This window comes from Oncorhynchus masou, chromosome 6 (genome assembly GCF_036934945.1).
Source record: "Oncorhynchus masou masou isolate Uvic2021 chromosome 6, UVic_Omas_1.1, whole genome shotgun sequence".
Taxonomy (NCBI): Eukaryota; Metazoa; Chordata; class Actinopteri; order Salmoniformes; family Salmonidae; genus Oncorhynchus; species Oncorhynchus masou.
The window spans coordinates 67515272-67586911 of NC_088217.1; the positions used below are offsets into that span (position 1 = coordinate 67515272).

The 71640-nt window shown below is 44.1% G+C and overlaps 3 protein-coding genes across 7 annotated transcripts; 1 reads left to right on the forward strand and 2 right to left on the reverse strand.

Annotated features, from left to right (window-relative positions):
• Positions 1-3191: 3191 nt before the first annotated feature.
• pdxkb (pyridoxal (pyridoxine, vitamin B6) kinase b) lies at positions 3192-35129 on the reverse strand. Of its 3 annotated transcripts, XM_064969441.1 has the most exons (11): positions 34801-35124; positions 29597-29651; positions 19458-19562; positions 15256-15339; positions 12516-12550; positions 11141-11226; positions 9538-9583; positions 8660-8771; positions 8379-8515; positions 6500-6566; positions 3192-4734 (listed from the first exon to the last, which is right to left on the reverse strand). In XM_064969441.1, the coding sequence occupies exons 1-11, from the start codon at positions 34888-34890 to the stop codon at positions 4616-4618; spliced, it is 936 nt and encodes a 311-aa protein (XP_064825513.1). In that variant the 5' UTR covers positions 34891-35124; the 3' UTR covers positions 3192-4615. The 3 variants fall into 3 exon arrangements, with proteins under 3 accessions (XP_064825513.1, XP_064825514.1, XP_064825515.1); XM_064969442.1 differs by lacking the exon at positions 15256-15339 and having other exon boundaries at positions 34801-35129; XM_064969443.1 differs by lacking the exons at positions 3192-4734; positions 6500-6566 and adding an exon at positions 6575-7945 and having other exon boundaries at positions 34801-35120.
• An 11521-nt stretch (positions 35130-46650) lies between these two features.
• LOC135541669 (transmembrane protease serine 3-like) lies at positions 46651-54572 on the forward strand. The gene is made up of 13 exons (XM_064967984.1): positions 46651-46707; positions 46952-47225; positions 47450-47569; positions 48157-48273; positions 48399-48522; positions 50123-50251; positions 51585-51631; positions 51737-51902; positions 52063-52235; positions 53377-53472; positions 53591-53733; positions 54024-54176; positions 54549-54572. The coding sequence occupies exons 1-13, from the start codon at positions 46651-46653 to the stop codon at positions 54570-54572; spliced, it is 1623 nt and encodes a 540-aa protein (XP_064824056.1).
• Positions 54573-55173: 601 nt separating this feature from the next.
• LOC135542479 (homeobox protein PKNOX1-like) lies at positions 55174-62461 on the reverse strand. 3 transcript variants are annotated; one of them, XM_064969447.1, is made up of 11 exons: positions 62386-62461; positions 61329-61448; positions 59354-59496; positions 58964-59135; positions 58269-58442; positions 57956-58073; positions 57535-57632; positions 57288-57422; positions 56258-56334; positions 55985-56157; positions 55174-55680 (listed from the first exon to the last, which is right to left on the reverse strand). In XM_064969447.1, the coding sequence occupies exons 2-11, from the start codon at positions 61377-61379 to the stop codon at positions 55499-55501; spliced, it is 1323 nt and encodes a 440-aa protein (XP_064825519.1). In that variant the 5' UTR covers positions 61380-61448; positions 62386-62461; the 3' UTR covers positions 55174-55498. The 3 variants fall into 3 exon arrangements, with proteins under 3 accessions (XP_064825519.1, XP_064825517.1, XP_064825518.1); XM_064969445.1 differs by having other exon boundaries at positions 57926-58073; XM_064969446.1 differs by lacking the exon at positions 62386-62461 and adding an exon at positions 61534-62341 and having other exon boundaries at positions 57926-58073.
• Between the last annotated feature and the right edge of the window lie 9179 nt (positions 62462-71640).

The window sequence follows — 71640 nt, forward strand, 5'->3', positions numbered from 1 at the left end:
ATATAAAGTTGATGTTTTTTCTGCCGCAATGCTACGTGCATCCAATTATATCAGTGCACCCGTAACAACCTAACCATTACCGAACTTATATTGGATCAAATAAGCCTCACGTAACAAATTCATTGTTTTTTTGTTGACGAAATTTGACTCTCTCATCGACCTCTTTGGCAGAGAGTAAACACTCTCGCTTTGCCTCTTCCTCTCTGATAACAAGCCAGCGTTTCCATTATGTCCCCTTTCTCTCCCATCACCTGTGACGGAATTGTAATGCAGGTAGATATCCCTGTGACTCTTTTCATTCTGAATATGTTAGGGGTTATTCCTATTTTGAACTTGTGAATTCCATCAGATCATTAATTATTTTTGCCAGTTCGGTCAAGGGTGACCACAGAGTTATGTCATCTTGGTTTCCATGGCAAAATGCTCTGATTTTAAATGTTCTCCACAAGCTGTTTATGCGTGTTGTGTCTTATAATAACTGAGGTATACACACATGAAACATTTATGAACATTAATTGACAACCCCATGCAGTGAGAGGGAATGCAGTTTTCAACAGACAGTATTGAAGACCCTCCAGAAAGTAGGTGTAAAGGCAGTACTTGACTTGGGCAGGACCTCACACTGCGAAAGGAGCTAAGAACCGGCAACTCAAATGTTCTACTGCTTGAGCTCTTGTTCCTCTTATATAATATTATCTCAAAAGTATTGTGGAGCTCTTGCACCTAAATATAAACAGTACCGGCACCCAAAATGAGTACCGGCACCTATTTAAGTCCAAGTCAAGCACTGCCTATAGGTATCATCTTAGGTATTCTAACTCTGTGCAAACTGGTATACCTGTGTTCAGTTGAGTATAGGTAGACAGCATATGTGAGTATGATCTTTCATTGACCATGCAATACAGATGTACAGAATACTGTTTTTGACAAGCACCCTACCAGTGTCATGTTCATGAATTCAATGAAATAGTCAACCTTTGTTCGTCTGTCGTATTGGAGGAAACTAATATTCATATTAGTTTCTTGTAGTAAAGTGTCACCTGATAGGCATGCATTGGCTTACGTACATGACAAGCATCGTATGGGATATGTTACCAGGAAAGTTAGTTACCCGACATTGCAGGTAGATATTGAATGTACAAAATGCAAACACCTGTCTATTTCAAATAGACATTTTCTTTTGCATGTCATTTGTATCTGTTACATTTTTTTTTATATATATATTTTTTTACATACTTTCAGTTTCAGCCAACTATGGACTTCCTTGACCGGCCCCTTCCTTTGGCAGTGTGTTGATACTCATTACTTACAGAAAAAAGCAGATGGATATAATATAATCATTACTTTATTTTTATTGCATCATAACATACATATCATATATTATAAATGTGGATTTGTACACTACAATCTTCATTGTAACATGTTATAAAATATTCAGGCTCAAAAAACGAAGCACTAAAAACTTTACCAAACAGTTAACACATTTCATTGTTTGCCCATTGAGAAAAGAAAATGTAAAAAGAACATCTTCAACATAAGAACAAAACAAAAGAAGAGCCAAGCATAGACTGGTCACTGTTAAAACCACTAAGGGACAGATACGGTTACAAAGGCAGGGGGTAGTAGGGGGCACTCAGTTGCGCTTAATGCTGCATTCGTAACCAAGTGAGAAGTGGGAATTTACCACATACAACTGGGAAAAATTAACTTGAACGGTCCTCCAACTGGTAATTACTTGTGGGAAACTTGTCCACCATCCTGAGCTCCCCATTCTCCTACATGCTGACATCATCTACTAAGGATATAACCTCGATAACAGCATTTCCGGCAGTTAAATGCAACAAAACATTGTTTATAAAAAAATCTATTAATATGGTTTTTGAACACTATAATTTGTTTACGAGCGTGACAGCTGTATTTTTAGTTTATGGTTTTTGCAGCTTGTTGGCCATTAGTCAATCAGCGTTTCTCGACGAGTTCAAAGCAGGAAATTGCAACCAACTCGTTTTTTACGACTTCACAACTTGTAAATTCCCACATCCCACTTGGTCACGAATGCTGCATTAGTCAAAGATCTCCCTTTCTGTACTGACATCATGGTTAATATTCTAGTGTTGCCTACTGTTTCTTGTATACACATGGCAAGAGTACATGTTATGATACTTTGCCAAAGGGACTATTTTAGGAGAGAGCCAACACTACAGCAAACACAGTGGTCCAAACAAAGAAACATATTTTATTTATTTTTTAATATATATTTATTACTTTTATATATTTAACCTTTATTTAACTAGGCACTACCTTGAATCAGATGGGACATTCCAAAATCTCTTCTTCCCTAATATTCAGCCAATAGCACGTGGCTCGATTGCAGTAGTGGTGAAACCCCCAAAAATGGGTTAAGGATGATTGTTGACATGTAATGCCCTACATGGGCATTTTTTCTAGACCAAGACACAAAATGTTGCACACCGTTACATGTCAACAATCATCCTTAACCCATTTAGTTTTTGTTTCACCACTACTGCACGTGCTATTAGCTGAATATTAAGGAATAAGATACTTTGGAATGTCCTATATGATTCAAGGCAGCGCCCTCAATATATGTTTCAGAAATTGGCCATATCTTTAGCACAGATTCATGATCCACAGTACATGACATATTTATACATATACTTTATATATGTATAAATAACATACATTTTGTAATCCACCGTGAACGATCCCTCTACGTTTCCCCCAGGGAATGTGTTAAAACATTGCTGCAACAACAGTCAATATGTTGTTTCCATGGATTCCCACAGAATACTGGGGGAGCTGAAGATTTAGTTATGTGACCAGACTCCATTTTGCAAGGCAACCCACTTCAGACCAACATATATATATATCGTCCGAAGACACAGACAGCCTCAACCATCCAACTCCCCCAAGCTCCTACTCACTCGGACCACTCAATGGCAGTTTTAGGTCCTTCCGTTTTGGAGTTCAATGCCCACATACAGTATTTGGGTTCAAAAGCTGGCACAGCCAACAAACCTCACCACCACCGACTTAGTCAGCAGCTGGGCTATTCCTATGAGAGCACCGGAAAGGCTAGTTTCTGGATGATAAGTCTTTGCTTCTCTTTTTTTTTTTTTAACTAGTTTCCCCCAACCCCTCCCCTAAAACCCCCAAACCCCATTACAGAGGAAATATACACTTACATACTCTCACACATACACACGCAAACACACAAATGTACAGTAACGCACAATTGGAACATAGATTAAACAGTTCACTGGTTTCATGAAAAGCTGAGGGGTAAGTACATGTCAGGCAGAGCAGAACTAACCCCTGATTGGTCCTGCACACGGACACTCCCCCGCCTGAGGAGAAATGGTTGTAACATAGCATCACCAGAAAGATCAAATCAGCTTTCTCCACCTTATTCATTCTTCAGAACAGAGCGTGAGATATGGAGAATTCCCCACAAAGCAGGGGAAGACAGAACACTTACAGCAAGTTGGCTAAATAACAGGAATCATATTAACTTTATTGCAATTTCATGTCTGTTTCAGGAAACAGCCAGTTTGGCACTCTCTAACATAATTTGATTTCACAAGTTTGGTACAGACAGAGAAACTATATCAATACTATATCTGCCCAAGATATGTAAATATACAAACACATAAAAAAGTATATGAATGTTTTGCTTAATTTGTATGTATAAAATGAACAGTGTAGATTATCCTTGCTAGTCCTTGCAACCAATTAAGAACAAAATAAAATACATACGCATGGTAATTCCAATAACGTTGAAATTTGAACACACACGGATCATACATCAACAAATGTTGAAATGATAGATCTCCAGCATTTCACACATTGTAAATAACAAACAACACACAAAAACGTACAACCACAAAGTTAGTGACGTGCTTACAATGATCATACGCTGATCATGATCTAAGCACCGGACATGGACAATTGATTTAAGAATCAACATACCCAAAACCATTGTCCTGTTGTGACATATGAGGTAAAACATTTATAAACCACCACTCCTCCACTCAAATAAGTGCCTCAGAGTCTATCCTATCCCTGATCAGTATTCTGCCCTCAGCTGTGCATATATTTCACAAGGCTTGATTGATTGACAGATTGTTGATTGGTTGATTTTTACAGGCCAGATATAACCTCGGCCTAGGCTTTACCTAGCCTGAGCCACCACATTGCCACCGTAGTTAGCTAGTGCTGCAACTCCAATAGGCCTAAACCCTGTGATGCCTGGCCTTGGAATAGTCTAGGCCTGGGCTGTGAAGCTGTGTGTGCAGGACAAACCAAGAGGTTAGGCAAGCTCAAAGAGGGAGTGGGAGAGATAAAGAGAGACCGAGAGAGACCAGGTTGTCGACAAGAGGTGTCTGAGTGCAGTAGCCCCCACCCCGGCCCACTCAGGTCTTCCCCTCCTCTGCTCACCCCCCCATCTGGTCCATCCATACCCTGCTAAGTCTCCTCATATGGAAATGTTGTGCTCTGTAAGAGATTTCTAAGGCAATGTCACATTACAGATCAAAATGTACAACATCTATACATTGTGCGGTTGTGGCGCGGGGGGAGGGGATTGGGGGTGGGGGCTCTATAGGTTTAGGACAGTAGCCTCCATCACGATGGCGGGGTCCTCAATGTCTGCTTTACTCTGAACCATCCTCAGCTCCAGTTGAGGCGGGCTGGGTTTTCGGCCAGGCCCTGCTAAATCTGACAGAGAGAAGGAGATGGGGGGAAAATCACCCAGCGAAAGAGAAAAACAAAGACAGAAGGAGCAAATGAACGCTCAAGCATCTTAAACACGAAGCACATATACAGTGGGGCAAAAAAGTATTTAGTCAGCCACCAATTGTGCAAGTTCTCCCACTTAAAAAGATGAGAGAGAGGCCTGTAATTTTCATCATAGGTACACTTCAACTATGACAGACAAAATAAGAAAAAAAATCCAGAAAATCACATTGTAGGATTTTTTATGAATTTATTTACAATTTATGGTGGAAAATAAGTATTTGGTCAATAACAAAAGTTTATCTCAAAACTTTGTTATATACCCTTTGTTGGCAATGACAGAGGTCAAACATTTTCTGTAAGTCTTCACAAGGTTTTCACACACTGTTGCTGGTATTTTGGCCCATTCCTCCATGCAGATCTCCTCTAGACCAGTGATGTTTTGGGGCTGTTGCTGGGCAACACAGACTTTCAACTCCCTCCCTCAACTCCAAATATTTTCTATGGGGTTGAGATCTGGAGACTGGCTAGGCCACTCCAGGACCTTGAAATGCTTCTTACGAAGCCACTCCTTCGTTGCCCGGGCGGTGTGTTTGGGAACATTGTCATGCTGAAAGACCCAGCCATGTTTCATCTTCAATGCCCTTGCTGATGGAAGGAGGTTTTCACTCAAAATCTCACAATACATGGCCCCATTCATTCTTTCCTTTACACGGATCAGTCGTCCTGGTCCCTTTGCAGAAAAACAGCCCCAAAGCATGATGTTTCCACCCCCATGCTTCACAGTAGGTATGGTGTTCTTTGGATGCAAGTCAGCATTCTTTGTCCTCCAAACACAACGAGTTGAGTTTTTACCAAAAAGTAATATTTTGGTTTCATCTGACTATATGACATTCTCCCAATCTTCTTCTGGATCATCCAAATGCTCTCTAGCAAACTTCAGACGGGCCTGGACATGTACTGGCTTAAGCAGGGGGACACGTCTGACACTGCAGGATTTGAGTCCCTGGCGGCGTAGTGTGTTACTTATGGTAGGCTTTGTTACTTTGGTCCTAGCTTTCTGCAGGTCATTCACTAGGTCCCCCCGTGTGGTTCTGGGATTTTTGCTCACCGTTCTTGTGATCATTTTGACCCCACGGGGTGAGATCTTGCGTGGAGCCCCAGATCGAGGGAGATTATCAGTGGTCTTGCATGTCTTCCATTTCCTAATAATTGCTCCCACAGTTGATTTCTTCAAACCAAGCTGCTTACCTATTGCAGATTCAGTCTTCCCAGCCTGGTGCAGGTCTACAATTTTGTTTCTGGTGTCCTTTGACAGCTCTTTGGTCTTCGCCATAGTGGAGTTTGGAGTGTGACTGTTTTAGGTTGTGGACAGGTGTCTTTTATTCTGATAACAAGTTCAAACAGGTGCCATTAATACAGGTAATGAGTGGAGGACAGAGGAGACTCTTAAAGAAGAAGTTGCAGGTCTGTGAGAGCCAGACATCTTGCTTGTTTATAGGTGACCAAATACTTGTTTTCCAATTTGCAAATAAATTCATTAAAAAATCTTACAATGTGATTTTCTGGATTTTTTTTCTCATTTTGTCTGTCATAGTTGAAGTGTACCTATGATGAAAATTACAGGCCTCTCATCTTTTTAAGTGGGAGAACTTGCACAATTGGTGGCTGACTAAATACTTTTTTGCCCCACTGTACACACAAACACTTCTTACAGTGAGTAAATTGATGCTTGCTTTTGTCTTACCATGAGCATAGGAGATGGTCCTCTTGATAACGTGATGCATGACTGAGAAAGTCTTCTCACATGCAGTCTAACAGAGAGAGAGAGAGAGACAGAGAGAGACTTGTTTGTCAAAGCAATGTTGAAACTTTCAAAGGAAATTAAGCTGCCATCCCGGTCTTTCTTTTACAATTGCGGTTTTAAAATCCTAGGACTGAGCACCCCTTCAGTGGTTCAGACAAAAAAAATGTAAATATTGGTAAGAGCTCCAGCATACCACACCTATCAAGTTTGACCTTACCTTGAGAATGGGGGAAGTTTGAATGGTGGGAACGTAGCTGACTGATTGAGATCACTATTATTCTAAGTATGATGCTGACAGAATCAGTGGTGAGCTTCAGCTATACAAGAGAGAGCTATAAAACCTAGAGGGTGCACCTCCAATCTATTCTATTGATTGCTTCTATGACAGCATGGGCAGCGCCATGGAAGGCCATTACTATCACACTCCGGGGTGAAGTTTCCCCTAGATCTAGGATGAGCTTCCCCTTCCCCAATCTTAACCATTAGTGGGGAAAATGCAAAACTGACTCAAGATCAGCATGTAGGGTAGTGGTCACCAACCGGTCGATCGCGATTGGTCCATCTCCAAGCCATTCCTAGTCGATCACCAAACATTTCTGTAAAAAACCCAATGATAAAGCCTTGCGTTCCTCTTAAAAAAAAATGTTTTATGCTGTTGGCGGTAGGTGCACTTGATTCAGCAGCCCTAGCGCCGGTAAGGCAAAGTGTTATCATTTTGAACAATTTCACGTGTCTGAAGGTAGAACTTCGCCTACCCGGCAGGCTCAGAGAACAAATCAAGTGCACCCATATGTCTACCGCTAGCCAATCACATAGCTCAAATCTCCGTGTCTACAGTTTCCTTGCGCCATAGACTGTAAAAAGAAGCCTCGAACGCACAGCAAAGTTGCTAATGTGAGATTTCAAAACGTTTAAAACCACGACTAGAGAGAGACTCAACGAATACAGCAAAGTGCTGATGTTTTTATAAGTAAGTAAGTTCCTGTTTAAGTTGTTATTCAGCACTGTCAACACTTTGTTCAACAGTTTTAAAAGTCATTAAATGTGTGTTCTCCCTACTTCCACTCACACTACAACCAGCACTGCAGCTGCAATAAATGACTATCGCAAAGTGTTTCGATAAGCTTGCGTTGTTATTATTAGCGGCTTAGTGGCCTTTTTAATATCAAGGAATATTTCATTTTCTGTGGTCATAGGAGTAACATGAATTGGTGCATGAGGCAGAAATAATGCAGTGCGACTTGAGTTTCACCATCAGCTGGAAGACAGTGTCCCCTTTTCCGAGCGGAGGGAGGGAGAGAGGAGGGACGGTGAGTCGGGAAAGAGGCAGCCTCAACGCTGCTCCCTCCCTCCCCTCAGATTGACCATCAGATGCAGGCCATCAGTCTAGTAAACAAACAAAAAAAGACCAAATTATTATGCTCACTCAGCTGTGCCTCACAAGGAATACAACAAATGATCTCTTACCAGTGTGATTATATACCTACATTTAAAAATGTAGATCATTTAAAAATGGCCAAAGAAGAACAACATTGGCAGGGCAATTGAAGTGTAGCCAATATGCAGTGATAATGTATTGGGCCTATAGCCTACTGCACAAACCTCATTACTACAGAACTGTTTTTAATTGGTTAATATTGCATAGGCGTACGTTTTTTAAGTCATGTTTTTAAAATAATCTGAGTGGTAGATCTCGGCTTGCATTTTGGTTGGTGACCAAAAGTCTAGGGGCAACTTCACCCTGTACCTTACAATCACAGTCTTTTGTGCCAAATGAGCCCTCTAGGTTTTATAACTGGCTTTAGTACACACTGCAGACCTTGAGGTCGTTGGGGTAGTGGTGAGTCCAGGCCAGCAGCATCGCAGCAAACAGGTCCCCTGTCCCCACAAACACAGCGTCCACCTTGGGGATTTCCATACGAACCCTCTGGGTGGACTTGGTACCATCAGGCATTACTGGAGATGCAAGAAGAGGAAATGTTACACCAATGACCAATGATTCACAGATGGGACATATAACCATGACAGTTACATCAATTACTCATTGTCATTGTTAGTTTGCCCACCCTTGACCACACACACACACACACACACACTTACACGTCCTCTGGCTGCCCAGGGACACAAGGAAGCGGTCACCCAGACGCGAGGGCAGGTCAGAGCTGGTGATGACCACCGTGTCAGGACCCATCTTATGGAGCAAGTCCATCACCTGGGGAAGGAGGCAGCAGCCAGGGGAAAAAGGTCAACATCCTGCTACATGTAATGGAGCCACCTCCCTATTCAAAATCACATACTTAAAAAATGCATCCTTCTGGGCAGAGCCATGGTTGAGTTGGTAACACCCAGCACATATTCATGCCTCCCCAGCAGAGACAGGGCTTCAATCCCCGTCTCCACTCTTCTTGGGAACACAGATTTGGTCACAGATACCTTAAAATAAAAGGTAGGGGCGTGGATCAGAAAACCGGTCAGTATCTGGTGACCACCATGTCCCTTATGCAGCGCGACACATCTACTTCGCATTGAGTTGATCAGGGCTGTTTATTGTGGCCTGTGGAATGTTGTCCCACGACATTTTATTGTCCCCAGCACAAGGTGTACCTGTGTAATGATCATGCTATTTAATCAGCTTCTTGATATGCCACACCTGTTAGGTGGATGGATTATCTTGGCAAAGGAGAAATGCTCACTAACAGGAATGTAAACACTCTCCTTAAAATATATATATATTTTTTAAATACACCCTTCATTTATTTTTTCTTTGGGGAAATCACAGCTCTGTCACGGAAGGCTTGGTGAAAACAATGGGGTGGATGCCATCTGCTTACTTACATTTCAGTGAATACCTCAAGGAAGGAAGAATCCATTTTATTGGTATTCAAACATTGCCCATGGATTATGGACAAAGTTCGACATGACTTGAGGACAACTTTGCAACATAATATATATGTTGCATGGTCTATGGTAAGACTCACCTCCACTGCATCTTTCTCTGTGCTAATGTTCTTCCCTGTCAGAAGCCTGGAGGACAAACACAAATAAGGTCACACACAAACATGCCCATGCTAATTTAACCTTGTAACCAGAGGAGGCTGGTGGGAGTAGGAGCTATAGGAGGATGGGCTCATTGTAATGGCTGGAATGGAATAAATGGAACGGTATCAAACACATCCGTTCCATTCAATCCATTCCAGCCATTACAATGAGCCCGTCCTCCTATAGCTTCCCCCCACCATCCTCCTCTGCTTGACACTAACACCACATTCATTGTAAACAGCAACCGACAAACAGTATAAGGAAGAGTCTGTTTAGTGTTCTACTATAGTGTTCTAGTGGCCATAGTGAGAGACAGTGAGCAACATTTACGCCATCATCCTCCAAGCTAAACGACTGAGACTATCATTAGGCTGTGGAAACACCTCAAGACACAACGTACAGTATATTATTATTCATCTGTCATTCCCTGGGTATCCACCAGAGGGACCCTGTGCACCGGTAGACCTGGGATTGCAGTGATGGGCAGAGGAGGTGGTTTAGAAGTAGGGTTGAAAGGAGCGAGGGGAGAAGCAGTACACACAACCAACACAGCACACACAAACCAGCACAGCACACACAAACCAACACAGCACACACAAACCAACACAGCCCACACAAACCAACACAGCATACACAAACCAACACAGCCCACACAAACCAACACATCACACACAAACCAACACAGAGCCCACACAAACCAACACAGCACACACAAACCAACACAGAGCCCACACAAATCAGCACAGCACACAAACCAGCACAGCACACACAAACCAACACAGCACACACAAACCAACACAGAGCCCACACAAACCAACACAGAGCCCACACAAACCAACACAGAGCCCACACAAACCAACACAGCCCACACAAACCAGCACAGCACACACAAACCAACACAGAGCCCACATAAACGAGCACAGCACACACAAACGAGCACAGCACACACAAACCAACACAGCCCAGACAAACCAACACAGCACACACAAACCAACACAGCACACACAAACCAACACAGCACACACAAACCAACACAGCACACACAAACCAACACAGAGCCCACACAAACGAGCACAGCACACACAAACGAGCACAGCACACACAAACGAGCACAGCACACACAAACCAACACCGCACACACAAACCAACACCGCACACACAAACCAACACCGCACACACAAACCAACACCGCACACACAAACCAACACAGCACACACAAACCAACACAGGAAGAATGATGGAGGAATGCAGACAAAAAGACAAGCAGACAAACACAGAGAGGAGTGACTGGGTATAATTCAGCTTAGCAGCCATCTTACTGACATGCTACACGCCATACAGAGGCCTTTGGTGTATCTGTATATCAGTTGATAGGATATTGAGTAAAATGACATCAATGTAGCTGATTAGGATGTGGACGAGGCTTAGTGACAGTGATAGTTACAGATACGATACAGTCCCTGTGGTGATTTAACTCTCCGTCTCTCTCTCTCTCTCACACACACACACACACTGCAGCTGTATAGGTTCACTACTACTCACTCTGCTTCAAACTGATTGGGTGTGATGATGTCGGCCACTGGCACCACCTTGTTCTTGTAGACTGGGTGCAGGTTCTCTGGAACGTACTGGAGACAGAAAGAAACATCAGTACCGGTGAGCAGCCACGCACGCACACATACATACACACACACACAGGGTGCATCTCAATCACCTGGAGTGACTGCCTCTCCTCATCAGCCCTTATTTATCTACACCGAGCTGAAATTTCTGCCTAGCTCAGATCAGAGCAGACGAAAAAAAGGGGACGAGGAAAGGAAGCGACTTCAGACTACTGAGATGCATAACAAGGAAAGGATGGATGTATTGAGTAAATCAGAATGATGAGCACAACAAGTATACACACCATTTTCTCAATGTCACTATATGCATCAACAAACATTATGCATGTATGCCCTTCTGCTCTCTCTACCTATCAAACACACACACAAATACTAGTGTACGCACACACACACACACACTGTAACACGTACGCATCTACGCACGCACAGTGAGTCACAATCGAGCAAATTATTCCGCATCTCTCTGTACAGACAGCGAGGGCAGCTCCGCTCATGCTAATTTCATCTGTCACTGTGAAATGAGATGCGGTCTATCCTTCCCCAATCCACAACACACGCATACGCACGTCACACACACACACACACACACACACACACACACACACACACACACACACACACACACACACACACACCATGATGCAACAATGACATCATGTCGACTGATCCCAGATGCTCAGCCCATAAAGGTAAAGAAGAGATTCCAGTAAGAGATGGGGGAGCGAGATGGGGACAGGAAGTGACACAGGGAGAACCACAGGGAGAGACAGACAGAGAAAGGACAAGGGATAACAGAAAGTGAAGGTGGGGTTCTAAGTGGTTTTCCAAAGGACAACGGAGATCGTTATCCATCAAAAAGTGCGCAATATGCCTTTTTACATCCGAAAATAGTTGACTTGAATTGAACTTTTGCCTGACAGACAAAAACAGGCAATCGATGAATGCATATAGGATTTCCGTTTATGTGTTCTCAGTGTGGCTGCGGGGTCTTAGGTTTGACTCATTGGTTCAGGTAAAGCTGAAGGTCAGTGTTGCCCCATTGAATGAGATTGAGCAGGAGTAGTGACATCACTTACTAGTACCATCTGATCACCCATTAAAGGCACAGTACTCTCTGGTGGCCTGGATTGTGTAGGATACATACCTACCAATGTCAGTGTGGGTTCAAATCCGACCCACTGTCTATGATGAAATCTTCCAATCTTGCCCACTATTATATTTTCATAATCTTTTCTGCTCTGTTCAATAAAACATACGAATGACAGGCAGCGTATCACAAAAACACAAGTACTCACCATGGAGCCATGGTCCCCCAGCACCGGGTCACACACTGAAAAGGCAAACGAGAACACGCTCAACCTCTTAACACAGATCTCTCAGGTTTCACACAGACATTACAGATGTTTTGCATCGAAGTGAAGCTGACCCAAGATGTCTTCCGATTATGTTCATCGTCAGCTAATTACGTCAAAACACCTGGGTCGTATTCACTAGACGCCAAAACGGAGGATAACGGGACGAAATGGGGATGGACGAAAGGAACAAAGAAATTCTTGTTTTCATTTTCCGATGCAAAACGTGTTGCTAAGTTGTGCACTAATGCATACGACACTGCCCGCGGGAACAGACTGTAAACACGCGCTACAGCAGTTTCATTCATCCCGCTCCTACATGTTGTTCAACTAATTTCCATGGAAATGCATGGGCGTTATTAAATGATGTCAACTTTAATCTTAATTAGCAGCTTAATGACGAATGGTTTACTTTGGACTCGCTGAAACAGACACAACTGTCCTGTCAGCGCTTTTTCTAAACGCAGCAAGGGCTTAAGGCGTCCGCATACTTAATGTTCAGTTTGCTTCTTGGAGAACTCAGTTCGGAGAAGTAAACGTCTGAGCTCGCATACTCCCTGAAGACCTTTACTTGAAAAAAGGGGGAAAAAGCAGTAATATCACTGTTGTTTGTCCCTATTGAGCAACCATAGCAACAACATACCCAGTAACCCTTCCTCAAAATAGGCAAAATTAATACAAAATACGGTGCATTAAGAAAGTACATTACAACCTTATTCGAAAATGGATTAAATAAACATTTTCCTCATCAATCTACACACAATACCCCATAATGATAAATTATCAACAACAAAAAATGCTTCATTTCAAAAATACCTTACTTACAGTATTCAGACCCTTTGCTATGAGACTCGAAATTGAGCTCAGGTGCATCCTGTTTCATCTTTGAGAGGTTTCTACAACTTGATTGGAGTTCAACTGTGATAAGTTCAATTGATTGGAAATGATTTGGAAAGGCACACACCTGTCTATATAAGGTCCCACAGTTGACAGTGCATGTCAGAGAAAAAACCTAGCCATGAGGTCGAAGGAATTGTCCGGAGAGCTTCGAGACAGAATTGTGTCGAGGCACAAATCTGGGGAAGGGTACCAAAAAATGTATGCAGCATTGAAGGTCCACAAGAACACAGTGGTCTCCATCATTCTTAAATGGAAGAAGTTTGGAACCACCAAGACTTCCTAGAGCTGGCCGCCCGGCCAAACTGAGCAATCGGGGGAGAAGGGCCTTGGTCAGGGAGGTGACCAATAACCCAATGGTTCCTCTTTGGAGATAGGAGAACCTTCCAGAAGGACAACCATCTCTGCAGCACTCCACCAATCAGGCCTTCATGGTAGTGGCCAGACGGAAGCCACTCCTCAGTAAAAGGCACATGACAGCCCGCTTGGAGTTTACCAATAGGCATGTAATGACTCTCAGACCATAAGAAACAAGATTCTCTGGTCTGATGAAACCAAGATGAAACTCTTTTTGGCCTGAATGTCAAGCGTTACGTTTGGAGGAAACCTGGTACCATCCCTACGGTGAAGCATGGTGGTGGCAGCATCATCCTCTGGGGATGTTTTTCAGCGGCAGGGAATGGGAGACGAGTCAGGAACAAAGGAATGGCGCAAAGTACAGAGAGATCCTTGATGAGGATCTGCAGAGAAGAATGGGAGACACTCCCCAAGTGCCAAGTTTATAGCATCATACCCAAGAAAACTCGAGGCTGTAATCGCTGCAAAAGGTGCTTCAACAAAGTATTGAGTAAAGGGCCTGAATACTTATGTAAATGTCATAATTCAGTTTTTATTTTTAATACATTTGCAAACATTTCTAAAATAAAATGGGTTTTGCTTTGCGATGATGGATTATTGTGTGTAGATTGACGTGGGGAAAAACGATTTAATCCATTTGAGAATAAGGCTATAACGTAACAAAATGTGGAAAAAGCCAAAGGGTCTGAATACATTCCAAATGCACCGTGAATCAAGGTAAGTCATTCATTTGGCAGTTTTTGCAGAGGACGTCTTAGTCACACAATGTTACATCTGACTAAGATGTTTGGTGCAGTATTTCTCATGTGAACAGATTTTCATGAAAACTAGTCATCTCTTGTTGAATGACAACACTTCCTGTTCCCACTCCTTCTAGGAGTAGCACTGTTGACCAATCACAGACAAAGGGGGCTAGACTTCAGCTACCGAACTTCGGCTTGCCTCAGGAAAAAATGTTGTGTGCACAAACAGCCCAAAAAGAACCTGCTGAAGACCAAAACAAACAAAATATTGTCATAATATATGCATGAACTGTTTCGACTGGGAAACATATGCTAAGCTTTATTCCACATCAAGCTTGTCATTACACTGAAACCCGGATGAAGGCAGCTTAGCTGTCGAATAACAGGTTATATTAAATGTATTGCTTCGGAGCCATGAGTGTGAGGCTTTTCTTTTCTTTGTTTCGTGTCCTTACGCTTCTACCAACTCAAACCTGAAGACGATGATACAACAGCTAGGGCCAGGAGTTTTCCAGACCAGTTCTCCCTGGTCTGGTCAGGTGGTCAGGAAAAACTCTTGGCCCTAACAATAATCCATACTGGCATCTTGAACTTGTGATCAGCAGTGGTCGAACCCCACCCTGTTGATTTGAACAGATGTGTGAGACACACACGCACATAGGGTTGACATAGCGAGGGATACACACCATACACAAGGTTAGGATTGGCCCTCTTCAGCTCTTGTACGATGTCCACAACCATCTCCAGAAAGGAAGTGTCTCGAGTGTACCCTGAGGGGCGAAGAGGATTCTGGGTCAAAGCAAAATCCTCAATGTCTCAATAAAGTTTTATACAGTTCACTGCAGACACAACCAACCCCTCACCCGAGGCTCTAATGAGAGGATCGGGGATCATGGTGTGACAGTGTGTGTGTGTATGTCAAATCAAATCAAATTTTATTTGTCACATACACATGGTTGGCAGATGTTAATGCGAGTGTAGCGAAATGCTTGTGCTTCTAGTTCCGACAATGCAGTAATTACCAACACGTAATCTAACCTAACAATTCCACAACTACTACTTTGTAGGTGTAAATGGATAAAGAATATGTACATAAAGATACATGAATGAGTGATTGTACAGAACGGCATAGGCAAGATGCAGTAGATGGTATAGAGTACAGTATATACATATGAGATGAGTAATGTAGGGTATGTAAACATAAAAGTGGCACTGTTTAAAGTGGCTAGTGATACATGTATTACATAAAGATGGCAAGATGCAGTAGATGGTATAGAGTACAGTATATACATATGAGATGAGTAATGTAGGGTATGTAAACATTATATAAAGTGGCATTGTTTAAAGTGGCTAGTGATACATGTATTTCATAAAGATGGCAAGATGCAGTAGATGGTATAGAGTACACTATATACATATGAGATGAGTAATGTAGGGTATGTAAACATTATATTAAGTGGCATTGTTTAAAGTGGCTAGTGATACATTTTTTACATCAATTTCCATTATTAAAGTGGCTGGAGTTGAGTCGGTGTGTTGGCAGCAGCCACTCAATGTTAGTAGTGGCTGTTTAACAGTCTGATGGCATTGGGATAGAAGCTGTTTTTCAGTCTCTCGGTCCCTGCTTTGATGCACCTGTACTGACCTCGCCTTCTGGATGATAGCGGGGTTTACAGGCAGTGGCTTGGGTGGTTGTTGTCCTTGATGATCTTTATGGCCTTCCTGTGACATCGGGTGGTGTAGGTGTCCTGGAGGGCAGGTAGTTTGCCCCCGGTGATGCGTTGTGCAGACCTCACTACCCTCTGGAGAGTCTTACAGTTGTGGGAGGAGCAGTCGCCGTACCAGGCAGTGATACAGGATGCTCTCGATTGTGTATCTGTAAAAGTTTGTGAGTGCTTTTGGTGACAAGCCAAATGTCTTCAGCCTCCAGAACGACGCTGTATGTGTGGGTGGACCAATTCAGTTTGTCCGTGATGTGTACGCCGAGGAACTTAAAACTTATACCCTCTCCACTACTGTCCCGTCGATGTGGATAGGGGGGTGCTCCCTCTGCTGTTTCCTGAAGTCCAAGATCATCTCCTTTGTTTTGTTGATGTTGAGTGTGAGGTTATTTTCCTGACAGCACACTCCGAGGGCCCTCATCTCCTCCCTGTAGGCCGTCTCGTCGTTGTTGGTAATCAAGCCTTCCACTGTAGTGTCATCCGCAAACTTGATGATTGAGTTGGAGGCGTGCATGGCCACGCAGTAGTGGGTGAACAGGGAGTACAGGAGAGGGGTCAGAACGCACCCTTGTGGGGCCCCAGTGTTGAGGATCAGCGGGGTGGAGATGTTGTTCCCTACCCTCACCACCTGGGGGCGGCCCGTCAGGAAGTCCAGTACCCAGTTGCACAGGGCGGGGTCGAGACCCAGGGTCTCGAGCTTGATGACGAGCTTGGAGGGTACTATGGTGTTAAATGCCGAGCTGTAGTCGATGAACAGCATTCTCACATAGGTATTCCTCTTGTCCAGATGGGTTAGGGCAAGGTGTGCAGTGTGGTTGCGATTGCGTCGTCTGTGGACCTATTGGGGCGGTAAGCAAATTGGAGTGGGTCTAGGGTGTCAGGTAGGCTGGAGGTGATATGGTCCTTGACTAGTCTCTCAAAGCACTCCATGATGATGGAAGTGAGTGCTACGGAGCGGTAGTCATTTGGCTCAGTTACCTTAGCTTTCTTGGGAACAGGAACAATGGTGGCCCTCTTGAAGCATGTGGGGACAGCAGACTGGGATAAGGATTGATTGAATATGTCCATAAACACACCAGCCAGCTGGTCTGCGCATGCTCTGAGAACGCGGCTGGGGATGCTGTCTGGGCCTGCAGCCCTGCGAGGGTTAACACGTTTAAATGTTTTACTCACGTCGGATCCAGTGAAGGAGAGTCCTCAGGTTTTGGTAGCGGGCCGTGTCAGTGGCACTGTATTTTCCGCAAAGCGAGCAAAAAAGTTGTTTAGTCTGTCTGGGAGCAAGACATCCTGGTCCGCGACGGGCTGTTTTTTTTTTGTAATCCGTGATTGACTGTAGACCCTGCCACATACCTCTTGTGTCTGAGCCGTTGAATTGCAACTCTACTTTGTCTCTATACTGACGCTTAGCTTGTTTGATTGCCTTGCGGAGGGAATAGCTACACTGTTTGTATTCGGTCATGTTTCCGGTCTCCTTGCCCTGGTTAAAAGCAGTGGATCACGCTTGTGTGTGTGCGCGTGCGTGCGTGCGTGAGCAGGACCTGCTGACGCTGCAGTGCTGGCTGTACATACAGTACGTGGGAGATAAGGGCCAGGAGAGAGCAAGATGATTCAATGGGAATGCTGATGTAAGGCTTGTTTGCGTGTATGCCTCACTTTTGTGCTCGGCCACAAGGCTCTCAGTGAGGGAAAGCCCATGTCCTTATGGCTGATTTAAACACACAGGGGCTAATTATCTCAACACCTATTCCCTTTCTAGCCCCTAACCCGAGTTTTCGCCAATCTGAAGGGTCTGGATAGGTATGAGTATAAATAACGACACACTGCTTGCTTAGCGACTACCGCTTCCTCCTAATTTTGGCTCATACCAAAGGCCTGAACCCAGGACCTCTGCCTTGCAAACATACCTCCCCCCTGAAGCTAGCTATTAGGCAGTGCAAGTGGGGACACTTCAGGCTAAGGAGTGAGTTTCACACATCTCCATGCACAATACGAGCAGTGTATTAGTTGAGCTTCCACCATATTTCTAACTTTTGACCGATCTGTAAATGAGGAAGATTTAGGGCCATGGGAAGAGTTGGGAAAAGGGAGCAAATTGGCACGGCTAGATTCTAACTCAAACTCCACTTATTCTGGTTATCCACCTATTCATGCCATGTATTTGACCGCAGAGACATCTGTAAGTCACATTTGTAAGCTATGTTTCTTACAGACAAAGTTTCAACTGACAAACCTAAGAGTCTACTAAAGGTGAACCTTTTCATTGTTGGTGTTATACAGTATGTAACCTAACTGATGTGATTTTTAGCCGCACTTAAGTCTCAACTACTGTATCCATGATATCTACACTAGTGTGTCCGTAACGATTACTTCCAAATGTCTAGCAGTCTGTCTTAATAAAAGAGCTGACCAACCAATAGTCTGCTTACTAGAATGTAGCTGTTCCAACACATTCCTGTTTGGCAACATTTCACACCTCGACAGATTCACAAGGACTCGGAGAGAATAAAACCATGACCTTCACTCTCTCCTCTCCTCTTCTCTTCTCTCCCTTATTGTCTGCTCCCTCTCTCTCCCTCTCTCTTCTTTTCTCCTCTCCCTCTCAAGGTGATAGGAGAGGAGACATAATCCACCAGGGAGTGCGAGCGTTTCTGTTCCGTCTCTCCCACTCTCTCTGGGCCAGGGCTAGCAGAGCACGACGGCTACCACAGAACAGTGGCTGGGGGCGAACATCTGACAGCCTGACTGACATTAGGTTCTGTAAACCCTGCAGCCTGACACCATCTCTGTCTGGGTGACCTCATGAGGCTCATGTCCATCAACTGCTTCCTGTGTTCTCCCTGGAAAGCTGCAGAGGGAGCCGAGGACTGACGAGAACAACATCTGTCTTCTGAAGAGAATTTAGGCCTTGACCAGGACCAGGCACTCTCTGAAGCTATTGACTTAGCTAGCCGCTCTCTATGAAACATTTCTTCAGCTAGCTAACTGTTATCTCCTTTTTCTTCTTGTTTCTTTTTTGTCTGTATACTGCAATTCAGCTTTTAGCAGCAAATGTGTCCCAAGACAGTCTAAACAATCATAAATAAATACTTGATATAAACTAACAACCATCTCCAGTCTGCTAGCACTGCTATTGGTAGCCTTCACTTCTTTCTATGTGTGAGTCTCACCTGTGAGAACATAGTCGTAGTGGTGGACGTTGTTGAGCTTGATCCCCTCGTAGAGGACGTGCAGCTCGTCCGCGGTCAGCACCTGGCCTTTCCAGTGAGAGTAGCCTTGGGACAGAGGTCAGGGGTTAGAGGTCAGGGAGACAACTCCACAACAGAGTGACAACACTTCCCCTGTAATGGATTTAACAATGGCGAAAACTCCCTCCACCAATGCTTTTAAATCTATGACGGGGATTGAACCAGTGCAACTTTGAAGAAAGTGTGGAGAATCGGGAAGCAATCAGAACAACTGACAGTTCACAACATAGGCTAGTGTCTTCATTAATTTCTATGGTTTAAATGATGAAAACAACAGTTAACAGTGCTGATGTCTTTTCAACACAGAGGGGGCCTAGAGAAGCCCCCAGCCACAGCGAGACAGCTTCTCAGGAAGGGGGATGGGACAGGGGGCATGTTTGTTGCATCAGCTCCCTCAAATGCAAAAAAAAAATGTGTGGGGCTGTGGGGGCAACCAGCATTTTGTCAGAGACCATTGTCGCTGCAGCAGGAATTGTGATGTCACACTTCAGGGGAGTCACCCAGCAGATCACATGGTGTGGTGCTGGTTGCCTAGTAACAGGCCAGAAGAAAGCCTGAGGGGCTGAGAGAAATAAAGAGTTGCCGCTGTGTGTGTGTGTGTGTGTGTGTGTGTGTGTGTGTGTGTGTGTGTGTGTGTGTGTGTGTGTGTGTGTGTGTGTGTGTGTGTGTGTGTGTGTGTGTGTGTGTGTGTGTGTGTGAGATAGAGGGGGAGGGAGCAAAGGAAGGAGAGAAATCTTTGTGATAAAGGCTGGCTCTGTCGTCATCATTTTCTGCTGTTGCAATTGCATGATTCGCTGCTGGGGAGAGCATTTTCAGCTCGTCACAATCCAAGACACACACACATACACAAACACACGTTTTCTTCATCACGTGCAGAGTGAAGAAGAGATAGACGCTGCGTATCCTTCCCCACTGGGAAGATAACCGCCACTGTGTTTTGAGCTGAATCTACCCATCAGGCCCTGCTTCTCTTTGCCCCCCTAAAGCTAACACAGAGAGACACGTACACACAGCAAAAACATTGTTCTTTAAAACCTTGAAAATATACTATTGGGCATGGGAAAAGACAAATGTTACATCCCAAATGGTACTCATTCCCAATATAGTGCACTACATTTGACCAGAGCCCTATTGCCACTATACGGAATAGGGTGCCATTTGGTACACAACCAGAGATGAAACTGCAGTAGCTAGCCTAAGTCAATTGACATAATTAAAGTCTGAATCTTCCTCATTGCAATAATGTTTGATGTGTGATGAGCGGAGTGACCCTTACGACAGGAGCAGGGGTTTTTGGCCTCCATTGCTGTGATGTTCCAGAATTTAGATTATGTCTGATGTTCCACACTAGAGGTCGACCGATTAATCGGAATGGCCGATTAATTAGGGCCGATTTCAAGTTTTCATAACAATCGGAAATCTGTATTTTTGGACACCGATTTTTACACCTTTATTTAATCTTTATTTAACAAGGCAAGTCAGTTAAGAAGGCATTCTTATTTTCAATGACGGTCAAGGAACGGTGGATTAACTGCCTTGTTCAGGGGCAGAACGACAGATTTTCTCCTTGTCGGCTCGGGGTATCCAATCTTGCAACCTTACAGTTAACTAGTCCAACGCAATAACGGCCTGCCTCTCTCTCGTTGCACCAACAATGTTAACCAACAATGTTTTAAAAATAAAAATAAATTAAAAAGTGTTAAGTAAAAAATTTAAAATAAAAGTATCAAATAATTCAGTAGCAGCAGTAAAATAACAAGCGAGGCTATATACAGGGTGTACCAGTACAATGAGCCTGTTACGCGAATGCAGTAAGCCAAGGTAAGTTGCTAGCTAGTTAAACTTATCTTACAAAAAACAATCAATCATAATCACTAGTTAACTACACATGGTTGATGCTATTACTAGATATTATCTAGCGTGTCCTGCGTTGCATATAATCTGACTGAGCATACAAGCATACAAGTATCTAAGTATCTGACTGAGCGGTGGTAGGCAGAAGCAGGAGCATAAACATTCATTCAAACAGCACTTTCGGGCGTTTTGCCAGCAGCTCTTCATTGTGCGCCAAGCATTGCGCTGTTTATGACTTCAACTCCCGAGATGAGGCTGGTGTAACCGAAGTGAAATGGCTAGCTAGTTAGCGCGCTCTAATAGTGTTACAAACGTCACTCGCTCTGAGCCTTGGAGTGGTTGTTCCCCTTGCTCTGCATGGGTAACGCTGCTGCCAGGGTGGCTGTTGTCGAGCCCAGGTAGGAGCGAGGAGAGGTACGGAAGCTATACTGTTACACTGGCAATACTAAAGTGCCTAACAGAACATCCAATAGTCAAAGGTAAATTAAATATAAATGGTATAGAGGGAAATAGTTCTATAATTCCTATAATAACTACAACCTAAAACTTCTTACCTGGGAATATTGAAGACTCATGTTAAAAGGAACCACCAGCTTTCATATGTTCTCATGTTCTGAGCAAGGAACTTAAACGTTAGCTTTCTTACATAGCACATATTGCACTTTTACTTTCTTCTCCAACACTTTGTTTTTGCATTATTTAAACCAAATTGAACACGTATCATTATTTATTTGAGGCTAAATTGATATTATTGATGTATTATTTTAAGTTAAAATAAGTGTTCATTCAGTATTGTTGTAATTGTCATTATTACAAATAAATATATATATTTTTAAATTGTCCGATTAAATCGGTATCGGCTTTTTTGGTTCTCCAATAATCGGCATCTATGTTGAATAATCATAGTCGGTCGACCTCTAATCCACACATCTTCAGAAACTCAATGAACTGTATGTGATTGTGTGCTCATGAGAAAACTACCACTGAGTTAGTAGATACAGTAATGGTCCAATGGATATTGCATGTTCCTGTCTCGAAAGAAACGGCAGTAAAAACCCTTAAGAAGTAGTCAAGATGTGGCATTCTCTCATCCTTAGCCAAACTGGAACTACTTACAAAGGATAAGTTTGAGCCAAGCCTTTTCAAAAAGAAAAGTTTCCATTAACCCAGTGCAGGGACATAAAGAATGCCAGCTAACAACAAAACAACCGGAAGAATGAGTCTGATTTAGGTGGCAACAAATGTTAAGGCATTCAAAAATGGATCATTCATGAGCGATGTGCATGGGGTCTTATAATCGTGATGCACTTTTTGGGCATCATGATGTCCCAATAAGTCTGTATTTTATTGTTTCTTTATTTGTATCTTTATTTTGACAGAGAGTCATGCTGAGACCAAGGTATCTTCTACAGATGAGCCTTGTATCAAACACACATCTATGCACATCAATATAAACCAATACACAAAAAGCAAAAGCAATCATTGAAAACAAATGTATTCTTCCGTAAAAAAATAAATATCCTTAATTAGCCGTCTGAATTGTCCTAGAGGCACCAACTCTTTTTTGTTGTTGATGCATTCAAAATAACTTAAACCTGAACTTAATAACAAACTGAAGCTTAAATAACTCAGAGCACGTGTCAAACCCATTCCACAGAGGGCCCAAGTGTCTGCGGGTTTTCGCTATTCTCTTGTACTTGATTGATGAATTAAGGTCACTGATTAGTAAGGAAACCCCATCACCTGGTTGTCTAAGTCTTCCCCTGACTCAGAGGAATCACGTAAACCTCCGGACTTAAAGCGGATTTAAACTCGGTCAATTTGTACTGCTGGACTGTATGCATTCGGGTTAGGTGTGAACGCTGTATCAAAGCAAAATGGGGGACGTTTACCCAATTACCCAGAAGCTGTTGGAGCGAGGGGAGGCTGAGAGGACACAGGGAGTTGTATGACAAGTGGACAGAGAGGGCTACGGAACTAGCATATAGCATGGTGAGGACTGAGGGGCCAGGGATTAGCTTGGGCCCCAAGCCCAGAGAGGAGAGCACTAATAGGGGTGACGATAGCAAGGGCAGTGCCTCCCCTCGTTGAACAGTACAGAACCTTCTAGATAAATGTTTACCGTTATTTAACCAGGCAAGGCATCTTTGAGGTTAAAAACCTATTTCAAAAGAGCGGCCTGGCACATTCAAGTGGATGAGGTCAGCACAGCCAAGCTGGTTCTTTGACACGGTGCCGCTCTCCAGGACATCTGCCCATGAATGAACACATAGCAAGAACACCAGCGGGCACACGAGGCTGGCTAATTCATACGTTGACAGACGCAGTGCAATCGATTGGGTCATTCCTCAAACCTATGTCAGAGACACACAGTGTACTTCTGCTCCCTCTGCTCTCTTTTAATCTCCCTCACAATCACTCACTTCCTCTCCGTCTTGCCCACGCTGCTCATCGGGCTCAGGCAGGCATCCGTGGTTTTCCCAGACGGAGCGACAGATGAAGTGAGAGACGGAAACCGAGAGGAGCCCAGTGGTGGGCACAGTGGTGCGATCTCAATTAGCACTCATTCACGTTTCTTTCACAGACACACACGGACGTGCGCACACACAAACACACTGGTGTCTACCATGGCATTCACCTTCAGCTCGAAGACCAACAGCCCCCTCCCATCCTCCCTTAGGTGACCCTGTACAACTACTGTATTAGGCTATAATAGTGTCCACAACCCCAAAACATTTGGCACAAATGTTACATTATTGCCCTAGCGGCATCCAGTGCATTCTGCTGTCACTATTGACATCACAATAGAGCTGGAGTCACTCTGAAGATTTCCTCTGTGGTGGATGTGACGGGCTCATAGGGCCGCCGGCAGGTGACTCGTGCGGCAGTGAGGTGTGAACAGGCAGCGGAGTGGTTGGGCTGTGATTGGCGTTGCCTGGAGCCTGCATCCAAAATGACGCCCTATTCCCTACATAGTACACTACTTTTGACCAGTGCTCTATAAGCCCTGGTCAAAAGTAGCTCACAACTGTATATAGGGAATAGTGGCCCATGGTTTGGGACATAAAATCCTTGGATATCTGAGAGAGATTACTGTGAGACTGGACTGCTAATCTCTGCCCCATAGCTATGGGACTCAGTGTCAGAGTGTCCGTGGCAAATGGGGCTCCTGTAACAAGGGTGGTTCAGAGAACCTTGCTCGCATGTCGAGTAACCTTCCCTAAGACTAAATCAAATAAAAATGTATTTGTCACACGCGCCCGAATACAACAGGTGTAGTAGACCTTACAGTGAAATGCTTCCTTTACAAGCCCTTAACCAACAATGTTTTAAAAATAAAAATAAATAAAAAAGTGTTAAGTAAAAAATGTAAAATCAAAGTATCAAATAATTCAGTAGCAGCAGTAAAATAACAAGCGAGGCTATATACAGGGGGTACCAGTACAGAATCAATGTGCGGGGACACATGTTTGGACCATGATAGTTTGTTGGTGATGTGGACACCAAGGAACTTGACACTCTCAACCTGTTCCACTACAGCCCCGTTGATGAGAATGGGTGTGTGCTCGGTCCTCCTTTTGCTGTAGTCCACAATCATCTCCTTTGTCTTGATCACATTGAGGGAGAGGTTGTTTTCCTGGCACCACACAGCCAGGTCTCTGACCTCCTCCCTATAGGCTGTCTCATCGTTGTCGGTGATCAAGCCTACCACTGTTGTGTCATCGGCAAACTTAATGACGGTGTTGAAGTCGTGCCTGGCCGTGCAGTCATAAGTGAACAGGGAGTATAGGAGGAGACTAAGCACGCACCCCTGAGGGCCCCCCGTGTTGAGGATCAGCGTGGCGGATGTGTTGTTACCTACCCTTACCACCTGGGGAGGCCTGTCAGGAAGTCCAGGATCCAGTTGCAGAGGGAGGTGTATAGTCCCAGGGTCTTTAGCTTAGTGATGAGCTTTGAGGGCACTATGGTGTTGAACCCTGAGCTGTAATCAATGAATGACTAGAGCGGGCTAACACAGTCTTGTGGCATACAAGAGACCCAGGTTCAAACCACAGTTGATCACATAGGTGCTGTAACCTGGATGGGTTTATGTGAGGCGCAGGAGGAGGTCAAAGGGGAGGAAAGTGTAAAGGTGGTTCATGTAAGCTTGCGTCATGAGTAACCTTGTCTGAGACCTGATTATTTATGTAGGCTTAGTGGGCTAACATAGTTTAGTAAGGCACAGAAGACCCAGGTTTGAACCCTGTTGGGAACACTTCTCAATGAATAACCCAAGACACACCAGTGGCACTGAAGATGGCCACAAACGTGTTACTATTAAGTAACTCAAAGGCCTATTAAGCAGGGCAGGTGTGTGTGTAAGTGAGAGAGAGTCAACAAGTGCAGTAGCCTATACTGTAGTATAGTGGCCTCTTGTTATGCCATCGTTTCCGTTTCTCTCAGACCACCTGCACTGTCAGCGTGTAGGCTATCCCCCAATCAGATCCCATGTAGAGAAAAATACAATCCTGAGACTGTGTCCTGAACTGGCCCTGACAGACAATTAATCTTCTCCACTTAAGAGAGGACAAATTGTACATGTGGCGTCACTTTAACCATTACAACCAGTGACACTTTGTTCCACCCAAGAACTTGTCTGATAACTTGACACAATGAGGAATGTGACACAAAACACAAAACCCATATCTTTTCATCACACTTTTCCTGATGTGAGCCTGATCAACAGCTCCACTTTCAAGATGGAAGATATTTTGTTTCATGTGATAAAGGTTGATTGCAGTCATAGTGGAAATATAATGGTAGGTTAGGGGGAGGCAGGTAGCTTTAACTTCTTATGGCTGCAGGGGCAGTATTAAGTAGCTTGGATGAAAGGTGCCCAGAGTAAATGGCCTGCTCCTCAGTCCCAGTTGCTAATATATGCATATTATTAGTAGTATTGGGTAGAAAACACTCTGACGTTTCTAAAACTGTTTGAATGATGTATGTGAGTATAACAGAACTCATATGGCAGGCAAAGACCTGAGAAGAAATCCAAACAGGAAGTGAGAAATCTGAGGTTGGTCAATTTTCAACCCAGCCCCTATTGAATTCACAGTGGGATATGGATGAAGTTGCACTTCCTAGGGCTTCCACTAGATGTCAACCATCTTTAGAAACTTGAATGAGGCTTCTACTGTGGTGTGGGGCTGAATGGGAGCTGAATGAGCCAGGTGTCTGGCAGAGAGCCAAGGGCTGGTCACGCTCAATTCACATGATAGCGACCTGCGTTCCAGGGCTTCTCTACACACAAAGGAATTCTCCAGTTGGAACTTTATTGAAGATTTATGATAACAACACCCTAAGGATTGATTCTATACTTAGTTTGACAAGTTTCTTCGGCCTGTAATATAACTTTTTGAAGTTTTTGTCTGAAATTCAGATGGACCTGCACAAGCGTTTGGATTTGTATTACCTAAGCCTTAACAAAAGCAGCGACTTGGATATAAATAATGGACATTATTGAACAAATCAAGCATTTATTGTGGAACTAGGATTCCTGGGATTGCATTCTGATGAAGATCATCAAAGGTAAGGGAATATTTATAATGTGATTTCTGATTTCTGTTGACTCCAACATGGCGGATAATTGTATTTATTTTCTGAGCGCTGTCTCAGATTATTGCATGGTTTGCTTTCTCCGTAAAGTGTTTTTGAAATCTGACACAGCGGTTGCATTAAGGAGAGGTATATCTATAATTCCATGTGTATAACTTGTATTTTCATCTACATTTATGATGAGTATTTCTGTTAAATTAATGTGGCTATGCAAAATCACTGGATGTTTTTGGAAATAGTGAACGTAACGTGCCAATGTAAACTCAGATTTTTTAATATAAATATGAACTTTATCAAACAAACATACATGTATTGTGTAACATGAAGTCCTATGAGTGTCATCTGATGAAGATCATCAATGGTTAGTGATCAATTGTATCTCTATTTGTGCTTTTTGTGACTCCTCTCTTTGGCTGGAAAAATGGCTGGATTTTTCTGTGAGTTGGTGGTTACCTAACATAATCGTTTGTGGTGCTTTCGCTGTAAAGCCTCTTTGAAATCGGACACTGTGGTGGGATTAAACAACAAGATTACCTTTAAAAGGGTATAAGATACATGTACAGTGCCTTGCGAAAGTATTCGGCCCCCTTGAACTTTGCGACCTTTTGCCACATTTCAGGCTTCAAACATAAAGATATAAAACTGTATTTTTTTGTGAAGAATCAACAACAAGTGGGACACAATCATGAAGTGGAATGACATTTATTGGATATTTCAAACTTTTTTAACAAATCAAAAACTGAAAAATTGGGCGTGCAAAATTATTCAGCCCCCTTAAGTTAATACTTTGTAGCGCCACCTTTTGCTGCGATTACAGCTGTAAGTCGCTTGGGGTATCTCTATCAGTTTTTCACATCGAGAGACTGAAATTTTTTCACATTCCTCCTTGCAAAACAGCTCGAGCTCAGTGAGGTTGGATGGAGAGCATTTGTGAACAGCAGTGTTCAGTTATTTCCACAGATTCTCGATTGGATTCAGGTCTGGACTTTGACTTGGTCATTCTAACACCTGGATATGTTTATTTTTGAACCATTCCATTGTAGATTTTGCTTTATGTTTTTGATCATTGTCTTGTTGGAAGACAAATCTCCGTCCCAGTCTCAGGTCTTTTGCAGACTCCATCAGGTTTTCTTCCAGAATGGTCCTGTATTTGGCTCCATCCATCTTCCCATCAATTTTAACCATCTTCCCTGTCCCTGCTGAAGAAAAGCAGGCCCAAACCATGATGCTGCCAACACCATGTTTGACAGTGGGTATGGTGTGTTCAGGGTGATGAGCTGTGTTGCTTTTACGCCAAACATAACGTTTTGCATTGTTGCCAAAAAGTTCAATTTTGGTTTCATCTGACCAGAGCACCTTCTTCCACATGTTTGGTGTGTCTCCCAGGTGGCTTGTGGCAAACTTTAAACGACACTTTTTATGGATATCTTCAAGAAATGGCTTTCTTCTTGCCACTCTTCCATAAAGGCCAGATTTGTGCAATATACGACTGATTGTTGTCCTATGGACAGAGTCTCCCACCTCAGCTGTAGATCTCTGCAGTTCATCCAGAGTGATCATGGGCCTCTTGGCTGCATCTCTGTTCAGTCTTCTCCTTGTATGAGCTGAAAGTTTAGAGGGACGGCCAGGTCTTGGTAGATTTGCAGTGGTCTGATACTCCTTCCATTTCAATATTATCACTTGCACAGTGCTCCTTGGGATGTTTAAAGCTTGGGAAATCTTTTTGTATCCAAATCCGGCTTTAAACTTCTTCACAACAGTATCTCGGACCTGCCTGGTGTGTTCCTTGTTCTTCATGATGCTCTCTGCGCTTTTAACGGACCTCTGAGACTATCACAGTGCAGGTGCATTTATACGGAGACTTGATTACACACAGGTGGATTGTATTTATCATCATTAGTCATTTAGGTCAACATTGGATCATTCAGAGATCCTCACTGAACTTCTGGAGAGAGTTTGCTGCACTGAAAGTAAAAGGGGCTGAATAATTTTGCACGCCCATTTTTTCAGTTTTTGATTTGTTAAAAAGGTTTGAAATATCCAATAAATGTCGTTCCACTTCATGATTGTGTCCCACTTGTTGTTGATTCTTCACAAAAAAATACAGTTTTATATCTTTATGTTTGAAGCCTGAAATGTGGCAAAAGGTCGCAAAGTTCAAGGGGGCCGAATACTTTCGCAAGGCACTGTATGTTTGAGGAATTTGAATTATGAGATTTCTGTTGTTTTGAATTTGGCGCCCTGCACTTTCACTGACTGTTGTCATATCATCCCGTTAACAGGATTGCAGCCCTAAGTTTTTAAGGGTATATGAAAATTATTAGCTTACCCAAAATATGTCAAGCTCTTTCAGCAATGATAGTAACGGTACCAAAGATGCTGTTCTTCTCTCAAAAATGTGAAATAATTTCCTTTCAGGAAGGGTTAAAAATATTCAAGACAGCAACACATGGTACTTTTATACTTTTACTTTTATAAATTCCAGGCAATTCATAAAGTTCACCAAATTCCAATTCCACATTTTCTTAAATTAAGAGAATTGAAATTTCAGTGCCTGAATTGACTAAAATGTCAATAGAAATGACGACAACCCTGCTTTACATTATATGTACCTGTATGATTGGAGAACTGTACCGAGTTGATTGAATCCACCTCAAACCCCAGCACCTGTGGAAGAGACAGACAGAGCATTAATCAAAGTATTGGGCAAAAGACGAACAATGTGGGTAGCACAGGAGGTTGGTGGCACCTTAATTGGGGAGGACCGGCTCGTGGTAATGGCTGGAGCGGAATAGGTGGAATGGTATCGGATGCCATTCCATTTTCTCCATTCCAGCCATTATTATGAGCCGTCCTACACTCAGCACCCTCCACTGGTGGGTAGGTTAATCACCTAGGCCCCTCAAACTCAACTCTGGACCTCGAAGGCAGTTCCACTGCTTTCTTTCCATTGTTCCCATCTAATCAGGGACTGATTTAGAACAGAAGGCGCCGTAGCTCGTATGGTAAGAGTTTAATATCCCTGATTTAGGCTATACAAAAGGCCATATTTAGAGATGTGGTGGTCCGTTTAAAAATGCCATTGAACCAGCCCCATGGGGGCCACCCCCCCCCATACATTTGTATTATTCCACATATAAAAACACATTTTTCATAATGTTTAATGCATGCAATTCTGATATGTATTGGACCAATAAAGCTGTTGAGTCAGTGACTAACAGTGAGGGTCTCCTGGGCTATTGGGGCCCATTTAACTTGAAATGAAACATAGCTAAATCCACCTGATATGGTGGGAATAGTCCACAAAGCAAGAACAGCCCTACACGTTTCAAATTACCAGCCATTTTACTTATATTTCGACTAGCAGTTTCAGATACCTGCACAATAGGGTTCCTGGTAGTCTTCAACTAAAATGACAGAATGTACCTGGTGAAAAGCCTCATGTTGACACTGACTCCTGCACTGTATTGAGCAGGCTACCCCAAGGGGATTTTTTTAACATGACTTGACCTTTCTATAAATAGAAGGCAATGGTTTTGACTTAGGGTACCCACACTAATAGATTTCACTTACATGACTTCACATGCACCAGATTGATATAACCATGGGCGTCCCGTCATTTTGAGCCCCACATGTAGCCTCTAACCTGTTTCAGAGAAATGTCATCATCAAATATTTTAAGAGCTTTCAATGTCTGCTTATATGCCCCCTTTATTTATCCAAAGGTTCTGACTTGGTGTCAGAAAGCAAAAAAGAGACCATGTTTGTATGCGGCTTTATTAACACAATAATAATTTTTTACATTGTTTGCAAACTGATAAGTGACACGTATTAATGCCAAAATAACATGCAACATGCCTGTTTGGCATTAATACGTGTCACATATCAGTTTGCAAACAATGTAATAAATAAATATGTTGTTAATAAAGCCACATACAAATATGGTCTCTTTTTTGCTTTCTTGAGTAAGGTAGCTCCAAAATGCCTAGCTCAGTGCTTTCTGTGGTGGTGGGGCAGCCAGCGGAATATACGGAGCGTAGGGGTTGGTAATGTTCTCTAGTTGCACCGTGATTGGCTCAGTGTCCAGTCACTAATGGGGACCCTACGTCACCGCAAAATCTAAAGGGAGAGCTTGAAATTTCACGCCCATTGGGTGCTGCTATAGATTTACAATAGAAGTGCCCATCCAAGAAGGCTCAACATCATTGGCCACAAATAAAATGATGTCAAATCACGTTATACAGTACCAGTCAAAAGTCTGGACACACCTACTCATTCAAGGGGTTTTATTCTACATTGTAGAATAATAGTGAAGATATCAAAACTATGAAATAACACATATGGAATCATATAGTAACCAAATCAAAATATATTTTATATTTGAGATTCTTCAAAGTAGCCACCCTTTGCTTTGATGACAACTTTGCACAAGCTTTGCATTCTCTCAACCAGCTTCATGAGGTAGCCACTTGGAATGCATTTCAATTAAAAGGTGTGCCTTGTTAAAAGTTAATTTGTGGAATTTCTTTCCTTCTTAATGTGTTTGAGCCAATCAGTTGTGTTGTGACAAGGTAGGGGTGGTATACTGAAGATCAAGTAACACACATCTCAACATCAACTGTTCAGAGGAGACCGTGTGAATCAGGCCTTCATAGTCGAATTGCTACAAGGAAACCACTACTAAAGGACAGCAATAAGAAGAAGAGACTTGCTTGTGCCAAGAAACACAATCAATGGACATTATACCAGTGGAAATCTGTCTTTGGTCTGATGAGTCCAAATTTGAGATTTTTGGTTCCAACTGCCGTGTCTTTGTGAGAAGCAGAGTAGGTGAACGGATGATCTCCACACATGTGGTTCCCACCATGAAGCATGGAAAAAGAGGTGTGATGGTGTGGGGGTGCATTGCTGGTGACACTGTCAGAGATTTATTTAGAATTCAAGGCACACTTAACCAGCATGGCTACCACAGCATTCTGCAGCGATACGCCATACCATCGGGTTTGCACTTAGTGGGACTATCACTCGTTTTTCAACAGGACAATGACCCAAAACACACCTCCAGGCTGTGTAAGGGCTATTTGACCAAGAAGGAGAGTGATGGAGTGCTGCATCAGATGACCTGACCTCCACAATCACCCAACCTCAACCCAATTGAGATGGTTTGGGATGAGTCAGACCACAGAGTGAAGGAAGAGCAGCCAACAAGTGATCAGCATATGTGGGAACTTATTCAAGTCTGATGGAAAAGCATTCCAGGTGAAGCTGGTTGAGAGAATGTCAAGAGTGTGCAAAGCTGTGATCAAAGCAAAGGGAGGCTACTTTGAAGAATCTAAAATCTAAAATATATTTATATTTGTTTAACACTTTTTGGATTGTTACATGATTCCATATGTGTTATTTCATAGTTTTGATGTCTTCACTATTAATCTACAATGTAGAACATAGTCAAAATACCTTGAATGAGTAGGTGTGTCCAAACTTTTGACTGGTACTTCATCTACCGTAGTTTTGATTGGACTGATAATTTCAACCTTTCAAAATCTTAGCTAGCAAGCTAGACAAGCGGTCATCATCATGAATCAAGTGGACAATCTACTGGCAAATCCTTTTCAATCCTTGTCATATGAAGATAAATTATAGATAAAACGTATTTGTGCTCCTCGGCCATTGGACATAAACATTATACAAAAAGTTAGAAATCGCAAATTCAACAATGAGTGGTTTGGAAGGAATCGGTGGCTAACTGCAAGTGTTGCAAAGCCATCACTAGCCTACTATTCAGTGGAGAGGGTGTGTGGTCCAAGTTTGGGTTTTAGGGTCTCTTTTCCTAGCTTAAAAGGATAAACACTCACATGCAACACCATGGGCCAGGTTGAATACATTGGCCATGCTGTCAGCCCAGCATGCCACTTTCAAAACAACTGGAAACTCGGAACAGCAAAATCTCAGACTTCAGTGAGTTCAAGACAACTGGGAACTCGGTAAAAAAACAAGCTTCAACTTGGAAAATAGGTTTTGAACAGTCATCCAACTCAGAATTCCAAGTTGGGAACTCTGGCCTCTTTCTTTTTGACCAGAAGATCACTAACGTCATGAATCAACCTTGTTTTTGTTGTTTTGAGTTCCCAGTTGTCTTGAAAGCACCATAAATCCAGAGAATGGAAGACTTTGATGACAAAGTTTGATGACAAAATTTGCCCACAAGAAGGTCCGCTGCACCACACCTTCCTGTTCAAATGATTGCAGCACAACAACGTGAGTCCAAAAATGTATTGTATGCTGCTGAATAAATCATGTCATATGCCAGGGACATATGTATACTGTAGCTAAGCAAGTAATAATAAGTGTATGTTGTGTAGTAAGCTGTTAGTAGCCATTGTGCCTCACCCTAATAATTTTGTCCCTTTCCCCTCATAACTTAGCCTACTGTTCTGATTTGCTGATGCACATGTAGCCTTAAGCCTGTTTAAGAGAAATGTCATCATTGAATATTGTAAGAGCTTTCATTGTCTGCTTAAATGTCCCCTTTATTTATCCTACGGTTCTGACTTGGTGTACAGGGATAATACTGTAAGAATGGCCCATATTCTGAATTCTGTCACTGTGCATTTCAAAAGTGCTGAACAAATAGTTATATTGAATATGTCCATCGAGGCTCGCTCATTAATGACTTAATCGAAATGGCGGATTGCCTCTTTGCCGCTTGTCGCCCCCTTATGCCATAGTTTGTACATCTCAATTGTCAGTAAAATCCACATTCATTTTAGCAAGTCAGCCATATCAGCTATGTTTTTACAAAGGCAGTAAATGAGGCTAAATTAACTGTTTTGCTGCCAGACAAGGCTCCACTGATAGCCAGGCGTAGCAGTGGAAAAGAAAGCTCTGCTGTTGGGACAGCTTTGTGTAGGCCCTACCAGTTTGTGGGCCCCATTTGTCACCGTCATAGTGCAATTAATGTATTGTTTAGTGTTGTGTAGTGTAGTGGCTTTGCTGGCATGCATCCCAAAAAAATGTGGGGAGTTTGCTCCACCAAGATGTACATGTTAAAGTCGCCAGTGAATATAAACAGTTAGTGAATTGCTTTTGGCCTCAGGGTTTAATCAAGATAATTATATTACAAGCTCCTGTCTCCTCCTTAGTGACGTCAGTCAGAGGAATATATGCTAAATACGTCAGTTATCCATGCAGAATCTCTCTGCTGTCTTTCTTAACTGATAGAACAGCAGAAACAGAGGATTTCCCAGCTAATTGAGGACAGCAGAAACGGAGGATTTCCCAGCTAATTGAAATGCCTTTACGGTCATCGTCTATGACAGACCTGTACATTTGGATGACAATCAACTGTCCATGGAAATAATGACCACCCTGGTACCCAAATCACAGCAGTGTCTAATGTGAGGAGGAGGATGAGAAAAAAGGGGATGTCATGATGGTATTGATTATGAGGAGGACGAGGGTGAACGGATGACACGCGGACCCTATTGATGAGATTGCATTGCTGCAAGAGTCAAATCCGAATGTTCTTCACGAATATCCCATACATCCATTCTTCAGTGCTGTGCCTAATCCGACAGGCATGATCATGGAACGAATATTCTCGCCATAACAATATGTCTGATGATTGTTACATGTAAAATATACTATCATCTCTATTTCCTTTGAGCGTGCAGGGATTGTCAGCGCCAAAAGGGTATTTGCCATGTGACCTTTTGCTACCTGCAAGCGTGCACAATTGTCTCTACTCAATAAATAGAATGAAATACCGTTACATTAGCCCATCAAAACATTGAATCAGAATAGAATAGATTCCTACCTGTAACGGAAATGATGCCGATTTATTGCCAACATATCCCCTGACAACATGACTCTGAATTGACAATACTCTGCATTCCATTTCGTGCATAAAGTTATAATAACACACGCTACACAATCCGCGCAAAACAAACGCAGGTTTTGTGTTCAGGGCTGCACGTAAAAGCAGCGATCCCGAGTCCACAATCCAAGGTGTTTTCAGTGAGGGTAAAATCAGAATCCAGCCACTAAACTGAAGGACATGGAACCCACACAGAAACGCTCATTGAAGAGACACATCGTTATTCTTCAGGCATTCGTGACGGACACCTAAATCCACTGACATCACAAGCGCAATAATGGAACGGACGTGACAGCAATATTGTGAAATAGAAAAAAGCGTGTTGCTTCTATGCAAACCACCCGTAGTCCTTTATGATGGTATCTGTGGATTTCAAGGGCAGGTGTTGTGCGCAGCCAGGAAGCAGTGGGCTAATTCGAATGAAATCAATACAAATGTTATAGGTAGAGCCCTACACTAATTTGTAGCCAGGGATTTTGTAACTATATATGTATTAATGGGAGCAAAGAACCCGGTCTAACAGGACTTTAATGGGAGCAAGCAGAGCGAGGATACTAGGCATTTCTTTGGAGCAAGAGGCAGTGTGTGAATCGGGTTGGGGGGTCCTTCATTATGTTACACATTATGGTCAGTGCTATCTGGGATGCTTGGGACGTTCCTACACCATAGCCGCGAGAAGAAGTTGTGCTGAGGGTGAGGCAGCACCCCCTGAAACATCGGAATTCAAAAGAATCATATGAATATGAATAAAAATGTTATAAAGTAGTGCACTGGGCCTTTACTAGTCCTGTAAAGTTATATGCAAAGACCCAAAACATGCCCACAACAAATTAAATATTTTTCTTGATCAAATAAGATGGAAAACAACCACTTTTTGTGCAGTATTACTTTACCATACTTACAAACCACTTGATGTAAATCTACATTACTGTATTGTACATAGGCTAGTCATCTAGATTTGTACCTGTAGACTTTCCATCACCATAAAGAAAAGCAATGCACAATACAGTAACTGAGTACATTGAAATATCAAGTGGTTTATGACGATGTGATGAGATGTGGCTGGCTCATTTGGTAGAGCATGGTGCTTACAATGCTAGGGTTGTGGATTCAATTCCCAAGGGGGACCAGAAAGAAAATGCTCACTGCTGTAAGTTCGTCTGGATAAGAGCATCTAGTAAAAGGAATGAATAGACCATTTCAGTTTCCACATAGAAATAAGTGTCACGGTCGTGATTAAAGACTTGCCAAGGCGCAGCGTGCATAGAGTTCCACATGTTTATGAACCTTCAACAAAACACAGAACGAACAGTGAAAGTCATGGTGCACAATAACACTCACACAACCCAGGTGGGAACAATGGAGAACTTAAGTATGATCCCCAATTAGAGACAACGATAATCCGCTGCCTCTAATTGGGAAACATACCAAGCACACCAACATAGAAATAGGAAAACTAGAACACCCCTCCTAGTCACGCCCTGACCTACAACACCATAGAGAACCAAGGGTGACACTAAGTTGAATTTGCAAGAAACTGGAAAATGTATATCAAGCAAGTATTATCAGATTAACTGTTTTGTACAGATAATTATGAGACTCAAGTTACAAATTCTGGTAAACACTCAGATACAAATACATTTAGTAAAATAAAAATCACAAAAGTAGTGCACGGGGTCTTTACTAGTCCTGTGTTAGCTGACAGATATAGACTTCTGTAATGCAGGCCAATTGTTTTTGCAGCACGCCCACCTCCAAACTACTTACCGCAGCTATGCCCTACCCTAAACCCTAATCCTAACCTTAACCAGAACCAGAACCCTTACCATAACCATTGTACATTTAAACTTCAATGGGGGAGGGACATCTATACTTGATTGGCCAATTACATGGAAAGGCTTTTTGTGGCGTCAAATACAAATACACAACACAATATATTACACGCAGCATGGAAAACTGGAAAGTTAGTACACAAGTCACACATTTAGGCTACATTTTCACATGTTCAAAGTCTCTGCGGCCTACTGTCTGACCGTGTACTGGGCCTGCATCATCCTATGTCCCACTGTTCAGCAGCCCGATGGCTGATGGTATGAAACTTGCCTTGCTCCTGTTCTTGCTGAACAGTTGGGGCCCTCATGGAGGGCAGCAGCTCAAAACATTGGGATTGTGTGTGGGGTCCTCTATGATGTGTGCTTGGCCTTGTCCCTTGTCGGTTTATCATAGAGGCCCTGACACCCCCTCCACTGCAGCGTTGTGAACGTCCTCTATCAGAAATAGTAGGGGAGATGGGGAATGGTGCTAATGAATGGGCTCTCTGAATGGTCACGCCTACATAATGATGTGAACATAGACTAGAGTGATTCAATGGAAGATGTATGGATATGAATGTACAGTAGGATATTGAGAATGTGATACTGACTGGGAACAGGACAGTATAACCCCATCACTGGGAGGTAATGGGACCTGTAGCAGCCTTTAGATAATTACACATACATACACACACGTAATAGAGGCCACTGAATCAAGCCAAGCCAGACTCGACTGATGCACTCTTTTCACAGTGTGATAGGATTTCATGTAGGCTAGTCTAGACACTGTCTGGCTGGAAAGTGATGATACTAAAAAAGAAAAAATATTTCACAGTATTTCTTCTCAACTAGACTAGAAATAGTGGATCATTATCGAGCAGCAAATTATTCAGAGCACTAACCCAATGTACAGAGAGGAAGGTCAATAAGTTGACCAAGTCAAGGCAAGGGATTTTTCTAAATTTGTCACTCGCCATTCCTCGGATCTAACTCCTCGCCGCCTTCTCGACCATATTGGAGGACAAGGTCCAAGGTCTCGCGAACATTTTCCAATTTGTTTTGAGAAGGAGGCAAGGTGAGAAGATGTGAACAGGTGTCACGCTGCTTGCTTAGCCGTACCTCTTTTTAAATTTCAAGCTAAGGAGCGAGCTTCACAAATCCCCATCTGCTACACACTCACCCCCCAAACGGACTCCACAGCGACCCCAACTATTGCGCTAACCAATCACCATTATAACAGACATCATTATAATGGATGCATCTAAGCCGGATGGATGTGGTTATTTGAGGTATTCATTCTGACTGTGCGTGCTGTTCGGTTCTGATTGCTGAGTCATACAGTCTTTATCTGCACAGTCGTGACTGAGAGCTGAGAGCTGAGAGGAGGAGGAAGAGGAGGGGATTAAAAGGGGAGCCTAACTTTGGCTTCGTGATATTACTGTACCCAAAGCTGTGAAATTGAATCAACGCTACCAAACTACCCAACACTTCAGCTACGATTTAGCTTTTAGTTAGCTGTCTTCATTGGCGATTGGGTTACTCTGTATGAGCATGGTTCTCATAGTTTAATTGTAGCCATGACTGTGTCACAGGCTATGTGGACAATTCTACGTCCAGGTCTCTTTCTCAATCCATCTTTCCTCGATTCCTCGCAGCCTCTCTCCTCATCTCCTTCTTCAAAATTCATTGGAGGGAGGGATCGTGGACAGTCTCCATCAATGCAGTTGAGAAGGAAGCTTGGAGATAGGATGCGAATAATCACAAATCACATTGGAAAGACACATTTAGATACTGTATATCCCATCGAGAACCCCTTTAGCTGTAGGGTTAAACAAAGAAAAAGGTTCTGACATCTGCTGGTAAGATATTTCTACAACATCCTAGTCCTCATTTATGAATGCCCTCTCCTTATTCCTACACATGTTTGGGTGAGTCGTTGAAAGAGGAAGACCGTTCACATACACATGGCCAGTGGCGACCCATCATTCAGGACAGATGGGGCAGATTAGGTTATTTTGGCATTAAAACGTGTCACATATCAGTTTGAAAACATGTATTGAGTTGATAAAGCTGTACACAAACATGGTCTCTTTTTTGCTTGTTTGAGTTAGGCAGCTCCAAAATGCATTTTTTCAGCCTAGCTCAGTTCCTTCTGTGATTAATTGGCTCATTCATCTCCCTCCTCTCCCCTGTAACTATTCCCCAAGTCGTTGCTGTCAATGAGAATGTGTTCTCAGTCAACTTACCTGGTAAAATGAGAGTAAAATAAATAAATTAAATTAAATAAAATGGAGAGGTAGCCAGTGGAATATACAGAGCGTAGGGGTTGGTAATGTTCTCTAGTTGCGCTATGATTGGCTCAGTGTTCTGACACTCATGGGGACACGACGTCACCGCAAAATCTACAGGGAGAGCAAGAAAGTTCAAGCCCCCTTGGGTGCTGCCATAGATTTACATTTGAAGTGCCCATCCAAGAAGGCTTAAGGTCATTGGCCACAGATAAAAATGATTTCAAATCACGTTATATCTACCGTAGCTTTGATTGGACTGACCATGTCAACATCATACTTTCAAAATCTTAGCCAGCAAGCTAGACATGCAGTCATCATCAGGAATCACATCGACAATCTACTGGCAAATCCTTTTAAATCCTTGTCATATGAAGATAAATTATACTGTAGATAAAATGTATCTGTGCTCATTGGCCATTGGACATAAACAGTGACTAACTGCGAGCGTTGCAAAGCAATCACTATTTTGCTTCCCCTGCTATTCAGTGGAGAGGGCATGTGGTCCAAGTCTGGGTTTAAGGGTGTAACGATTCTCTTCTTCCTCTTCCTCTGAAGAAGAGGTGTAGCAGGGATCGGACCAAGACGCAGCGTAGTTATAATTAATGGTTCTTTTAATAACAAAGCTATACATGAAATAGACTACAAAACAAGAAACATGAAAACCCGAAACAGTCCCGTGTGGTACAAACACTGATACAGGAGACAACCACCCACAAAACCCAACACAAAACAGGCTACTTAAATATGGTTCCCAATCAGAGACAATGACCAACACCTACCTCTGATTGAGAACCATATCAGGCCAAACATAGAAAAAGACAAACCAGACACACAACATAGAATGCCCACCCAGCTCACATCCTGACCAACACTAAAACAAGGAAAAGAACACAAGAACGATGGTCAGAACGTGACAGTACCCCCCCCCCCCAAGGTGCGGACTCCGACCGCACAACCTAAACCTATAGGGGAGGGTCTGGGTGAGCATCTGTCCGCGGTGGCGGCTCTGGCGCTGGACGTGGACCCCACTCCATAATTGTCTTAGTCCACCTCTTTAGCGTCCCTTGAGTGGCGACCCTCACCGCTGACCTTGGCCTAGGAACCCTAACAACGGGCCCCACTGGACTGAGGGGCAGCTCCGGACTGAGGGGTAGCTCAGGACTGAGGGGAAGCTCGGGACTGAGGGGAAGCTCGGGACTGAGGGGAAGCTCGGGACTGAGGGGAAGCTCGGGACTGAGAGGAAGCTCAGGCGGGTGATGGATCTGGCAGATCCTGGCTGGCTGGTGGTTCTGGCAGATCCTGGCTGACTGGTGGTCCCGGCAGATCCTGGCTGACTGGCAGTTCTGGCAGATCCTGGCTGACTGGCAGTTCCTGGCTGACTGGTGGTTCCGGCAGATCCTGGCTGACTGGCAGCTCTGGCAGATCCTGGCTGACTGGCGGTCCTGGCTGAATGGTGGATCCTGGCAGACTGGCGGATCCTGGCTGACTGACAGCTCTGGCAGATCCTGGCTGACTGGCAGTTCTGGCAGATCCTGGCTGACTGGCAGTTCTGGCAGATCCTGGCTGACTGGCAGTTCCTGGCTGACTAGCGGATCCTGGCTGACTGGCGGATCTGACGGATCCTGGCAGACTGGCGGCTCTGGCGGATCCTGGCTGACTGGCGGCATTGGCGGCTCCTGGCTGACTGGCGGCTTCTGGCTGACTGGCGGCACTGGCGGCTCCTGGCTGACAGGTGGTACTGGTGGCTCCTGGCTGACAGGCGGCACTGGCGGCTCCTTGCAGACTGGCGGCACTGGCGGCTCCTTGCAGACTGGCGGCACTGGCGGCGCTGGGCAGACTGGCGGCACTGGCGGCGCTGGGCAGATGGGTGGCACAGGCGGCGCTGGGCAGACTGGCGACTCTGATGGCGCTGGGCAGACAGGTAGCTCAGGCGGCGCTGGGCAGACTGGCGACTCTGATGGCGCTGGGCAGACGGTAAGCTCCGGCAACGCTGGAGAGGAAGGATCTGGCAGCGCTGGACTGAGGAGCTCTGGCGCCTCTGGAATGAGGGGCTCTGGCGCCTCTGGAATGAGGTGCGGGAGCTCTGGCAGCGCCGGACAGGCGGGAGACTCTGGCTGCGCTGGAGAGGAGGAAGGCTCTGGCAGCGCTGGACTGAGGAGCTCTGGCGCCTCTGGAATGAGGGGCTCTGGCGCCTCTGGAATGAGGGGCGGGAGCTCTGGCAGCGCCGGACAGGCGGGAGACTCCGGCTGCGCTGGAGAGGAGGAAGGCTCTAGCAGCGCTGGATAGGCGAGACGCACTATAGGCCTGATGTGTGGTGCCGGCACTGGTGGTACTGGGCCGAGGACACGCACCTCAGGGCGAGTGCGGGGAGGAGAAACAGGGAGTACTGGGCTCTGGACACGCATAGGAAGCCTGGTGCGGGGGGCTGCCACCAGAGGGCTGGTGCGTGTAGGTGGCACGGGATAGACCGGACCGTGCAGGTGCACGAGAGCTCTTGAGCATCGAGCCTGCCCAACCTTACCTGGCTCGATGCCCACTCTAGCCCGGCCGATAAGAGGAGCTGGTATGTACCGCACTGGGTTATGCATCCGCACTGGAGACACCGTGCGCTCCACAGCATAACACGGTGCCTGCCCGGTCTTTCTTGCTCTCCGGTAAGCACAGGAAGTTGGCGCAGGTCTCCTAACTGGCTTCGCCATACTCCCTGTGTGCCTCCCCCCAAGAAATATTTGGGGCTGACTCTCGGGCTTTCTACCGCGCCGCCGTGCTCGCTTCGCCAACCTCATTCTCCTGTGACCTTCCTCGCCCTGCTCCATCGAATCCCAGGCGGGCTCCGGCACTCTCCCTGGGTCGACCGCCCACCTGTCTATCTCTTCCCAAGTTGTGTAGTCCAGATTCTGCTCCCATGTTCCGAAATCCTGACATCGCTGCCTCTCCTGCTCCTCGTAATGCCGCCTCTCTGTTTTCGCTGCCTCCAGCTCTGCTTTGGGGCGGCGATATTCCCCAGCCTGTTCCCAGGGTCCCACTCTGTTCAATATCTGTACCCAAGTCCATGAGTCTTTTGATGCTGGCTGCTTGGTCCTGTTGTGGTGGGTGGTTCTGTAACGATTCTCTTCTTCCTCTGAAGAAGAGGTGTAGCAGGGATCGGACCAAGACGCAGCGTAGTTATAATTCATGGTTCTTTTAATAACGAAGCTATACATGAAATAGACTACAAAACAAGAAACATGAAAACCCGAAACAGCCCTGCGTGGTACAAACACTGACACAGGAGACAACCACCCACAAAACCCAACACAAAACAGGCTACCTAAATATGGTTCCCAATCAGAGACAATGACTAACACCTGCCTCTGATTGAGAACCATATCAGGCCAAACATAGAAATAGACAAACCAGACACACAACATAGAATGCCCAACCAGCTCACGTCCTGACCAACACTAAAACAAGGAAAACACACAAGAACGATGGTCAGAACGTGACAAAGGGCTTAAAACATCTGTCTGAAAGGGTCTGTTTTCCAAGCTGAAAAGAATAAACATTCATGTAACACCATGGGCCAGAGAAGGTTGAATACATTGGCCATGCTGTCAATCCAGCATGACTTCTGCCTCATTCAAAACAATTAGAAACTCGGAACTGGGAAATCTCAGACTTCAGTGAGTTCAAGACATCTGGGAACTCTGAAAAAAAAACAAGCTCCGACTGGGAAAATAGGTTTTGAAAGGTCATCCAACTCGGGAACTCAGGCCTCTTTCTAGAGTTCCGACCTGAAGATCACTGATGTCATGATTCGACCAGTCGTCTTGAAAGCACCATAAATCCAGAGAATGACAGACTTTGATGACAAAGTTTCATGGCAAAATTTGCACACAAGATGGACTGCCGTGCCTTCCTGTTTAAGTGAGCACAGCACAATGGTGAGTCCAAAAATGTATTGTATGCTGCGTCATAAATTATGTAATATGCCAGGAGATACAGTGCATTCGGTAAGTATTGAGACCCCTTGACTTATTCCACATTTTGTTACGTTGCAGCCTTATTCTAAAATGTATTCAATATTTTTTCCCTCATCAATCTACACACAATACCCCATAATGACAAAGCAAAAGCAGGATTTTATTAAATGTTTGCACATTTATAAAAAAAAAGAAAAAACATTTACATAAGTATTCAGACCCTTTACTCAGTACTTTGTTGAAGCACCTTTTGCATCGATTACAGAATCTTCTTGGGTATACCTGTATTTGAGGAGTTTCTCCCATTCTTCTCTGCAGATCCTCTCAAGCTTTGTAAGGTCGGATGGGAAGAATCCCTGCACAGCTATTGTTAGGTCTCTCCAGAGATGTTCGATGGGGTTCAAGTTCGGGCTCTGGCTTGTCACTCAAGGACATTCAGAGACCTATCCCGAAGCCACTCCTGCGTTGTCTTGGCTGTGTGCTTTGCGTCGTTGTCCTCTTGGAAGGTCAACCCTCACCCAGACTGAGGTCCTGAGCGCTCTGGAGCAGGTTTTCATCAGGGATCTCTCTGTACTTTGTCTGTTTATCTTTCCCTCAATCCTGACTAGTCTCCCAGTACCTGCCGCTGAAAAACATCCCCACAGCATGATGCTGCCACCACCGTGCTTCACCGTAGGGATGGTGCCAGGTTTCCTCCAGAAGTGACGCTTGGCAATCAGAATAAAATAATTCAATCTTGGTTTCATCAGACCAAAGAATCTTGTTTCTCATGGTCTGAGAGTCCTTTAAGTGCCTTTCGGCAAACTCCAAGCGGGCTTGTCATGTGCCTTTTACTGAGGAGTCGCGGCAGAGGTGGTTGTCCTTTTGGAAGGTTCTCCCTACTCCACAAAAGAACTCTGGAGTTCTGTCATAGTGACCATCGGGTTCTTGGTCACCTCTCTAAAATGTCTAAAAACCTCTTTGTCATTATGGGATATTGTGTGTAGATTAATGATAATATACAGTGGGGCAAATCCCAGAACCACACGGGGGGACCTAGTGAATGACCTGCAGAGAGCTGGGACCAAAGTAACAAAGCCTACCATCAGTAACACACTACGCCTCCAGGGACTCAAATCCTGCAGTGCCAGACGTGTCCCCCTGCTTAAGCCAGTACATGTCCAGGCCCGTCTGAAGTTTGCTAGAGAGCATTTGGATGATCCAGAAGAAGATTGGGAGAATGTCATATGGTCAGATGAAACCAAAATATAACTTTTTGGTAAAAACTCAACTCGTCGTGTTTGGAAGACAAAGAATGCTCAGTTGCATCCAAAGAACACCATACCTACTGTGAAGCATGGGGGTAGTAACATCATGCTATGGGGCTGTTTTTCTGCAAAGGGACCAGGACGACTGATCCGTGTAAAGGAAAGAATGAATGGGCCATGTATTGTGGGATTTTGAGTGAAAACCTCTTTCCATCAGCAAGGGCATTGAAGATGAAACGTGGCTGGGTCTTTCAGCATGACAATGATCCCAAACACACCGCCCGGGGAACGAAGGAGTGGCTTCGTAAGAAGTATTTCAAGGTCCTGGAGTGGTCTAGCCAGTCTCCAGATCTCAACCCCATAGAAAATCTTTGGAGGGAGTTGAAAGTCTGTGTTGCCCAGCAACAGCCCCAAAACATCACTGCTCTAGAGGAGATCTGCATGGAGGAATGGGCCAAAATACCAGCAACAGTGTGTGAAAACCTTGTAAAAACTTACAGAAATCGTTTGACCTCTGTCATTGCCAACAAAGAGTATATAAAAAGGAATTGAGATAAACTTTTGTTATTGACCAAATAGTTATTTTCCACCATAATTTGCAAATAAATTCATTAAAAATCCTACAATCCTCAATTTTCTGTTTTTTTTTCTCATTTTGTCTGTCATAGTTGAAGTGTATCTATGATGAACATTACAGGCCTCTCTCATATTTTTAAGTGGGAGAACTTGCACAATTGGTGGCTGATTAAATACTTTTTTGCCCCACTGTATATATATTTTTAATCCATTTTAGAATAAGGCTATAATGTAACAAAATGTGAAGGGGTCTGAATACTTTCTGAATGCACTGTATGCATACTGTAGCTAAGAAAGTAATAATAAGTGTATGTTGTTTAGTATGTTGTTAGTAGCCCTTGTGCCTCACCCTAATAATTTGGTCCCTTTCCCCATCATAACTTAACCTACTGTTCTGACTTGGTGGTACACATGTAGCCTATAGACTGTTTTATAGAAATGTCATCATCAAATATTGTAAGAGCTTTCATTGTCTGCTTCAATACCCCTTTATTTATCATACGATTCTGACTGGGTGTACATGGTGAATACTGTAAGAACGGCCCATGTTCTGAATGATGTCACTGTACAATTCAAAAGTGCTGAACAAATAGTTATTTTGACCTCATCCGTCTTAGCTCACTCATTAATGTCTTATTCGAAATTACGGATTGCCTCTTATCTGCTCATCGTTCCCTTATGCCATAGTTTGTACATCTCAATTGTCAGTAAAATCCACTATTTGTTTAAGCAAGTCAGCCATACCAGCTTTGTTTTTACAAAGGCAGTAAATGAGGCTGAATGAACTGGTTCGCTGCCAGACAAGGCTCCACTGATAGCCAAGGTGTAGCAATGGTTAGGATTCACTCCATGGTGCTGAAAAGAAAGCTCTGCTGTTGGGACAGCTTTATGTAGGCCCTAACAGTTTGGGGGCACCGTTTATCACCAGTATAGTGCAATTAATGTATTGTTTAGTGTTGTGTAGTGGCTTTGCTGGCATGTTGTTTTTTTTGTTGCGCCAGCATGATTTATTTTCTAAAATCGCCACCGCATATGGCCATACACCCACACATGTAAAGACACCGAAGCACCACCCACGGAAACAAGACACAGGAAGCAGAGGAAAAGGGTCAAACACTAAAGGGTTCTCCAATAATGGAACTCATCGTCCCTCCACTCCTTGGTGACACAGTACTGCTATTGGTGGCGTTAGATCACTAGAGGTGCTGCTCACTATACAATTACTAACGTATAGTATTTTATTTTAGTCATACACTTAGACTCAGATAAGTACGCATCGAAGATCTTGCCTGTTGACAATAGAGAAACCTTCCTCCTATACAGTATGCACCAATGTTCAGTCACTCACTGCACAATTCAAATGACTGAGCATTCCCCAGATGCATGGCCTCCTTACATCCATCTCTATTAGCCTGTACACCTGACTGACCACATCATATGGAACAGCCAGTAAGTAGGCTTATGACCTTTCACCTTACAACCACAGACCCACCACGCCCTCCCTAATTCCCCCAACACCTGTAGCAGCAATGTGACCTGAGTGTCTTCCCAGAATACTCCACTGTAACCTTACCCGCGAGGTCGAGGAGCTTTCAGACGTTACTTGATCCCCCCTTTATGTGGCATGGCACACTGGTGTTGCACCTGCTCAGGTGTCCCATTCTCTCCATCAGGGTGTGGCCAGAGGAGGGAGGGGGAGAGGGAGAGAGAGGTAGAGAGAGAGAAGGAGAGAGAGAGAGAGAGAGAGAGAGGTAGAGAGAGAGAGAGAGAGAGAGAGAGAGAGAGAGAGAGAGAGAGAGAGAGAGAGAGAGAGAGAGTGGTCTGTCTCCCATCGCTCCAACCAGCCTCCAGTGGTGGTCATCTTACTACCATGGGGCCAAGATGATTAGCTGGGTGAGGAGATATGGCCATGCCTGATAGTGACAAGACTGCTGCTGATGGTTTAGCCGAAGAGAGGGAGGTGTGTAGCCAGACTGACCTCCCGAGGTCTGCGTGTTTTAACGTCAATGCTTTTCAGATGAACGAACAACTGACCATGAAGACTCATCCTCATCTCTTTTTCTATCTCGTTCTCATTTTCCCTTTTTCTCTCCCCCTCCCTCTCTCACGCCATCCATCTTCTCTCTCGCACGCCTTCCCTCTATTTCTCTCTGTCTCTCTATTTGTCTCTCTCTCTCTTTCTCTCTCGTACACACTCCATACAGGTGTCTGGGGCAGAGGGAACGGACCCGTTCCGTATTGAGGTTGAGTCTGTGAGTCACGAGGACCTGCCAACCGTGGAGATCCCCACCACCTTCAATGTCAGCCCCCTCAGTGGCCAGACCAGCGGCTCCTGCTCTCAGGACCTCCAGGACCCCCATGTACCCACCGCTCCGCTCCAGGAGCCCCCTGCCCCCACCCCAAAGAGCCAGGGCCAGCTCACACCAACCAGCTACCTCCCTTCCATGCGCTTCATCAAGGTCCGGCCCTTCATGCACGGTATGGAAGCCTCAGAGGACACAATGACTCTCCATCTATGCGCCAAGAGTTTTTCGTGGTCTGGACACAGAGTCGGGAAAACCCCCTTGCTCTGTCTATGAGTGCCTCACATGTTGTAATGGGGCTAACCATGGCTCTTAATGGTTTGTGGCCTTACTAGTGCCAGTGTTGCCCTGTCCCCCATTGTTTAGATTTTCTCTCATGGTTCATTTCTGCTGGTTCAGATGACGGCTTGGTGGAGACTAAGACCCTATGCAGCCAGCTCCTGGCACACTGGCTGCTGCTGGTGATTGTTGCGTGTGGTCTACTGACCCTGAGTCTAGCCCTAGGCATTGGGCTTGGAGGTAAGGGAACACAGTTTGTGGCCTTGTTATCACAAAGTCATTATCAAGCATATTATTACAGATAATCAGAAAGTCTGTCTATAGCAGTAATGTTGAACCACGTGTCGTTGGATTGAAATCAAGGACACATTTGCACTTGACACTATATGGCTGCATTATAAAGTGTTATCTATCTGTTACAACAGGCAATGTTGTGTGTTAGGATAGAGTGTCAAGTACTAGGATTAGGGTATACAGCGTCTGAGTGGCTCATAGATAGTGTTATTGTAATTGTTTCGTTGTTCTGTACTGTTTTATTGTGATTGTAAGAGGAGTCGTGTGTCATATGTGTAACAGGAGACAGGGTGCAGTAAGTTACTCTTGAGGCCTGAATGACACGACAAGTTGTGTGTGTAATCAGGGGGGGGGGGCAACATGTCATTACTTATCATTGTGACGTGCTTTTTACAGAGAATCATAGGATTTTACTACGACTTCTTTCCAATTCCACCACCGTGTGTAACAATGTGTGTGTGTGTGTGTGTGTGTGTGTAACAATGTGTGTATGTGTCTGTGTGTACATGCGTTTGTCCTCCTTGTTTCCAAAGTGGGAGTCAGCTGCACGGGGAAGTTCCACTGTAGCACATCCACTTTGTGTTTTGCCAGATCTGCGCAGTGTGATGGAGTCAGCGACTGCGCAGATGGGGAGGACGAACTACAATGTGGTGAGATGCACACTTCTCTCCCACACGCATGCACGACTAAAAACGTCCCCAGGCTAGGTCAGATAGGCCAGACTTTTCACAGAGTAACCTGTACACACACTAATGTCTGTCTGTCTGTCTCTTAGTGCGTCTGAGTGGGAGGAGCTCTGTGCTGCAGATCAACAGTAGGGGTGTATGGGGGACTGTGTGCTCCACCAACTGGGATCACACACTGGGTTATTCGGCCTGCAAACAGATGGGATACTCCAGGTACCCGGTTGGGAATTGAATGGAATTGAATTAGTTCTCTGTGACAGGGGTAAAAAGATAAGTGAAGGGTCAGAGGTTCACTGGGGCTGGCATGGTGGATGACTAGGGTGAGGGTAAGTGGAGCAATGTCAAGAGACACACAGAGAATACAGATCATTCCACCATAGAAACCATTCTCCCACAGGGCCTGAGGAGATAGAGACTATTACATCGATATGACTCTGCAGTTTGTGATAAAACTCTCTCCCTCCTCGTTGTAATACACCCACATTTACCCAGCTTTCAGAGGGAGGGCTTTCTAATGTGTTTCTGTACCCAAAGGTCCCATTAACTGCATTGCTAATCCCATTAAAATCAGCCTGGCATTAAATGAAGTGAAAAATCCCCAGCCCAAACAACCAGCGCTCTAAGTAGGTCAAGATTGTCAGTTATACCATTGGCTGTGTTACAACGGATCTGGCCACGTTCCCATTTTGGGGATCATTTTGGTAATGAAGCCCTTTATCTACTTCCCCAGACTCAGATGAACATGTGGATACTATTTTTAAGTCTCTGCATGCAGTTTGAAGGAAGTTGCTAATTAGCACTAGCGCAATTGCTAACTATCATTAGCATAATGACTGAAAGTCTATGGGTATCTGCTAGCATAGTAGATACCCATAGACTTCCAGTCATTGTGCTAACGCCAGTTAGCATTGGCTCACAAGACTACCTCTAACTTCCTTTAAACTGGACACAGAGACATAAAAACGGTATCCACAAGTTCATCTGATTCACGGGAAGTAGATAAAGACTAAAGATGTAGTGCCAAAATCCCAAAGTATCCCTTTAAGACCTTCCTAGTTAATGTTAGGAGTATGTTTGGACTAATAATTAACTGCTTTTATAAAATACAAATAAAGTTGACTCAGCCTGTCACGTTCGTTATAGCGATGAGACCAAGGGCGCAGCATGATTTGCATACATCTTCTTTAATGAAGAAAGAACACTGCACGAACTATACAAAAACAACGTGAAGCTATATAAGATAAGTGCAGACACAGGCAACGAACACATAGACAATAACCCAAGAAATACCCAATGAATATGGCTGCCTAAATATGGTTCCCAATCAAAAAAAAGAAAATAAACAGCTGCCTCTAATTGAGAAACAATCTAGGCAACCATAGACATGCATAACACCTAGACTAGTAAACACCCATAGACATACAAACCCCCTAGACAGGCACAACAACACATATATCACCCATGTCACACCCTGACCTAACCAAAATAATAAAGAAAACAAACAATACTAAGGTCAGGGCGTGACACAGGCACATGAAATCAAAGACACACATTCAAAATAACTGTGGATGAAACACAATAAAGTCAACAGACTTATTTCCGTTGTGGTCCAAGTATATTAGGATCCTGTGACCACTTTTATAAATGTATTGTAAATGAATGGGTAGTGCTGTCAATGGATCTAGTCACAGAACGTCAACATAATTGCATCCCAAACCCACCCACTGCCTTATAAGCGGGAAAAATGAAGATTCACACTATATTTGCCCCAATAAACTGTAAATGTCTGTGTGGTTCCTTCTTGTTCACTCAGCTACATCAGTTCCAGATCCCTGCCCCTCTCCTCTGTCGAGTCGGCCTTCCAGGCTAACCTGGTATCAGTCAACCTGAGTCATCCAGATCGCCAGCAGACTGTCAAGATCCATAACACCACCTTCCTCAGGTGAACCATTTGGCCATCCATTTCTGACAGAAGATACAACTGTGCTCGCTACCAGTCTGCCAGTCTTTCTGTTAAAGTTCTAATGTACAGCTGCAGCCGCAAGTTCTTCCTCTTCTGGCGTATGCCCTTACAACCAAAGATCTTTTCACAAGCACTATTTGCGTTAAGTACACAAATTCTTGATTGTGCCATCAAGCTACGGTATGCCACCGCAAGGACTACATACTATGCTGATGTGAGGCTGTCAACAGGGCTGTGATGGTTGAATGTCTCCCCGTTCCTGTTATCGGAACTGAAGCCTTTTGAGCGACAGTGGCTTGCGAAAGTATTCACTCCTCTTGGCATTTTTCCTATTTTGTTGCCTTACACACTGGAATTAAAATATATATTTTTTGGGGGGGGGGTTGATTTACACAACATGTCTACCACTTTGGGGATGCAAATATATTTTCTTGTGAAACAAACAAGAAATAAGACAACAAAAAAAACAGAAAACTTGAGCGTGCGTAACTATTCACCCCCCCCAAAAAGTCAATACCTTGTAGGACCACCTTTTGCAGCAATTACAGCTGCAAGTCTCTTGGGGAATGTCTCTATAAGCTTGGCACATCTAGCCTCTGGGATTTCTGCCCATCCTTCAAGGCAAAACTGCTCCAGCTCCTTCAAGTTGGATGGGTTCCGCTGGTGTACATCAATCTTTAAGTCATACCATAGATTCTCAATTTGATCGAGGTCTGGGCTTTGAAGAGGCCATTCCAAGACATTTACATGTTTACCCTTAAACCACTCGAGGGTTGCTTTAGCAGTATGCTTAGGGTCATTGTCCTGCTGGAAGGTGAACCCCCGTCCCAGTCTCAAATCTCTGGAAGACTGAAACAGGTTTCCCTCAAGAATTTCTGTGTATTTGGAAAACGGCAAGGGGTGAACACTTTTGCAAGGCACTGTAACTGTCTGGAGGTACCCCAAAGTCGCGCATGATACAGTATTTGTCAATCCTTCACATTTCTCATGTGAAGCATTTCCCTCAGAAACGCATGTTGCTCGGCGGCAGTAACTAAATGTTTCGTAAGCGTCGAGTTGTGATCTCATGTTTCACTTCAGTCCATGTCATGTTTCTCAATTACATCAGGGCTTGACTGGGTTTGTACATGGTACACATCAAACTTTTGCATTGGTGTTATCCAGAGAAGAACCTAATTTGAACCAGTTTACTGTATAATTTCATTTTCTGAAGTTATTTCCAGCATGTTATATACAATTGGTTCTCTGCTCAGGTCCACAGACTGTGTGTATGTTGGCAGTAAGTATAAGCCTTCATTCTCTGTTTTTCCAGTAAGACCCAGTGCAGCTCTGAGAGTGTGATCGTACTCAAGTGCCTAGGTGAGTGAAAGAGTGACAGTGGAGTTAGGAAGTGTGTGCGTGCGTTGTGAGTGCATACTAGCAACATTATCATATCAATGGTTTTCCCCTGGCTGCCCCCTGCAGATTGTGGCTCCAGGCCCATGTTCAGGTCTCGTATTGTGGGAGGGAACGTCTCCAAACCAGGCCAGTTTCCCTGGCAGGCCAGCCTGCACTATCAGAACCGACACCTCTGTGGGGGCTCCATCATCACACCACGCTGGATAGTGACAGCAGCACACTGTGTCTACGGGTGAGTCTCTCTCACAAACACAGGTGCACATGTGCGCACACACACGCACGCAAGTACGTACACACACAAACATTTATACTGTACTGACCTTACATGAACACAGCATTATTTCTTAAAGTGATATGATGTCTCATTGGTTGACTGTCCATCCCTTCTCAAGGTTTGCAACAAAAACCATGCTGTGGGCGGTGCAAGTGGGATTGACAGATCAGCCGATCAATGGGGTGCTGTCTCGCTCTTTGGAGAAGATTGTCTACCATGCCCGCTACCAACCAAAGGGCTTAAACTATGACATCGCTCTATTGAAGCTAACAGAGCCTCTTACCTTTAATGGTACCACGGTCTCCAATGAGCCCCAAAAGTTTTGGTACAGCGACATTTTGTTGTTGTTTTGGCTCTGTACTCCAGCACTTTGGATTTTAAATGACACAATGATTATGAGGTTAAAGTGCAGGCTGTCGGGTTTAATTTGAGGGCATTTTCATCCATATCGGGTGAACCGTTAAAAAATGACAGCACTGTACATAATCTCCCCATTTTAAGGGACCAAAAGTATTGGGACAAATTAACTCTTATGTGTATTAAAGTAGTAAAGGTTGCAAGTTCAAGCCCCCGAGCTGACAAGGTACAAATCTGTCGTTCTGCCCCTGAACAGGCAGTTAACCCACTGTTCCTAGGCCGTCATTGAAAATAAGAATTTGTTCTTAACTGACTTGCCTGGTTAAATAAAGGTAAAATACAAAAATAAACACTTATACGTTAGTGTGGACGCTACCATTTATTTTATTATTTTTTCCTTTATTTTACTAGGCAAGTCAGTTAAGAACAAATTCTTATTTTCAATGACGGCCTAGGGACAGTGGGTTAACTGCCTGTTCAGGGGCAGAATGACAGATTTGTACCTTGTCAGCTCGGGGGTTTGAACTTGCAACCTTTCGGTTACTAGTCCAACGCTCTAACCACTAGGCTACCCTGCCGCTGTTTATAGATAATCCTGAATAATGATGAGTGAAAAAGTCACAAATATCATTTTTTTCTAAACGGTTCAGCCGATATGGACGAAAATACCCTCATATTTAAACTGTCAGTCTGCACTTTAACATCATAGTCATTGTATCATGGAGTACCAAGGCAAAACAACCAAAACATGTGCCCCAATTCTTCCTGTCTGTCTTGTCCTACTGAGTGATAGTGATATAGGGCTCCATTCAATCTTTAATCTGTATCGCGGAAGCATTAGAGATTGCGTGATAGAAATGTAAAGGTCATTTCTGATTATGCTGACATACAGTATGCAAGGTTTACCGTGAACACAGTCCCCCGCCAACGCAGGAACATTGCCTTTACATTTAAATTGGGCTTTAGTGCTGAATGTCCGCGATACGGATTGAATAGAGCCCTTAGAGTAACTGCTCTTATTCACTTCAAATCTGAAGGAGCACATCAGGTTCATTGGCTAAGTCTTTTCCTCCAGGTCTGGTTGAGCCTATCTGCCTGCCGAACTATGGGGAGAGATTTGAGGAGGGGAAGATGTGCTGGATCTCTGGGTGGGGTGCCACAGTGGATGGAGGTGATGGGCTCAAATTCAACACCTGACTAGATGCGCAAGCATGCACCACATGCCCCTCACATACTGTGATACACCTTTCCTGCCCTTCCTCTCTGTGTGTGTGTGTGTGTCTTTCCAGGGGAGACCAGTGTGTCCATGCACTCTGCCCAGGTCCCTGTGCTCTCCAGCAGGGACTGCAGTGGACCGGGAGTGTACCAGGGTGCCATCTCCCCTTGGATGGTCTGTGCAGGCTACCTAGAGGGGGGCAAAGACTCTTGCCAGGTATCTTTCAGAAGTGGACCTCAGAGTTCCATGACCCATTTGTCTAAAGGACAAAGTGCAGACAAAAAGCACACAGCGAAGACAAACGGTTAAAAGCAGGTGGTGGTGATTCAGCAAGTAGAATCGCCAGGAAATTAACAGAAAATGTCAACCAATTTCCTGTTCAAAGGTGCAAGAACGGTCACCCGCTGCTTTTAACCGTTCCTTAGCACAGTGTGTTTTGTGTTATAACCCTCACCTATTTGGAGTCAAATGCACTGCTGCTAATCCTGGTGTGTTTGGCTCCTCAGGGGGATAGCGGAGGCCCTCTGGCCTGTGAGGAGTCATCAGTGTGGAAGCTGGCGGGGGCCACTAGCTGGGGCTATGGCTGTGCTGGGAAGAACAATCCTGCCATGTACACTCTCATCTCACACGCTCTGACCTGGATCCACCAGCAGATGGAGGTGAATTCTACTGTTGGTACTGTATACTGATGCACTGATGAACTCTGCTGGTGGCAGACAGTACTGCAATACTGTTAAGGCTGCTATGAAAAGGAGAGAGATACATGGTTTAAATGGACAGTCCACCCCAAAATCAAAGTCTGTCAGATGTTTTCAGACATCAAAATTAATTTAGGCCTGGATTTACTAAGAGTTTCACCAGTTGCAGAATGAACCGTTCATTTAAGAGTGAAGCAGTCTTGAAGTCTGAGACAGCCAGTGAAATCAATGGAAAACCTTTTGGTAGTTTATTCTTTAGGATTAGTCAGTTAAATCTGTTAGTCTATTTAACATCAAAATGACACACACTCATTCTGTGATATCTTTCCCCAGAAAGAAGAGGCACTGAGTCCTTGATCCCCAAAGGATACAGCGGCTCACATATTTAGAGGACTTTACTCAGAGACACTAATTATTTGTTCTTAAGCACCACGATGAATGGACACCATCTGAGGCTGAGTTGACAGTAAAAGGTCAATTCCGATTGAGCCGGCATCTGCAGCGTTTACTTTGAATGCGATCTCCACGATCGTGGTAACATCACCTGTAAGTGGGGCATAGCCAAAAAGGGTGATCAGATTGAATCCTGGCCTAAGCTTGGTCTCATATTAGAAGGTTGGCACCTCCACCGTGAGCCCCTTCCATCCCTACACACAAACCGTGTATGTAGGCAATAGTTGAATAGTTGGAACATGTACTGTGTATAGTACACTGTTATATACCGTTATATAGCAGATGTGTTTGTAGAGAAATATGGTACAGAGAACACAAGTAAAAACCTGTATAATTTTTAAATGCCATAAAGATATGTATTTATTTTTACAAAAAAAAAAGCTTTTTTTCCAATGATTTGTTTTTGATGTTGCACTCATAAGGGTGTGAATTTCTTACCCTGTCGATATCCTCCCCTGAAATACTGCGTCTACACTCCGAAATAAAAAAACTAAGTTGAGGAGAATCTTTCTTGAACATTTTATTATTAGAGAAATCCAACAGACCTTGAAAAGCAGGTCAGCCATATTGGACATTCAATGTTCATACATAAATATTCTTTAAAAAACAAACTAAACAAAATAAAAAACACTAAGCAAAAAAGCCAAATGAAAAAAATTAAACAGCCTTCATTCCAAACATTTTACATATAAAAATAGCATTTTTTTCTGTTTCTAGAAGGGCCTTAAAGGCCTAGTGTGGGTTGTCTTGGACACTGATGAGTGTTGAGTAATATAGTCAAACATAGGCATGCATGAGGGTGTGACATCACATCCCGCAGTAGTGGTATGTCACTCCAATCCGGCCATGTCACCTCCCTCCTCCTCCTCTTCTTCCTCTTCTTCCTCCTCGCTCTCGCCCTCCTCCTCCTCGCTGTGTCCTCCCATCATCACCTGCTGCATGGCCAGTGTTGCACCGTCTGAGGTCAGCGTCTGCAGCTCGTCTACACTCATGCCCATCGTCACCATGGTCACTGAGGAAAAAGATCAAGCTTCAGCCACACCCACTAACCAGTACGGAATTGGACAGCGTATAGTCAGAGTTGACCGGGGTTATCGTGGTAATAGAGATGGCTGGTATGTTAAGGGCAAGATCAAGTCATATCAAGGTGTGAAAACCACAGCATGGCATTCCTCCCAGCCTGTAGTAAGGACTGGGGACTGCCCGGAACTCTGATATGTTCCTACTGTGATTTCTCACTTGCGGTTTAATAAATCACAACAGGAGCATATCAGAGTTGCAGACTTTTCATATTATTCATTTTTCTGGGCATTTACCGTCATCGTCCATGGCCACCTCTTGCCCTACACCGGCCGAGGCAATGTTGTTGGCCATGGGCCAGAAACGCTGGGTGGGCCGGCTCTGGGGAGTCCTCTTCCTGCTCTTGGGCGTGTCTGAAGCACTGCTGTCCATCATGGGCTGGAGGATACGCCTCCTAGCATTAATGAACCTGGAGAGGGAGAGACGGACAGGGCCTAAGCCAATCATCTGAGGCCACATTTCTACGCTTGGGTATAAGGTGTGTGTGTGTGTGTGAAAGATTGCCTCACCAGTTGTTGACCTGCAGCAGGGTCAGGTTGGTCTGTATGGCGAGCTGTTTCTTCTCGTCCTCTGTGGGATAGGGATGCTGAGAGAGAAAGAAAGAGAGAGAAGGGTAAAGAACACAAACAATAATTTACAGCAAATGAGTTCTATTAGCTCCCTATTAAGCCAAGTAGGTGGATGACTGAGACTGTGGATGGATGACGTAAGACTAAAGGTCAATTTGTATTGGAACGGCACAGGATGTTGATTAAGTAAAGTTGCTCCTATGTGAATTAAGAGTTCGGAGCAGCCTGGCCACTAGTCGGATACCTTTTTACCCAATTTCTCTGTTACTTGATCTGCTATCATGCAACGTTTGTGGGCACCACATCGACCATTAAAAACATCGGTATAAATTGCTAGTGGGCCATGTGGGGAAAAATGATGAGGTACTGGGAGGTTGGGCTTTCGCCCCAACCAGGATGTATTTAGATTCAACTTTAGGATGTACAAAGGCCTGAGGGCCAGGATTGGCCGCTCGGGAGCAAGCAGAGAGGAACAAGCTGTAGTGAAGACGCGTCATCTCAAAGTGTCTTTGTGAGGGCTAGGATGTTCTAACATCTGGCTGCTAGTTAACTGTCTCTTACACACACGCGCAGGCACACAACAAACACACACCGACACCCACACATGCAAGAACACACACAGGGAACAAAGGGCCTCTGTTAGCTACCAGTCTGGTTAGGTCCACCATTGGGCCTGTGGGCTGTCTACTGATTAACCTCTGATTAGCATTTAGCCAGCAGACCATGGGCCAGTCATATGAGGACCTAACACATCCGTCTCTGTCAACGCAACCGCTCCGAGCCATCATGGGGCGAGCCATCATGGGACGAGCCATCGTGACAGGGGCCAAATGCATGCACGTGCACACAAGCATGCTCAGACACCCTTGGAATAACCTAGCAGAGCTTTACTCTGGGTTACATTACATTCAGTTATAGTTGAAGTTATTCTAATCTTAGGAACGGTTGAGACGAGGTGTTTTTCACTCACCCCTATGTGTTGGAAGAGCCAGGTGCGCATGATGTTGGTGGCTGATTTGGGCAGGACCCCCCTCTTGTTGCTCTTGGATGAGCTGTCCTCCTGGGTGAAGAAACTGCTTAGGTCCTGATTGAGCTGCAACTGGAGCTGTACACACACACACACACACACACACACACACACACACACAGTCAATTCACAGAACCGGCTGTAGTTTGTGTGACCGTGTGTCTGTCTGTGTGTGTGGTGTATTCCTCACCTGTGTGTTGTTGATGCGTATTGTTTGGGGTGAGATAGCTTGTCCCACCACCTGCCCCTGAGGAGTGACTACTGTGATGGGCTGGTACACTGTACCACCTGCTCATACACACAAATAAAAGTTAGGGCATTTTTGGTAACACCTTGATCCAAGGACCCTCAGCACCTCCCCATAATCAACTTTGAAATCAACTCTGAAAAAAAAGAGGCAACATTCACGGACTCAAGAAAACTGACTAAAACAGGGAGGGACTACCTGAACCTGCTAAGAAAATATTGTTTTTGTTATCCGCTGAAAAAAGTTTTGCTACGGTGTGCCATAATTAATATGACCCAGTAGTGCTAGTAGTTGTCTTAACAGGGACACAGTAAGGCCGGAGAGGAGAGGGTACCTGTAGAGGTGGTATGCCACGGAGACATACCTGCTAACACTTGGCCAGCAGAATTGACTGTTGTCAGGGTAACGTTGCCCTGCTGCAGGGCCGAGGCTGACATCACAATGCCTTGAGGGCTGAGGGTTCCTGTGAGTGGGCTGGAGGTCTGTGGACACACACACACACACACACAGAATTAGCCTTACTGTATTCACATTCATTTGTGTTCATCTTGTATAATTGTACTATTATGCGCTTATCATTTAATCCCAATACAATAGCCAAAGTTCCCTCTGGGAAAGATACAAATAATCTATGAAGGGGAAATGTGTGTGTATAACCTGTGTGTGAGTGTGTGTACCTGTATCTGGACAGGGGAACAGGGGCTGTCAGTTTCTCCTCCACTCAGCAGGGTCTCACTGTTCATCTTGGTGCGCAGGCAGGCGATGTAGCGGCTACAGAAGTCCTTACACAAGTCGCTCACTTTCTCCAGCTCCAGGAGGTGTATACGCAGCACCTGGATGGCCTTCACCATCTGGGGTCAGAGGTCAAAGGTCAGGTGAGGTCATTAGCAGTCCATGGGTAGGTATGCTGCCAACCCATAACTCTAACCCTGACCGTAGCCAAGGGTTAAGCTTAACCCTTACCAATTAGGTCATTCAACATAAGTTTGCTGGTCAGTCATGTCTCTTCAGTTCTTTCCAATAAAGACATGGGTCACAACATTTATTTCAGTCTTTTTGATAAAACATTTACCATCACACATACACTCTTTCAATTGCTCGATGTAAAGAGGCAATTCAAGAGTGTTTTGTTGAGGGGCACAACAGCCGTGGAACTTCGTTATATTATCTTATAACGTCAAAGACAGACGTGTAATAGCTAGGTCATGTTCATTAGGTACCAAAAGGAAGAAAACATTCAAACAGGAAAGGACCAACTGGACATATCCAATAAGAAACAACTCTTTTTTTTTTCTCCAGTTGCACAACATTTTCAAATGTTTTCAGTTGCATGCCCAAATGAACAAGACCCTGGTAGTGCAGAGTTCCTCACCAGGTTGTCCACGTCTGGGTCGTCACAGAAGAAGCCCTTGCCCTCTTTCTTCTGGCTGCGGACAAAGTTCTCAATGTCCACGTTGAAGCTGGCAGAGCTGACGCAGTCCGAGCTCTGAGTCGACTGCTCACACTTCTCAAAGAGCAGGGCCAGCAGAGGGAACAGGGGGTGCCTGCGATGCACAGGCGAGTGCAAAGGATTAACGCCACAGTCGGCACAGTTAATGAAAGTACACAAACACACAGTCATGCACCGACGCTCGCAACATCCACACAAGCTCACAGTCATAAACAGGACAAGGGAAGGAAAATGAAGGAGGAGGGGGGGGGAAACAGAGGGAAACAGCTCTGATGAGGAGGATGGAGTGGAGGAGTACCATGACTCGCCTACCTGTAGATGGCCTGCTTGTCTGTGTCCATGGGCATCTGGGGCTGCATGGCAGAGGGGCTGCCTGCTCCCCCCTCGTTTCCCCCGGTCAGACTCTGCTCCGGATCCCCCTCCGCATCCGCTCCCACGCGCATCTGCACCAAGACCTTTACCCAGGGAAGAGACAAGTATGGTAAAGAGAAGAGTGGGAAACAAGGCAGATAAAATAGAAGGAGAGTGGAGGAGAAGGGAGGGGATAGGAGTGAAACCCAGTAAAGTTAGTCAGTGGTTGGTAGATGACTCCCACTCAGGGTGGTAATGGGGTGAGTACACACACCTCAGGGAGAGGAGAGAGATATTGGTCTGACTCTTTCCACTCATAACACTGTCTCAATTCAGCGGCTTACAGACACCGCCTTAGCCATTCATCTACTCACATTGAACCCCGATGAATACACTGTCTGTAACTTCTACACACAGTTATAAATTACTCATGATCCATTCTAGTCCTTCCCCGTTTCAACGTTTTTTTCCATTTAGTTTTTAGTGAAAACGACCCTGTCCTACACTGCCTCAGGTCAGGCTCATTCCAACTGTGCCTAATGCTTCACAGGATCTGACATTCATTGGTTTTTAAAGTGGTCCTCTGTAGCACAGTTGGTAGAGCACAGTGTGGGCAATGCCAGGATAGTGGGTTTGATTAATGGGACCACCCATATGGGAAAAATGTATGCACTCATGACTGCAAGTCATTTTATACTGAACAAAAAAATAAAAACATACAACAATTTCAAATATTTTACTGAGTTACAGTTCATTTAAGGAAATCAGTCAATTGAAATAAATTCCTTAGGCCCTAATCTATGGATTTCGCATTGATGGGACTACAGATATGCATCTGTTGGTCACAGATACCTTGAAAAAAAAAGTAGGGGAGTGGATCAGAAAACCAGTCTATCTTTCATCAGCTGTCCAGTTGTCTGGTCTCAGACGATCCAGCAGGTGAATAAGCCAGATGTTAGCACGCCAGCCCAGGACCTCCACCCGTGGCCTGCGGTTGTGAGGCCGGTTGGACGAACTGCCAAAACAACGTTGGTAGAGAAATGAACATTCAATTCTCTGGCAACATCTCTGGTGGACATTCCTGCAGTCAACATGCCAATTGCACACTCCCTCAAAACTTGAGGCATCAGTGGCAACGTGTTGTGTAACAAAACTGCACATTTTAGTGGCCTTTTACTGTCCCCAGCACAAGGTGCACCTGTGCAATGATCATGCTGTTTAATGCCACACTTGTCAGGTGGAAGGATTATCTTGGCAAAAGAGAAATGCTCACTAACAGGGATGTAAACAAATTAGTACACTCAATGAGAGAAATAAGCGTTTTGTGCGTATGGAAAATATCTGGGATCTTTTATTTCATGAAACCAACACTTTACATGTGGCGTTTATATTTTTGTTCTGTATAGATAAAAACATATGCTAAATGGCATATATTATTATATTAAAATGACATGTATGATGATGAATATTGCCTCTCTCCTACTTGCACACCGTAGATGTGTGGCTGTTACAGTATTTGAAAAACATTCCCCCACTCACGGTCTCTGGATATTGATGGTCCTTGCCCTTGTGATTGACTTCTGATGGCGCAACAATGACTTTGATTGAAAGGCAAATGTGTTAAATTACACATTTATGTGAGAGCTAGAAGATGTGTGGTTAGACTCAGCCCCCGCTATCTCTGCCATGTTTGCTGGGAGGCCATGGAATCCACAGAGGATTGATAGACTTTTAAAGTGTGTAAAATTAACTTTCACAGCAGCTCATTGAAATTGGGAATTCAGGACAGGAACACTTCTTCAGACAGTTATTCATTTACTAGCGAATTTGTGGTTAGGTTTGGGGTATATAACATCACACAGCTCATTCATTGGAATATGGCCACCCACTTTGTAAAATGTTCAAACTTCACTCCTCCTCGTCTTCAATTCCTTACCTGATCTACCTCCGGGTACTCATCTAGAGATGCCGACTGGGCTTCCATCATGGTCGCTGCCAATGATGCCAATACACGGGCATTCCAGTCCAAGACCTAAGACCTGTGTGGCTACCAGTCCTACAGACAAATGCATCAGACATGGGGTTCAGATGAGGTTTTCGTTGTTGTCATAGATTAGATATAACCATTGCATGATACATACATAGCCAATGAAGAACGTAGCGTCGGGGTACTATGTCAACACAGGGCCTTTCATTCTGGGGTAGGAGGATTCATCTTTTTTGGAGTGTGGTAAATGCTTGGTCACTGTATGCGTGTATCAGAATGGAATTCAGACAGTGCTGTTATCAATTCACGCGCGTGCAGGGTGGGAAGGATGTTGTACAGTCAGTAGCCCTAACTTCCGGGCACACATTTTGATTAAATAAAGCATGTTTTTTAACGCAGCAGTTGTGCATCTACAGTTCGTAATGTTCACCAAGCATCATCCTAAACTGGGACACTAGGCCCACGAATCTCTCCTTAGCAAGCCGTATCCATTGGCAAATATAAATAAGGGGGGAAAAAAATCAAATGTGTTTCCATAACAAACAAAAAAGTGCATACAATTTCGTGTCAATTTGATTACCAGTGTATCATACCCTCGCTGTCTAAAGATCGTATAGCGGCTCAGGCTACATGTAGCAGATAATATTGGTGCTTTCAAATGTTGAACAAATAAAACTGTCAACAGCACACATCCCAACTACATTGCGGTCCTCACTAGGTATCTCTCATAATAACATTCGAATATCCAATAGTCTGTAGATGAGTGAACACACGCTTGGCCTTCTCATTCACAATTTCCAATGCGCCTTTTCCAAACAAGCGGACATCTTTTTTTCTCTCGCCACAACAGCTTGCCTTTAAGTGTGATCAGTCTTTTTGGCTCACTGTCCATTCTGCAAAGTGCACATTGGCTCATTCCATGGCGAGCCACTGCATTCAAGCATGTTGCGTCGATTGTTAGATTGATGGGCGACGAAAAAAAAGAGGAATTTGAGTGACAGCTTACCTTAGTGCCAATCTTCGTCACAGTGACAAGGGGCTGCTGCAATCCGGGCCCGCAGTTTTCGTGTGTCGTCACTACGTATAGGCTCGCAGACTATTTTCTCTCATTAATATTCAACATGTGGGAGGAGAAGCAATTCCGAACATGCCTTGTCCCGCCCCTAGAGGCCGATACCCTTCCCCTTATGCTTAAATTATGATTACAAATTATTATTAGGAATTAAAAATACATTTCTATTACTGGACTACAAATGACAAAAACATGAATCATTGAAAAATTATCCCTAATAATTGATGACATGAGTTTTATATTTCTGATGCAATGACAACTTTTTAAACAAAGAAGTGAAGGAGACTACCCATACTAAAACATTTAAAAAAATTAAAAATGGTTATTGGTCAGATTTAATTAAAAGACAAAAGACAGAGTGAAGATAATTTTGCAGACCAATCATCTAACTTGGTCCCTGACAAGAGAAAGAAAAGCGACATTGTACACTGTGAAATCTATGCTTCTAAATTAAGATGTAGATTAATGGATATAAAGTGCATCACAGATGATCAAAGGATAGTAGAACGTATGCCTAGACTGACCTGACTTTTTAAATGTCATTTAAACTACAACCAAATCTTACCAAAATTAACAAAGGACTGATACTTATGAACACACAATTGACTCACCAGGGAACTAAAAATCGGGGAACTCAGTGAGGTCACCACCACCATACAACCGCTGTCGTTTGGCCATCTCCTCAGACAGTGCTTTCTCATACATATCCACCAAGCCCCCAGAGGCTCTGATATCAAATAAGATGTTATTTGTCACATGTGCCGAATACAACAGGTATTACAGTGAAATGCTTACTTACAAGCCCTCAACCAACAATGCAGTTTTAAGAAAAAAAAAGAAAAAAAAGTAAGAGATAAGAATAACAAATAATTAAAGAGCAGCAGTAAATAACAATAGTGGGGCTATATACAGGGGGTACCGATACAGGGTCAATGTGCGGGGACACCGGTTAGTCGAGGTAATATAGGTAATATGTACATGAAGGTAGAGTTATTGAAGTGACTATGCAAATATAATAACAGGAAGTAGCATCAATGTTCCGGGGGGGGGGGGGGGGACTAGGCTATGCAAATAGTTTGGGTAGCCATTTGATTAGTTGTTCAGGAGTCTTATTGTTCGGCGGGGAGAAGCTATTTAGTAGCCTCTTGGACCTAGACTTGGCGCTCCGGTACCGCTTGCCGTGCGATAGCAGAGAGGACATCTATGGCTGGTATAGAGGTGCTGGATGGCAGGAAGCTTGGCCCCAGTGATGTACTGGGCCGTACGTACTATCTTGTGTAGTGCCTTGTGCTCAGAGGCCATGCAGTTGCCATAACAGGCAGTGATGCAACCCGTCAGGATGCTCTCGATGGTGCAGCTGTAAAACCTGTTGAGGATCTGAGGACCCATGCCAAATCATTTCAGTCTCCTGAGGGGGAATAGGTTTTGTCATGCCCTCTTCGCGACTGTCTTGGTGTGCTTGGACCAGGTTAGTTTGTTGGTGACGTGGATGCCAAGGAACTTGAAGCTCTCAACCTGCTCCACTACAGCCCCGTCGATGAGAATGAGCACTTGCTCGGTCCTCCTTTTCCTGTAGTCCACAAACATCTCATATGTCTTGATTGCGTTGAGGGAGAGGTTGTTGTCCTGGCAACACATGGTCAGGTCTTAGACCTCCTCCCTATAGGCTGTCTCATCGTTTTCGGTGATCAGGCCTACCACTGTTGTGTCATCAGCAAACACAATGAGGGTGTTGGAGTCGTGCCTGGCCGTGGAGTCATGAGTGAACATGGAGTACAGGAGGGGGCTGAGCACGCACCGCTGAAGGGGCCCTGTGTTGAGGATCAGCGTGGTGGATGTGTTGATACCTACCCTTACCACCTGAGGGCGGCTCGTCAGGAAGTCCAGGATCCAGTTGCAGAGGGAGGTGTTGTGTCCCAGGGTCCTTAGCTCAGTGATGAGCTTTGAGGGCACTCTGGTGTTGAACGCTGAGCTGTAGTCAATGAATAGCATTCTCACGTAGGTGTTCCTTTTGTCCAGCTGGGAGTGCAATAGAGATGGCATCATCTATGGATCTGTTTGGGCGGTATGCAAATTGTAGTGGGTCTAGGGTTTCTGGGATAATGGTGTTGATGTGAGCCATGACCAGCCTTTCATAGCATTTCATGGCTACAGCGTGAGTGCTACGGGTCGGCAGTCATTTAGGCAGGTTACCTTAGTGTTCTTGGGCACAGGGACTATGGTGGTCTGCTTGAAACATGTTGGTATTACAGACTCAGACAGGGAGGACACTTTCTTTCCTGGATCAGTTTTAATATTGCGGATAAATTGTTGCTTCCATCAATGTAATTGTCTGCATCATTTCCAATCCCCCATATATTTTTGGTAAATATATATAGTGAAGACACTTGCCAGTTGGTCAGCGCATGCTCGCAGTACTCATTCTGGTAACCTGTTTGAAGGTCTTACTCACATCGGCTGCAGAGAGCGTGATCACACGGTCGTCCGGAACAGCTGATGCTCACATGCATGTGTTACTTGCCTTGAAGCGAGCATAGAAGTTATTTAGCTCATCTGGTAGGCTCGTGTCACTGGGCAGCTCTCGGCTGTGCTTCCCTTTGTAGTCTGTAATAGTTTGCAAACCCTGCCACATCCGACGAGCGTCGGAGCCGGAGTAGTAACATTTGATCTTAGTCCTGTACTGATACTTTGCCTGTTTGATGGTTCGTCAGAGGGCATAGTGGGATTTCTTATAAGCTTCCGGGTTAGAGTCCCACTCCTTGAAGCGGCAGCTCTACCCTTTAGCTCAGTGCAAATGTTTCCATATTCCAGTCTGTGCTAGAAAAGCAGTCCTGTAGTTTAGCATCTGCTTCGTCTGACCACTTTTTTATAGACCGAGTCACTGGTGCTTCCTGCTTTCATTTGTGCTTGTAAGCAGGAATCAGGAGGATAGAATTATTGTCAGATTTGCCAAATGGAGGGTGAGGGAGAGCTTTGTACACATCTCTGTGTGTTGAGTAAAGGTGGTCTATACATTTTCTTCCTCTGGTTGCTCATTTAACATGCTGATAGAAATTAGGTAAAACTGATTTAAGTTTCCCTGCATTAAAGTCTCCGGCCACTAGGAGCGCTGTCTCTGGATGAGCGTTTTCCTGTTTGCTTATGGCCGTATACAGCTCATTGAGGGCGGTTTTAGTGTCAGCATCGGTCTGTGGTGGTATGTAGACAGCTACGAAAAATACAGTTGAAAACTCTCTCGGTAGATAGTGTGGTCTACAGCTTATCATGAGATACTCTACCTCAGGTTAGCAAAACCTCAAGACTTCCTTAGATATCATGCACCAGCTGTTGTTCACATATATGCATAGGCCCCCGCCCCTTGTCTTACCAGAGGTTACTGTTCTGTCTTGCCGATGGAGTGTATAACCCGCCAGCTGTATGTTCTTAATGTCGTTGTTCAGCCACGAATTGGTGAAACATAAGATACTACAGTTTTTAATGTCCCGTTGGTAGGATATACGTGCTTTCAGCTCGTCCCATTTATTTTCCAGCGATTGAAAATTAGCTAGCAATACGGATCGCAAGGGCAGATTAGCCACTCGTCGCCTGATCCTCGCAAGGCACCCTGATCTTTTCCCACTAAATCTCAGTTTCCTTCTCCAGCGAATCATGGGGATCTGGGCCTGGTCGGGTGTCTGTAGTAGTATATCCCTCCCGTCCGACTCATTGAAGAAGAACTCTTCGTCCAGTTTGAGGTGAGCAATCGCAGTTCTGATGTCCAGAAGCTGTTTTTGGTCATAAAAGATGGTAGCATCAACATTATGTACTAAACAAGTTATGAACAACACACACAAAAATGGTTGGTTAAGAGCCGATAAGACGGCAGCCCTACGCTCTGGCGCCATCGTTCCAAGGCTGGGTAAATCAGGGAGTGTTGGGGTTGGAAGATAGAAAGAAGTGACGAAAACATGGTGAGACATGAGGAATCAAAGAGACGGTGTAGAAAATGTACACCCTCTTTCAAAATTGTCACCTTTTGTTGCCTTATAGCCTGCAATTAAAATGGCTGGGAATAGTTTATTATTCCATTGATCTATACATCCTACCCCACAACTTCCAAGTGAAACAAATATTCAGATTTGTATTTATTTATATGAACAAGAACAAAAAAGGAAATAGCTTGGTTGGATAAGTGTCCACCCCTTTGTACTAGCAATCCTAAATTAGCTCAGGTTGTAACCAATCACCTTCAAAATCACACACCAAGTTAATTGGCCTCCATCTGTTTTATTGTAGTGATTAACATGATTTCAGGACTCATTCAGCAGTTCATGTGGGTTCCCTCTGCTGGGCAATGAATTACAAAGCAAACACTCAACCATGAACATGAAGGAGCTTCCAAAAGAACTCTGGGACAAAGCAGTGGAAAGGCGCAGATCAAGGGATGGGTATAAACATATTTCAAAGGCCTTTAATATCCCCTGGCGCACGGTCAAGATGATTATTAAGAGGTGGAAGTTGTATGGCAGCACTAAGACCCTGCTTAGATCATTAGATTAGTTTCTATTAAGGTATCTTTACTTTTACTCAAGTATGACAATTGGGTACTTTTCCCCCCAATGGCCTTCCCGCCAAACTGGATGACAGAGGAAGTAGGAGACTGATCAGAGAGGCTACCAAGAGTCCATTAGCAACTTGAAAAGAGCTACACACTTTTATAGCCAAGCCTGGTCAAAGTATGCATGTGACAACTACAGTGCATTTGGAAAGTATTCAGACCCCTTGACTTTTTCCCCATTATGTTATGTTACAGCCTTGTTCTAAAATTGATTAAATACATGTAAACATTTTTAGAAATGTTAGCAAATGTTTTAAATATAACAAAATAAATACCTTACCTTACTTATATAAGTATTCAGACCCTTTGCTAAAATTGAGCTCAGGTGCATCCTGTTTCCATTATCATCATTGAGATGTTTATACAAATTGTTTGGAGTCCACATGTGGTAAATTCAATTGATTGGACATGATATAAGGTCCCACAGTTGATACAGGTCCCACAGGACACGTCAGAGCAAGAATCAAGCCATGAGGTTGAAGGAATTGTCCATAGAGCTCCGAAACAGGATTGTGTCGAGGCACAGATCTGTAGATACCAAAAAATGTCTGCAGCATTGAAGGTCCCCAAGAACAGAGTGGCCTTCATCATTCTTGAATAGAAGAAGTTTGGAACCACCAAGACTCTTCCTAGAGCTGGCCGCCCGGCCAAACTGAGCAATCGGGAGAGAAGGGCCTTGGTCAGGGAGGTGACCAAGAACCCGATGGTCACTCTGACAGAGCTCCAGAGTTCTTCTGTGGAGATGGTAGAACCTTCCAGAAGGACAACCATCTCTAAAGCACTTCACCAATCAGGCTTTATAGTAGAGTGTCCAGACGGAAGCCACTCCTCAGTAAAAAGTATATGACAGCACTCTTGGAGTTTGCCAAAAGGCACCTAAAGACTCAGACCATGAGAAACTAAATTCTCTGGTCTAAGGAAACCAAAACTGAACTCTTTGACCTGAATGCCAAGCGTCACGTCTGGAGGAAACCTGGCACCATCTCTATGGTGAAGAATGGTGGTGTCAGCAACATGCTGTGGAGAGGTTTTTCAGGGGCAGGGACTGGGAGACTAGTCAGGATCGAGGGAAAAATGAATGGAGGACCTGCTCCAGAGCACTCAGGAACTCAGACTGGGGTGAAGGTTCACCTTCCAACGGGACAGTGACCCTAAGCCCACAGTCAAGACAACACAGGAGTGGCTTCGGGACAAGTTTCCGAATGTCCTTGAGTGGCCCAGCCAGAGCACGGACTTGAACCCGATTGGAGATCTTTGGAGAGACCTGAAAATAGCTGTGCAGCGATGCTCCCCAACCAACCTGACAGAGCTTAAAAGGATCTGCAGAGAAGAATGGGAGAAACTCCCCAAATACAGGCGTGCCACGCTTGCAGCGTCATACCCAAAACGACTCTAGGCTGTAATCGCTGCCAAAGATGGTTCAACAAATTACTGAGTAAAGGGTCTGAATACTTATGCAAATGTGATATTATTATTATACATTTGAAAAATAAATGTGCACATTTGTCAAAAATCTTGCTTTTGCTTTGTCATTATGGGGTATTGTGTATAGATTGATGAGGGGGGAAAACTATTTAATCAATTTTAGAATAAGGCTGTAACGTAACAAAATGTGGAAAAAGTCAAGGGGTCTGAATACTTTCCAAATGCACTGTATATCCCAAGATCTCCACAAATCTGGCATATACGGTAGGGTGACAAGAAGGAAGCCCATCTTGAATCCCATTTGAAGTATGAAAAAAAAACACTCGGGAGACTATGTGTTCTGATGAAACAAAAATGAAACTTTTCAGCTATAATGCAAAGTGTTACGTTTGGCACAAACCCAACATAGCACCTCACCCAAAGAACACCATCCCTACTGTGAAGCATGGTGGTAGCAGCATCATGTTATGGGGATTTTTCTCATTGTCAGGGACTAATGTGGTTGGAGGCTCCATATAGACTGGGTGTGATGCAATCGCGGAGCATCCAGAGGCATGCGAAGGCCAAATAGAGCTCCGTACCGCATCGCCATACGCTTTCCAAATTTTGTAACAATGTGGAGGGCTCTGTATAGATCCGCTTTCACATGATTGGTTGACAGTAGGTGGGGGCGGTACATCCTGTATAAATACAAACTCACTGCCTTCATAACAGATCTGTACTGATCCGCAAGAAATATGAATGCCCGGACTTCTGCTGAGGCCATATCACCGCATGGATTGACCGCATGGATTGACCATGCGCCCAGATGCACTTCTCTCTCCAGAATCTGCAAAAGCCAACACGGGTGGGAAGAGAATAGTTGGGTCAGGTTAAGGTTTTTGTCTTGTGGTTATCTAGATCTGGTGCCATCTTGAGGCATTTGTCTTATTTCATCAAACTGTAAACTTAAAGCATTAGACAAGCTCAATGCATATACAGTTGAAGTCGGAAGTTTACATACACCTTAGCCAAATGTCATTTTTCACAATTCCTGTTTTTCACAATTCCTGTTTTTCCACATTTAATCCTAGTAAAAATGCCCTGTCTTAGGTCAGTTAGGATCACCACTTTATTTTAAGAACGTGAAATGTCAGAATAATAGTAGAGAGAATTATTTATTTCAGCTTTTATTTCTTTCATCATATTCCCAGTGGGTCAGAAGTTTACATACACTTAATTCATATTTGGTAGCATTGCCTTGAAATGTTTTATCTAGGGTCAAACATTTTGGGTAGCCTTCCACAATAATTTTGGCCCATTCCTCTTGACAGTACTGGTGTAAGTGAGTCAGGTTTGTAGGCCTCCTTGCTCGCACACGCTATTTCAGTTCTGCCCACAAATATTCGATAGGATTGAGGTCAGGGCTTTGTGATGGGCACTCCAACACCTTGCCTTTGTTGTCCTGAAGCCATTTTGCCACAACTTTGGAAGTATGCTTAGGGTCAATGTCCATTTGGAGAACCATTTGCGACCAAGCTTTAACTTCCTGACTGATGTCTTGAGATGTTGCTTCAATATATCCACATCATTTTCCTCCCTCAAGATGCCACCTATGTTGTGAAGTTCACCAGTCCCTCCTGCAGCAAAGCACCCCCACAACATGATGCTGCCACCCCTGTGCTTCTTCGGCTTGCAAGTCTCCCCCTTTTTCCTCCAAACATAACGATGGTCATTATTGTCAAACAGTTCTATTTTTGTTTCATCAGACCAAAAGTACAATCTTTGTCCCCATGTGCAGTTGCAAACCATAGTCTGGCTTTTTATGGTGGTTTTGGAGCAGTGGTTTCTTCCTCGCAGAGCGGGCTTTCAGGTAATGTCGGTATCGGACTTGTTTTACTGTGGATATAGAAACGTTTGTACCTGTTTCCTTCAGCATCTTCACAAGGTCCTTTGCTCTTGTTCTGGGATTGATTTGCACTTTTCGCACCAAAGTACGTTCATCTCTAGGAGACAGAACGTGTCTCCTTCCTGAGCGGTATGACAGCTGCGTGGTCCCATGGTGTTTATATTTGCGTACTATTGTTTGTACAGATGAACGTGGTACCTTCATGCGTTTGGAAATTGCTCCCAAGGATGAACCAGACTTGTGGAGGTCTACAATTTGTTTTCTGAGGTCTTGGCTGATTTCTTTTGATATTCCCATGATGTCAAGCAAAGAGCCACTGAGTTTGAAGGTAGGCCTTGAAATACATCCACAAGTACACCCCCAATTGACTCAAATTATGTCAATTAGCCTATCAGAAGCTTCTAAATCTATGACATCATTTTCTGGAATTTTCCAAGCTGTTTAAAGGCCCAGTCAGCTTAATGTATGTAAACTTCTGACCCACTGGAATTGTGATACAGTGAAATAATCGGTTTGTAAACAATTGTTTGAAAAACGACTTGTGTCATGCACAAAGTAGATATCCTAACCGACTTGCCAAAACTATATTGTTAACAAGAAATTTGTGGAGTGGTTGAAAAACAAGTTTTAATGACCCCAACCTAAGTGTATGTAAACTTCCGACTTCAAATGTAGTTCATTTTATTAAAACACATAGGGTGTGTCTATATATGGAAAAATACACATTTAAAAATATCCATCAATTGATTGGTAGAAAGAACAGACGACTTATGGTCGACCAATATTTATTTGGGTCGGGGACAGGCCTACAACAGACTCACAGCTGTAATTGCTGCCAAAAGTGCTTCCACCGGGTATTAACTCAGGGGGCTGGAGACTTATCCAATTCTGATATTTCAGTTTTAAGGGGATTTTTTTGTGTGTGGAAAAAATATATACAGTACCAGTCATAAGTTTGGACACACCTACTCATTCAAGTTTTTTAAATATATATTTTTAAACTGTTTTCTCCATTGCAGAATAATAGTGAAGACATCAAAACTATGAAATAACACATGGAATCATGTAGTAACCAAAATAGTGTTAAACAAATCAAAATATATTTTATATTTGATATTCTTCAAAGTTGCCACCCTTTGTCTTGATGACAGCTTTGCACGCTCTTGGCATTCTCTCAACCAGCTTCATGAAGTAGTCACCTGGAATGCATTTCATTAGACAGGTGTGCCTTGTTAAAAGTTCATTTCTGTAATTTCTTTCCTTCTTAATACATTTGAGC

Bases quoted from the DNA above. Each gene is read 5' to 3' on its own strand.
- pdxkb (XM_064969441.1), bottom strand. From the start codon at position 34,890: ATGCACGAAATGGAATGCAGAGTATTGTCAATTCAGAGTCATGTTGTC. The intron at 29,652-34,800 runs GTAGGAATCTAT...TCTCTTCCACAG, and splicing joins CGGCATCATTTCCGTTACAG to GTGCTGGGGTTTGAGGTGGA. The intron at 15,340-19,457 runs GTGAGACTCACA...TTCGCCCCTCAG, and splicing joins CTACGACTATGTTCTCACAG to GGTACACTCGAGACACTTCC.
- LOC135541669 (XM_064967984.1), top strand. From the start codon at position 46,651: ATGGCCATGCCTGATAGTGACAAGACTGCTGCTGATGGTTTAGCCGAA. The intron at 51,632-51,736 runs GTGAGTGAAAGA...TGCCCCCTGCAG, and splicing joins GATCGTACTCAAGTGCCTAG to ATTGTGGCTCCAGGCCCATG. The intron at 51,903-52,062 runs GTGAGTCTCTCT...TCCCTTCTCAAG, and splicing joins GCAGCACACTGTGTCTACGG to GTTTGCAACAAAAACCATGC.
- LOC135542479 (XM_064969445.1), bottom strand. From the start codon at position 61,379: ATGATGGAAGCCCAGTCGGCATCTCTAGATGAGTACCCGGAGGTAGAT. The intron at 58,443-58,963 runs GTGAGGAACTCT...CTCTGACCCCAG, and splicing joins ACCCAGACGTGGACAACCTG to ATGGTGAAGGCCATCCAGGT. The intron at 56,158-56,257 runs GTGAGGCAATCT...CTCCCTCTCCAG, and splicing joins CTGCTGCAGGTCAACAACTG to GTTCATTAATGCTAGGAGGC.